At 42.6% G+C, this 72,089-nt stretch overlaps 1 protein-coding gene across 1 annotated transcript; it reads left to right on the forward strand.

Annotated features, from left to right (window-relative positions):
* The first annotated feature begins 28,302 nt into the window (after positions 1-28,302).
* On the forward strand, positions 28,303-38,889 carry LOC105922403 (coxsackievirus and adenovirus receptor homolog). Its single transcript, XM_036129767.1, has 4 exons — positions 28,303-28,421; positions 28,622-28,657; positions 36,993-37,337; positions 38,280-38,889. Exons 1-4 carry the CDS (start codon positions 28,373-28,375, stop codon positions 38,363-38,365), a joined length of 516 nt encoding a protein of 171 aa, XP_035985660.1. The 5' UTR covers positions 28,303-28,372; the 3' UTR covers positions 38,366-38,889.
* The last annotated feature ends 33,200 nt before the right edge of the window (positions 38,890-72,089 follow it).

Here is a 72,089-nt window from a genome sequence, read left to right on the forward strand (position 1 = left end):
GACGATTAGATCTAGGTGATGAATCTCTGGACCTTCGACAGAGCGCAGACACAACGACAGCAGGAATAACCACAATAAAAAAAACACGAATTACGAGAGGGATTATCATTCCAATCTTGCTCCTTCCATCCTCCTTTAGTCCGTCCTGGTTCCCTGCCGGAAGAAAAACAGGTGTGAGTATAATCTTTCAGGTAGGATAATAGAGAATCTGCAGTCCCACAGTCTCTACTGGTCTCAGATCAGCTGCTTCCTACAGAGTCTCATCAACACTGCAGGATCTTGTACAATCAGCACATTCTCTGGATTCTCCACCCACTGACAGCAGGAAAGTGAAGCAGCCAAGAATTAGGTCTGCAGCTCTTCTCTTTCTGGAAACGCCTAAAATCTGTAAAATATTACTCTAAAATGTAATTTAAAGTGTTTCTGCATCAACTGCCGAGGCTGGTGAACCAAATCTGAGCTAATCCTGAAATGTGGTCCAGGGGCCACACTGACCCAATCCAAGAGGCCCCAAATGGCCCCTGGGCCACAGGTTGGAAACACCTGCTATAGCTAATTAACCAATCTGAGATCATCATCCTCTAATTACCAGGATCAGATTATGGGATGTTTTCAAACTGACAAAAGCAAGAAACTAGAGCAAACATGAAAACACTGACCATGTCAATTTGGAGAAGCAATTATTCTAATATGATAATAAACAGAACTAAATTTAGCCAGGGGTCAAAGTTCAATGGGAGGAGATGGGCATGTCGGACATTTCTGCTGATATTTCCATTAGTTGATCAGCAAATAAAGATTCAATGATTTTCCAGGAGTTACTCTAGCATCGGTTTGATATTTTATATGTTTTCTAGAACTGCAGCTGATGAGGGAAAAACACCAATAGATCTACAATTCAGGCTCCATCAAAAGATGTCGCTTGTTTGGTTTGAAGATTGGCGCCTGCAGTTCATCCATTGTAGCTTCAGTTAGTCCGGGATCAGCCTCCTGTTCTTTTGTAGGCATCCAGGGACGCACATTTAACTGGATTACTTTAGCCTGGATTGGGCTTTGTGTGACTGATAAAGCCGAGACACAACGATAACGTTATGTAAAGACTGGCTTTAGTGCTTATCCTCCATCCATCCATCCATCCATCCATCCATCCATCCATTGTCTTCCTCTTATCCGGGGTCGGGTCGCGGGGGTAGCAGCTTCAGTAGGGAGGCCCAGACGTCCCTCTCCCCAGCCACTTGGGCCAGCTCCTCAGGAGGAATCCCAAGGCGTTCCCAGCAGAGAGACATAGTCCCTCCAGCGTGTCCTGGGTCTTCCCCTGGGCCTCCTCCCGGTGGGACGTGCCCAGAACACCTCACCAGGGAGGCGTCCAGGAGGCATCCTGACCAGATGCCCGAGCCACCTCAACTGGCTCCTCTGGACGTGGAGGAGCAGCGGGTCTACTCTGAGTCCTCCCCTGATGACTGAGCTCCTCACCTTATCTCTAAGGCAGAGCCCAGACACACTACGGAGAAAAATCATCTCAGCCGCTTGTATCCGGGATCTCGTTCTTTCGGTCACAACCCAAAGCTCATGACCATAGATGAGGGTAGGAACGTAGATCGACCGGTAAATCAAGAGCTTGGCCTTTTGGCTCAGCTCTCTCTTCACCACAACGGATCGGTACAGCGCCCGCTTCACAGCAGACGCTGCACCAATCCGCCTGTCGATCTCCCGCTCCATCTTCCCCTCATTCGTGAACAAGACCCCAAGATACTTGAACTCTTCCACTAGGGGCAGGACATCCTCCCCAACCCGGAGAAGGCACTCTACCCTTTTCCGGTTCAAGACCACGTCATCCGCGAATAGCAGAGACGCAATCCTAAGGCCACCAAAACGGATCCCCTCAACACCTTGGCTGCGCCTAGAAATTCTGTCTATAAAAGTTATGAACAGAATCGGTGACAAAGGGCAACCTTGACGGAGTCCAACTCTCACCGGAAACGAGTCCGACTTACTGCCGGCAATGCGGACCAGACTCTGACACCGGTCGTACAGAGACCTGACAGCCCTTATTAAAGGGTCCGGTACTCCATACTCCCGGAGTACCCCCCACAGGATCCCTCGGGGGACACGGTCGAATGCCTTCTCCAGATCCACAAAGCACATGTAGACTGGTTGGGCAAACTCCCATGCCCCCTCCAGGATCCTGCTGAGGGTATAGAGCTGGTCCAGTGTTCCACAGCCAGGACGAAAACCACACTGCTCTTCCTGAATCCGAGATTCGACTATCCGACAGACCCTCCTTTCCAGAACCCCTGAATAGACCTTACCAGGGAGGCTTAAGAGTGTGATTCCTCTGTAGTTGGAACACACCCTCCGGTCCCCCTTTTTAAATAGGGGGACCACCACCCCAGTCTGCCAATCCAGGGGAACTGCCCCCGATGTCCACGCAATGCTGCAGAGCCGTGTTAACCAACACAGCCCCACAACATCCAGAGCCTTAAGGTAATTAGGGTGAATCTCATCCACCCCCGGGGCCTTGCCACCGAGGAGCTTTTTAACAACCTCGGCAACCTCAGCACCAGAGATGGGAGAGGTGGTGCTTAGGTGTTTATCCTGGATTTCCAAATTCGGCTTTTGTGAAGTAGGTTTCTGAGGCGCTGACAGAACTGATAATTAAAGTTATAGTTGATTATCCTGTTCAGAAACACTTTTTGTTATACTGAGTAAAATGGTCCTTCCATCCTGTAGTTAATAAATTATGTATTGAAAAAAAGGAGGTTAAACATTTTCTCTGCAACAAATGCAGGCCTTTAAAAACGTTTGTTTTTTCCTGCCCTCACCCCCTCTGTTCTTCAAGTTACAGGTGTATCACTTTATCTATTAGTTTCCGCCTGCTGGTTGTATGTGCACTTCTACTCTTTATATATTCAGTTAGTTTACTCAACTCAACTCAAACTTTATTTATAAAGCACATTTTACAGAAATCACAGTTGCAGAGCATAAGATAAAAGCTGAAAGCCAAAATACATAAACACAATGCAAAAAGAAAAAAAATTAATGGAGATAAAATATAATAGGATAAATGTTTCAATTGAAATGAAATACATTTTAAAATAAAATACAATTTTATTTTAAAAGTTATTCCAGAGTCTCGGTGCTGCTGCCATAGAGACACGATCACCTTTGGTTTTAAGACTGGTTTTAGGCATGGCCAGTAGCAGCTGATTAGAGGATCTCAGTGTTCTGGCCGGGGCATGAGTTTGGAGAAGCTCAGTCAAATACTGAGGGGCTAGACCATTAAGAGCTTTTAAAACAAACAATAAAATTTTAAAATCTATTCTAACAACAGCTTAGCGGTTAGCTTTGGTGTTAGCCGTTCTTTTTAGCTCTGCTGCGCTCACCGTATACTTTGAACATGGCTGAAAGTCGCAAGAAGCAAACTGTGTTCATGTTTATATAAGAAGAGGAAGGGCTCATTAGAAAGAATTAAGACCAGAGTGGATTTGGGACATTTTGTTTTACCTCTGAGAGGGAGAAAGATGGTCTTGTGCATGAATAGGGGAGTTGGGGAAACCTCTGGAAAAACAGCTCATGTTACCTTAGCCTGGCTGTTAGCCTGGTCTGGAGCGGCCGAGCTGCACAGAATAAATCACCATGTTGTCTGATGCTGCTGCTTTTGTGAAACAAAGACCAGGCTTAATTAAGCCAGGATATCAGGAAAATCCTTGTTTAATCCTCTGTCTTGATTTTATAAAACAGCCCTCTGGAGAAACAGTTTAAAAAAACACCAGCACCTGATCTGACGTCAATTACCGGGACGCTGCCGGAGGTTCTGATCCAGAGAGAAAGACTCACCTGGGTCAACAATCAGGTTAATGATGCAGATGGGACGAGTCTTTAAAATTGATCTTTTCCTGCGCATGTCCCTTTGAAACACAGGCTCTGCTCGACATTCATATGTTCCTGTATCGTTGGTCGTTACCTTCTCCAGAGCCAAAAACAAGACTCCACACTCAATTTTCAGCAGATGTACACGGTTCCTAAAGGATGGAGACTGGAGCTGATCTTCAACCCGTCCATCCCTTTGCAAAAAAACAACTTGATCTGACTCCTGATCAGTTTTGCTCCACTCTATATCTATAGGGCCATAGAAGGGGAAAGGTGTTCTACACGTCAGAGTGACGTTGTCTCCATGTTTAGCTGTGATGTTTCTCTGATCTGCAGGAGAGAAAACAACACAGAGCAGAGAGGTTAGAGAGGAACTCTGAACATTTACTATTACTTTAATGTCTAACTCTGCTTTCTTTCTCTTTGAATGTTCTCCCCTTAAAGGCCATTTAAGTTGGTGAAAACGTTCAGGATAAAGAAAAAGGTTTAGCACCAGTCAAAAATGAGGAACAAAATAAATGTATAATTACAGTGGAGGAAATGAGCACATACACATATTTAAGAATCAAATAATCATAAATATGTAGATCAGATCAATTTTATCATCCATAGGGGGAAATTAATTTGAGGGGGTTAAAGGTACAGCTCTGGTAACATCATTTTGTTGAGGATAAATAAATAATAGGCAATACAAGTTTATTAGTATAGCAACTTTCAGTAAAAGACAAATTAATGTGCTGTAAATGAACAGAACATAAGAAAAAAAACATTAAAGACGAAAGTCCACTGTAGTTGTCATACTTAGGATTTAGTAAAAGCTCAGTTTGACCATTTTAATGTGGTTTATATCAATATTTATGCTCCCAATGTCGGTGGAGAGAGGAAGCGTTTTTTTTTAGAGAAAATTGGGGTCAAGTTTGGGACATTGCAGATATGTTGATTATGTTTTTTTAGGTGGAGATTTTAACTGTACAGAAAAAGAGTTTTTAGGCCGAAATCACAGAGCCTCACCCAGCCTTCCAACAAGTCCTGCGGCACCTGGTCTGGTCGCACGGTGTGGTGGATGTATGGAGGAAAATGTATGAAGGTGGATGTATGGAAGAGGATTTATGGTGGTGGATGTATTGAGTAGGACGTATGGAGGAGAATGTAGTGAGGTGGATGTATGGAGGAGGATGTATGGGTGAGGATGTAAGGAGGAGGATGTATGGTGGAGGATGTAAGGAGGAGGATGTATGGTGGAGGATGTAAGGAGGAGGATGTATGGTGGAGGATGTAAGGAGGAGGATGTATGGAGGTGGATGTAAGGAGGAGGATGTATGGTGGAGGATGTAAGGAGGAGGATGTATGGAGGTGGATGCACACAGGCTCCAGACAGTACATGTGGTCCCACGATAAAGAAGACCGCATCTCTTTAGCTCATATTGATCGTTTTTATTGTCTTAAACATCATTTTAATGTGGTTAAAACATGTCAGACATACCACTCATGGCTTTTAGGAAATGTTTTTAGCAATACTTGTTGGTCGTGGCCTATTTCCCCCACACCGCCCCCAGTAATACTAAAACAATCAGCCCAGAGCCATTCTTTGTCCAAAAATCATGAAATTAGGTACACCTATGTAATTTCTCAGGACCTACAAAAAAGTGTCTCGGAGCAGTGGTCCATACCGTACAGGAGGTCGGCCATTTTGAATCAGAGCCACTATTTAGTCCCTTAAACTTGTGTCATACTTTGGTGAACTACTCCTACAGCTTTTGAGTTACAGACTTCAAAATCTCACAGGACAATCTTCACTCATTGACTTAGACTTAGACTTTCTTTATTGTCATTTTGTATGCACAGAGTGCATACAGAATGAAATTTCGTTTTTCATACAGCTCAGAAAGATTGCAGTAACTCTACAGGATACCTTGCAGTGAATTTACAGTACAGGATAAGAAAAATGCCGTGGTAAATCACAGTCAGTTACAGGATAACTTTCAATTAACTTTCGGATAAAGTGCAGCAGTGAGCAGTAGGCAGATTGAAATGTAAAAACAATGTAAGCAATGTAAACAAATATGCAGTAAGGTGCAGCAGTGATTTAACAGTAGACAGTTGCATTGTAAACAGTTTTGCAGTACGTTTCCGGATAAAGTGCAGCAGCGATATTGAAGGATACAATACAAATGTGCAAATCAGCGAGTCGAGTGTGGTACACAGTCCGTTTTTGTACTTCAGCAGTTCAACAGTCTGATAGCAGCAGGGAAAAAGCTTTTGCAGAACCTGGTGGACCTGCAACGGATGCTGCGGAACCTCTTGGGGGATTAAAAGTTATCAAAAGCTTTGTGCTGCATGAAAAAACGTGGGCGCGTGGCCAAGCCTTTAAAATCTGACTTCTCGTCTTTAGAGATAAATCTTTAATAACTTAAACAGACTAGGTCGCAGCAGCACCAAACTTTATGAGAGTCATCTCTTATAAGTTCTCACTACAGTCATGTGCTCATTTGATTACATAATTTTAGCTCTGCCCACTTAAAACAGAAAGGTGCCAGTTTCACTGCTGGATTTTTCTTATTTTAAACGCTTAATCACTACTTTCAAGGAAAGAGCGATCCAACAAAACATGTTGATGCAGAATCCTTTTCTGAACAGTAACAGCTGGCTGAGTAGTGTTGGTGCAGATAAGCAGCGTTTTTCCAAAGCAACCTTTTTGCATACCTTTGGCTCTAAATCACAATCGATTTGCTTCTAACTGGTTACTAATGATATTTTTCAACCTACTAATCATAACATTATATTTAAATTGGGATTGTTGGTGCCCGCTAGGACACTTAAAAGATCTTATCTTCCTGATCTATCATTGGATTTCCCCCAAATGCTGTATGGCTGACCATGGATGATTATTTCACAGGACGATTTTGTCAAGAAGAGAAAGACTTGAGGGATTTTATGAGTAAATATTTTTTTTAAAACTGAAGATGAGTCAGGAACAGGTCCAGGAACGGAATTGCAGAGGAATGATGCCCATCCAGAAAAAACTTTTTATATATGCCTTTGCTTTTGTGCCTTACTGGTTGGACCACTACACCTGCCTTTCTGGAGGAAACACTGCTTTTTTAAACAACCACTGTTGCTCGTTCTGGATGCTTTGTGGTTGGACAGTTTTTAGCAATGTTATTCTTTGCTATTTTGTTATGATGCATAACCATAACAACAGGGTGGTTTATAACAGGGAGCAGCTGACTGACATTGGAAAGGTTAAATAATATTACAACTGAAGCCAGAACTCCAAGAGGAGTTGAAAATGAGTTATTGGGAGTTAATAAATAAAGTGGAAAATTTCAATGGATAATAAGAGTTTAGGATAAAAATGCCTTTGTTGTCCCACAATGGGGAAATTTGGGTGTGACCGTGGCAAAAACATAGAGTTACACACCATGGTAATCGAAAAGAAGAACAAGAAGAAGCTAGTCTAATATAAAGTTAGTTCTTAAGAAACACCAAGAATAAAAAGTAAATACCAGTGTAAATTTTGCAAAATTATTGATAATATGGCAAAAAAGATTAAATAACCGCCATCCTGTTTACAGAACTATATAAGATAATATGCAATATGCATGATAGTATGGCAGCATCTCTAAGTACCTAAGGTGTGTGCAGGTTTCCCTTAGAACTGGGAGACTGTTTAAATATAATAGATTAATTTATTCATTAATAAGGTAAGTATTACAAAGAAAAAAAGAAAGAAGATAATTAAAAGAGAAGTGTAGATTTATGTCTCACTGCATAATTACTGCTAGTATTTATTTATTTATTTATTTGATGCATATTTTTACATTTAAGTATGCTCTTATATTTTTTTACTGCACATCTATTTATTTATGTATTTATTATTAAATACATCAGAGTTGGTCTTCTATATCAGAGATTCAGCCCGGACCAACCCAGCACACCAGGTTGTCCATTTTGACCCACGGCTATTTGTCAAAAATTATGGGAAAAATGTTAAAAGCATATGCTAAATGTAGTTCCTTATCATGAGTAGAGTAAGAGATGCATTAATTTAAAGCAGAGAAGTGAACTTCATTGTTCACAGCAATTCTCATTGATGAAAGATAACAATATTCTGTCTCAGCATGAGACTCGTCATGGCAAAACATACAACTTGCAGGTGAACTGAAATGAGGGAATATTAATGAATTACACGCAAGTCTTAGAAGACAGAAGTCAGTTTTTATTCACCTCAGTGATGCAGCAGTGAGAGCTAGCTACCTATTAGCCAATGAAACAGCATCGGCATCCAGACCATTCTCAGGGGTGCAGAAGAGACTTTGGCGATCACAGAGAAGTTTTTGGAGTCAGTGCTTATGATGGACGCAACTACAGTAGATCAAATTTCCAAACCATTCTTTGGGGACCTGGATAGGGTCGGAATGGACTGGAACCACATTGTGGGTTTGGCTACAGATGGCGCACTTTCAACGATCAGAAAATGTAGTTAATTCAGAGAGAAATTAAATAGAGGAATATAAGGTCTGGACATTCAGTAGTATTTTGCATTAGGAGGCATTGTCCTATAAGCATTGTGTTGATAGTCATTAAAAATGGGTTTACATCGTGGACGTGGTGAACTGTTAAGGTTATCCGGTCAGTTATATGGTCAGTTTGACTCCCTCCTCTTCACTGATAAAGACATTCCTTTTGACCTGCTGTACCACACCTGGTGGTTAAGCTCAGGTGCCGTGCTGCACAGTTTCTTTGATTTACAAAAGGAAATTGGAGTGTTTATGGAAACAAAAACAAGCCCATATAAGAATTTCAATCTCCAGAATGGCTGCAGAAAGTTGCATTTAAGATGGATATTACAGACTACTAAAATAATTAGAACAAAATGGTGCAAGGCAGCAAAAATGTTGTCACACAGTGTTATGATGGCATCTGAGCATTTAAGGGGAAGCTGAGGGTGTGGGTGACACAGCTGTCAAATGGCAGCCCTGCCCCTTTTCCTATGTCTGACAGACATGCATCTGTAGTTTCTGCAGACATGCATCACTCCAAAGACTAAATATCAGGATTGCTGCTTGGGTTTAAGCTACCATGAGTCAATTTATATGATCAGGATTCCCACAGTGGTGGAAATGCTTTTAAGTTTAAATAACTTCCTGATCCTGACAACTTGTTTTAATCATAATGTAAAATATATCTTTGTTCAGTTTCAGACCTTTTTTTGTAATACTCTACATGTTTAAATGATACACTGATGCAGAACATTGTTGAATTTTTAAACTGTGATACACCAGGGTCATAGAGATCATGGTTATGCATAAGGGATATAATTGCACACTGTATTTGGCTTTAAGTGTCTACTTATGGTAAAGTAGGGACCTAATTGTCCAGGTCCCACCCTGGTGCATGCATGCAAACTCATGAAAATTCAGCCAGCTCAATATCGTGGGATTTGAACTCTGGACCTTCATGCAGCAAGGCTGAACTAATCAAATATGTTTTTTATTTGTATTTTATTTGTGGAAAATTTCATTAACAATATATTTAATATAGGATGTATTTATCACCAAATATAATAAACACCACATATTAATAATGATAGTTATTATTATTGTTGTTATTAATATTGTTGCTGTGTATAGGGTTAACCCTTTCATACAAACAAAAACAAGAATCTTTTTTCCCCCAAATGACTAAATCAACCAATTAAATGCATTTTAAACCACATCATCTCACATGGAAACACATTATTCCATCTTATCATCAGAGATCAAACTTACCTGCAGAAACAGCAACAAAGAAGCTGAAAACCAGCAGAGTCAAGATGAGGGGCACAAAGAGAGAAGCAGCCATTTCCTCATTCCGCTCCTCAATGAGTTTAACCAGAGTTTGATATAATCCTGAGGATCAGCAGGGACCAGTTTAACTTTAATAATTAACTCAGACCTTTGTCAGAGTTAGAGAGAAACTCTGACTCTAATTTAGGCAGACTGAGTGATTCTAGTCAAGAGAAGTTGAGGTTTGAATCGAGATCTCACACATTGATTGAAGAAGGTGGAGCTGATAGGTGGACCACAGACCAATGTTCATAAAAAACATTGGTTCCTCCTCAGCCGTGTGAACAACAAACTGGTGTCTGATCCAACATCTACCTATTTTAAAAGCCATTAGGAATCTTCTGCATTAAATACATACATAAAGCAAGGCCAAAAGTCAGATATAACCGATAGATAACCGTAACCACAGCTGTAATAACTAATGTGTAATAACTAATGTGCAATAATCCATTTAATACACTGTGCTACTACCCGACTTTTGCTGCTATCACCACCGTTCATACCTGACCTCTGTACATTTTCACCTTTTAAAATGTTGAAGGTTTTCCAGCTGGTGACTGGATTTAGATTCTTAATCTGTAGAATTTTTTTCAGATTGTAATCAGATCATCAATTATTGAGACATTGTTGGTTGGTTCTGTTGCTGAGTTCATCCTTGAGCTCTTCTCTGAGATATACAGTTATTTTATAGAGGTTATCTTGTTTTTTCAAAACCATGTTTTCTGTAAATGTCTACTTTTTCATTGCTGATGAAATTATTCATTATGAGATCTCATCTTAAACTGATTAATATTTCATCAGATCTCAGTCTATGTTGCTACCTCTGAGCTGCATGATGTTCTGCAATTTGTGTTTTTTCTGCTAACTGATCCTAAGACTTTGTCGTCGTCCAACTTCCTGTTTCTGTGTCTCTGCTAAGTTCCTTCTCTGACGCTTGTATTCTAGTTCCAGTAAACTTATCTCTGTTATAAAAGAGGAACATGTGCATTCCTTACATTTAATTTATATTTCATGATATTCAAAGTGTCACAAAGTTAAATGAGAGTTGATAAATGTTCAGGACCTTCCATTTTTACAACTACTCCATTCACCGTATTTGCTATATTTTAGCACAATGAGCCTGTTTGCACCAAGCATGAGTGACAGCAAAACGCACAGCAGATTAGAGAATTCACACTTTTTTTATGCAGTTTTTCTATGATCAGCTAGAAATAGCAGCAGATGTTGCAGAGTGATAAAGAGGTCATATTAAAATATTTTTATTAATTGAACTTACAGACAGCTCTAAATTCTGACCTAATGAAGATTTCTCCAGAAAATGTATAATATTTAACTGGTTTCCAAACCAGAGAGTGTCAGGGTTTTGTTTACCGATGAACTCAGGACGCACACACGGGACTAAAAGTTTGAGTCTTTATTGAAGGAGTATGCTGGGTGGTGAATGATGAAGACCGGAGGTTCAGGACTGCAGAAGGTCAGGGATGAATGTGATGGCAGGAGCTGACGGCCCGGAGACAGATAGTCCACACTAGCTAGGTGCTTCTCGGCTAGCAGGCCTCATAGCACTCTGGGCAGCTAGTCAGGTTAGCAGAACTTGAGAGACACCAGGGCACAGAGCAGAGCCTTTCCAGGAGGGCTAGTCCAGTTGGCAGTTCTCTGGAGACACCAGGACACAGAGCAGAACTTCTCCAGGGACAAACAGTAAAAATGAGTCTATATAAAACTGGCAGGACTAACCTTAAACAAGAAAAAAAATCTTCCAAGGCAAAAACGGGGACTGGCATGGAGAGGTGTGGAATGATGACGGCCCAGTGCTGAACTGAAGACAGAGGGAGGTTTAAATAGAGAACTAACAGGTGAAACCAGGGTTTGACTAATTAACCAGCAAATGATAACAGGTGTGACTGACTGCTGAGGAGGTGAGGTGAAAAATTGACAGAAAATAACTGATGACTGAAAACAAATAAAATTAAACCTAACTCAAAAAAGATGAAAAAATGAAAATGACAGAAAAACAAAGCCAAACCGAAACTCAACCATGACACTACCCCCCCCCTCGAGGCCGGTCTCCGGACGGCCTAACATACCAACAAACAAAACAAACTACAAGGTGACCGAAACAGGGTGGGTGGAGGGTGGTACGGATGGCGGGCTAGGGTCAAACCAAACAGATCAAAGCAGGGTGGGTGGAGGGTGGTACGGATGGTGGGCCAAAAACAAAAAACTACCCACTCAGGGCGATCTGAAACAAAGGAAAAACAAAAGCGGACTAAAGGGGTTTCTAACAGCCCCTGGTAGGCCAACAAAGGGCATCTAACCGACGCTGACAGGCGAACATCGCCACAAGGCAAAAACGGGCAGAACATCGCCACAAGGCAAAAACGGGCAGAACATCGCCACAAGGCAAAAACAGGCGTACGACAACGCCAGAGGGAAGAACAGGCGTACGACAACGCCAGAGGGAAGAACAGGCGTACGGCAACGCCAGAGGGAAGAACAGGCGTACGGCAACGCCAGAGGGAAGAACAGGCGTACGACAACGCCAGAGGGAAGAACAGGCGTACGACAACGCCAGAGGGAAGAACAGGCGTACGACAACGCCAGAGGGAAGAACAGGCGTACGACAACGCCAGAGGGAAGAACAGGCGCACGACAACGCCAGAGGGAAGGAACGAGCGCACGACAACGCCAGAGGGAAGGAACGAGCGCACGACAACGCCAGAGGGAAGGAACGAGCGCACGACAGCGCCAAAGGGAAGGAACGGGCGTACTTAACGCCAAAGGGAAGGAACGGGCGTACTTAACGCCAAAGGGAAGGAACGGGCGTACTTAACGCCAAAGGGAAGGAACGGGCGTACTTAACGCCAAAGGGAAGGAACGGGCGTACGATAGTGCCAAAGGGAACCCGCCGGGGCGTGAGGAAAACGCCGGGGCTTGGGGTAGAGAACGTCGGAATGTGAGGGAAGCAGGAACATCTAAAACGCCTAGGAACAAGAACGGAGGACGTACTTACACGCCGGGGAACCGAGAACAAAGGGCGTCCTAACACGCCGGGGAACAGAGAACAAAGGGCGTCCTAACACGCCGGGGAACCGAAAACAAAGGGCGTCCTAACACGCCGGGGAACCGAGAACAAAAGGGCGTCATAACACGCCAGGGATCCGAGAACAGAGGGCGTCCTAACACGCCAGGGAACCAAGAACAGAGGACGTCCTAACACGCCGGGGAACCGAGAACAGAGGAACTAGGAGGCCAAAACAACTAAGGAGGCTCGAACTAGCCAAAGCTATGAGCATGAAACAGCTCAGAACCAGGGGACAGAAGTCTAAATGAGCGCTAGGACCCAAGGAGCGCTGGGAGAGCGCAAGACAAAAATAAAGAATCAAACAAAGAATTAGAAAATAAAGGCAAGACTAGAACAGGGATAGCACCACAAAAGAAAAACTAAAGCTAACCCTTAAATCAAAACAAAACACTAAGCAGAAAACTATAAAACTAATGCGATACCAGAAAATTAAAACAAAACAGAGAAACTAGGGCCCGAACTGGTAAACTAATGTAAAAACTAGATAGCTAAAGTTACACAAAACTGAAGCTGAAAAACTAATACTTAAGCAAAATTATGAGACTAAAGCTAAACTAGAAATTAAGGCAAAACAAGAAAACTAGAACATGAATAAGTAAACTAACGAGAAAACCAGAGAACTAAGGCTATAAATGAGGAAATAAAGCAAAGCTTGGAAACTAAGGCAAAATCTAGAATCCTAAACGGAGCAGGACAAACAAAAGCAAAAACAGAGAGTAAGAATTCTAAGGAAACAAAAACCCCTAAATAACTCTAAAACCCCAAAAATCCTAAGTAAATCAAAAACTGAAATCGAGCCCAAAAAATAACAGAAGGCACTGGCCTTAAGGGCTCAGGCAAAAACGGCTGCTAAGCAAAAAAAAAAAAAAAGAAAAAGTCCTCGTGGAGGTCGTCCTGGACGAGACAGGCGGCGGAGCAGCATCGCCCGACTAAACCCTCGAGGAGGGCGGCCCCGACGAGGCAAAGTCAAGCGGCCCGGAGACCACGGTCGGCGGCTCCGGCCGAACAGGAAAGTCAGAGACGGGCGCCGTGGTGGACGGCCCCGACGGGGCAGAGTCGAGCGGCTCGAAGTCCGCAGTCTGCGGCTCCGGCCGAACAGAAAAGTCAGAGACGGGCGCTGTGGTGGACGGCCCCGACGAGGCAGAGTCGAGCGGCTCGAAGTCCGCAGTCTGCGGCTCCGGCCGAACAGATCAGTTGGAGGCGGTGCCAAGCTACAGGTCTCGGTGGAAACCGAGGCCAGAGGCGGATCCTCCTGGACCCCCTCACGATGCATGGACAGAGGCAGGTCCTCCTGGACCTCCTCGCGGGAACTGGACAGAGGCAGGTCCTCCTGGACCTCCTCGCGGGATTTGGACAGAGGCAGGTCCTCCTGGACCTCCTCGCGGGAACTGGACAGAGGCAGGTCCTCCTGGACCTCCTCGCGGGATTTGGACAGAGGCAGGTCCTCCTGGACCTCCTCGCGGGAACTGGACAGAGGCAGGTCCTCCTGGACCTCCTCGCGGGACTTGGACAGAGGCAGGTCCTCCTGGACCTCCTCGCGGGATTTGGACAGAGGCAGGTCCTCCTGGACCTCCTTACGAGGCTTGGGCGGAGGCAGGTCCTCCTGGACCTCCTCACGAGGCTTGGGCGGAGGCAGGTCCTCCTGGACCTCCTCACGAGGCTTGGGCGGAGGCAAAGCGGCTCCCTCGGAGGCCTCGGGCTGAGGCAAAGCGGCTCCCTCGGAGACCTTGGGCTCATCCTCGTCGGCCGGCGGATCTATTTTCTTGGCGACCGGCAGAGCGGAGCCTTGAGTGGTCGGCAGAGCAGATCCTTCAGTGGCCGGCAGAGCGGAGCTTACGGTGGCCGGCAGAGCGGAGTCTACTGGTGGAGGCGGGCAACGGGCTTCAGAGAGCGGCGCCGGGCTACAGGCTTCAGAAAGCGCCGAGGTTGGAGGCGGATCCTCCTCTTGAGCCTTGACGGACCCTCCGCGCCGGTGGTTCTGCTGTCTTCGCCGGGAGGGGACAGATGAGGAATCTGGGGCAATCTCGGGGGTGGCAGCTGACCAGCGGGGCAGGAGGTCGTCTCGGTCACCGTAGTAGAACTCCCACAGCTGGCTCTCCTTGATGCGTGGGGCTCTGCTAGGTGGAACGATGAGCCTCACTCGAGGGGCCAGCTGCGAGTCATGGAGGTGATGACCGAGACGACGGGAGGCTAAGCGGCTTCTCTCCCTGGGCTCCGGGGTAGCTGTAACAACGCCCACTTGAACCACGGGCGAAGTGGAGTCGACCCGGATCTGTGGCGCAGGGTCCCGGGCAGAAGCCATCTTGGCGTACCTCTCCCTCATCTGGCGTTCGCACATCTCTACATATGCGAGGATGTCCGGGTCGTCAACTCCTGCAGGTAAGCCCCGCATGGCGCCTGAGTTCACCTTTCGACTGGGCCGTACTGTCACGATTTTGTTTACCGATGAACTTCAGGACGCACACACGGGACTAAAAGTTTGAGAGTCTTTATTGCAAGGTTGATGGATGGAGGTTTGATGAGGCCAGAGGAGCTGGTTGCACAGAAACGGAGTGAAGGTGATGGCAGGAGCTGACGGCCCGGAGACAGATAGTCCACACTAGCTAGGTGCTTCTCGGCTAGCAGGCCTCATAGCACTCTGGGCAGCTAGTCAGGTTAGCAGAACTTGAGAGACACCAGGGCACAGAGCTGAGCTTCTCCAGGGCGGCTAGTCAGGTTAGCAGAACTTGAGAGACACCAGGGCACAGAGCAGAGCCTTTCCAGGAGGGCTAGTCCAGTTGGCAGTTCTCTGGAGACACCAGGACACAGAGCAGAACTTCTCCAGGGACAAACAGTAAAAATGAGTCTATATAAAACTGGCAGGACTAACCTTAAACAAGAAAAACAAATCTTCCAAGGCAAAAACGGGGACTGGCATGGAGAGGTGTGGAATGATGATGGCCCAGTGCTGAACTGAAGACAGAGGGAGGTTTAAATAGAGAACTAACAGGTGAAACCAGGGTTTGACTAATTAACCAGCAAATGATAACAGGTGTGACTGACTGCTGAGGAGGTGAGGTGAAAAATTGACAGAAAATAACTGATGACTGAAAACAAATAAAATTAAACCTAACTCAAAAAAGATGAAAAAATGAAAATAACAGAAAAACAAAGCCAAACCGAAACTCAACCATGACAGAGAGTAAGAAGCATGTGTTACAATTAAAAATGCATCAAGTTGTGAAATGAATAAATTTGCTGTAAAAACTGGAAACCTCAGAATAAAGTAGAAACACGTGAGCATGGTTCTATCCTGTTAAAATAATACAGACTGTGGTTTTTGCTGGCTCTGGGTTCGATCACCGCCTCCTCCTCCCAAATAGAAAACTTCCAGATTATTACAGGACAGTTTCTACTGTTTTCGATGACGACTTTGGTTTCCCTCAGTTGTTTTCCTGGGGGCAAACAACACAACTAAGGGAGGATGTAGCACCAAAAGGATTAAACCTACCAGGAAAAGCACAGTGTCAGTGTGTTCATCTGCAGCTCTGACTTGATGATACATTTCTCTGATGTTGGCTGCCATAGCAATAGGACCCTGTCTGAAACAGGACCCTGTCTGAAACAGGTGAGGACTCACATGAGGGGTCAACACCCCATAACATTCATGGATATCACTTGAAACGAGGCTTCAATTTCAAAATCAACAGTCTGCTTCTCTTTACATGGATGTTACACATCACGGTACCAAACTCCTGTCTGTGGTTCTGTTAATTTGGCACATTTACTAACTAGCCCATTTAAACCATGTCAGACATAAAGGTTTAGTTTTCATCCTGCATCAATGGGTTTCTCTGACAATTCTTCTTGAAGTTAAAAGCAAGTTTTTCAGCCATTATTTGTTAAATGGCGATTAACTCATTCAGCAGGAAATATGATAAACTAACGGCCATTGATAGAACTCAACAAGCGAGTTAACTTTTCAAGAGTTGTCTTCATCAGACATCTCCACCCTGTCCTCACAGTTTCTCTCCTGGTTATTGTTTTCACCTTGTTAGTTCATCTGTTGCCTGTAGTCTGACTCAGTTGACAGCATCCTCACTTCAAAAGGGAACTAAAAGTAAATAAAATTTTCTAGAAATGCATGTATTTGGCCTTGATTTGAGCAGGGAAATAAGATGATCTGCCAATGGAATGAGTATTTTGACCCCTAAAAAAGATAATTAGATAAATGGCACTTCAAATAAGATGATGGAGATGAGTTGTTCCTATTTTAAATGCAAAAATTCTATTCCATTGGCAAATCATCTTATTTACATGTTCAATTCGAAGACAACTACCCTCATTTTAAGAAGATTGTACTTACATTTAGTTCCCTTTTGCAGTGCATGTTCTCCGCTGAACAGACTTTATTTAGTTCTTTGTGGTGTTCTCACTGTGTCTGGTCCACTGGCCTCTGCTGTTTATCACTTCCCAAGGCTCCATAAGCAGTTTTTATTTGATTAATATTGTAATTTCTTATCAAAAGTTTCATTTCAGTTTTCATTCTTTGCAATATGACATATTTCAAGTCCAGCCACTTATCCAGATATTCTGCCAGGGGGATGTTTGATTTGCTCAGTGGTATCTCCTGTTGTGTGAAAACTTTTGGCTGGACTATAAATATACATGAAACCAAACCGCTCACTTCCAGATTAGTCAACATGTAATTATCAACTCAGAACTTTTTTTCATAGTGGCAAGAAAGAACTGTGGGTTTGTTCCCAGTTAGATTGAGCTTTCTTGTTAGAGCAATAGTATAAAATATACCAGAGCCTTCATGATCAATAAGTTTAGATGTTCCAACCAGTTTCAACCATTTCTTGAATTTTATTTGACTTGAATACAAGAGGCACTATTGTGAGTATGCTGACATTTCCCACTTTCAACATTTTCTTTATCCCCCGAGGCAAAAACACTTGATAAGACCTTTGGTTCACTTTGATCTTTGGTTGATGTTGTAGGTTCATTATCTTGGACAACTTTGACAGTAATGGTGTGTCAACACCAAACACATTCGGCTACAAAGCTGCCACATTTTTGGGTGTTCACTTCTAGAGATGCTTTCCCTAACCTGCCACTCCAGCCTCTTATACCATGTCTGACATGATATATATATATATATATATATATATATATATATATATATATATATATATATATAGATATATATATATATATATATATATATATATATATATATATATATATATATATACCATGTCAACAAGGAAAAATCAGGGGATCATTAGCTATAACTAAAACTAATACGTTCGTGGTTATTTAACAAATTTAGCGTTAATCAATAAGAAAATAAAAAGCTTAAATTGTCGTCTGGATCATTGTGTATGGGGGCCTGACATCACATCCTCTGACGTCTTTGTGCGGTGGGGCACTGCGCATTACCAGCTAAATCAACAGGAGCTGTTGTACACAGCTGCGATCAACAACAATTATTTCGGATTTCCAGAGGACTACACCATTGAAATTCGCAAGAGCTATTGTTGAAGCAACAATGCTCACGTGCATGGCCGTTGGATGTAACAATACATCAGGTAAAAGTGGAAAAAACATTATTTTTTCACCTTTTCGATTCATCATCCACCATGAGCTGTTTTGTTGGATTACCTACTTGAAGAGGGAGGATTTGCCATCGTGCTTCTGGCCAGAGAGAAAACACGTCGTCTGTAGCCAACATTTGGAAGAAGAATGTCTTCAAGATGACATGACAGCGAAACTTTTTGGTAGGTTTTTCTTTTTTATAATGTAGAGTTTGCCGCAACATTTGTGTACCCGATCAGAGCGGCGGAGGGATACGACAAACTTGGAAAGAGTGCTCACTGTTGCCAAGCCCACTTATTTTATATGACTTTGGTCTTATTTTTTCTAAATTTCATGAGTTGCTGGTTGCAGTTTTTTTTGGGCTTGTTTCTGAAAGTGAAGTCGATTGTTTGAGGTCTAATCTAAGTAACGCTGAAATATTCCTCCGCCTCATAACGCGCTGCAGCTCATCCTGACAGGAGCAGAGTAAACTCAGAAAGAGACACTCTGCCTGTATTTTCTGCAGTTTACGATTGCAATAACTGATGATAACTGCTAAAAGTAGATTAGGCAGATCACCATTTTGAGCAGAGATTGGTTCTAAAGATGAGTTTTATACTCATCTTATAACATTGCAGAACCCAACCCATAAACTGTACTTTATTGCTTATTTGTTGTCTTTGTATGTCTCTAAAATGTAAAATTAGTAATAATTTAAATTTAAATGCTTAATACCATGTCAATCTTTGTTTAAGAGGTAAAAAAAAAAACATATTTCGAGTATTTATTTACAAGGGGACAGATAGAGCATTGGTACTTACTCTACAGCCGATACCGCGCAGTGGTGGCAGTACTGTTCTTCACCAAGATGGCTGCCCCCATAAAAAGACATTTAAATGAAAATTAAAAAAGCTTATCATTTATTCAACAGCATGTAATAATTTTATATTTAAAGTACTTTCAGCAGTTTGAATTCTGATTGTGACCAGACTTCTCCTTTAAAGCTGGGAAATGTGGATATGGAATAATGTTTTATATAACAAAATGTTTCCTGGCCAAGAGAGCAGCCGAGAAGTTAAATGTCTTCTGTTCTGGGACAACTGCAGTGAGCTGATTATCATTATACTAGCCTGTTTAATACTGCACTAGCTAAGCGTTGATCCATTGCTGCTTAGTTGTGACGCAGTGAGCGGCTAACGTTGTACCTGTTGATTGCGTGTAAAATTAATCCTAAAGATCTTCTTGTTGTCCAAATTTGTTCCAGCCAGATGAACCATTTGTGAACAAATCCATTTTTCCATGATACACGGCAACAGTGTTAATGACTCCGCCACAGCGGTTAAAAAACTCATATGCCCTTCCGGGTTCAACGCCTGTCAACTACCTGTCACCTCTTGGTTCTTATACTGTAGCCAACAGCCCCATCTAGTGACCAAAAACCAAAGATACACATATTTGGCTCCAATAATCATAAAACACAATTTTCACTGATTACAGAGCCCAGAAAATGCTAAACCAGCTCAGATGAGATCTTATTTGGTCCCCTAAAAGAATGATATCAGAACTACCAGGCCAAAAGTATGAGGCTGTTTCTGTGATCTCGCTGAAAATCACAATAACACCAGCTTTTAGTGAAAAAAGTCAATTTTGTTACTGCATGTTTTTTTTTTTTTTTTTTTTTTTAGAAGTAAACACATTTGTGTCAACTGGACACAAAGCATTCACAATAACATGACAATGGGAGGATTTGCATATTAAGTAAAAACAGCTGTAAACTTAAGCACATTATAGATAATATAAAGATGCTGCTGGAACAAAGACAAAAACATTTTTAATTAAAGGATTCAACCATATCTTTGTGTTCTATATAAAATGAGGTTTTACAGTTGATACTCAGCTGAGCCATTGTGTTAATTTTTTATACAGCTTACTTGGTTTTACATATTCCAGTCTATGTTGTTCTTTATGTATTTTGTTCTGTCTCAGGTGAGCTCATCGGACTAAAGTACCTGTTTCGGCAGACTGGTCAGCCACTCCAGTACATGAACCCGGACTCAGAGGAGACTTCTCACTTGGTTGAGAAGCACGAAGTGGTGGTCGTTAACGAAGATGAGGGCTTCTCTGAGCTCACAGCTGACCCCACATTGATGGATTTGGAAATTAATCTCCCAGCATCCAAGTTGGCCCCCAGGCCCTCCTCCAGACCTGCTCCCTGCGCAGTTGCTCCAAGCATCTCCTCCATGCTGGCCTCCAGCAGATCTGAGGCTGGAGATACCTCATATGAAACAATGGTCAGTAACAGCTATTTGCTACTGTTGCGTAAATCCTGAACTTTCAAATATTTTATTGAATCTAAAGCATCATTTTGGCTGTTTTTAAGTTTTTAAACAGTAATTTTCTTTTTAGTGCTTAATAATATTCACAGGCTGTTGATGACCAGAATGTGCCAGGATACCAGCACATAGACAGACTTGGTGACGACTTGGTTGGGCTTTGGGAGCAGACCTCCCTCTGTCCCTCTGTCCTCTGGTAACCTGTGCACTCCTCTGTTTGGTGCCAGATTATTACGAGCCCTTTGGTGAGTCTTATCCCACGTTCTTATTTCTGTGCTGACCTGTTGATTTTGCCTCCGAATTTTCTGACCCAGCCTGAGTCCTGTATTAACTGTTTTTCCTGCCTGATTGGACTGTCTACCAGTTTTTGCCCAATTTTCTGTTTCTGGACTGTCTGAGCTTGCCTGACCCTTGTCTGTTTTCTAAGCCTGCCTGTTAATGAACTTGGATCTGTTTCCTGACTTTGCGCCCGGATTCTGATCTGGACTATGCTGCACTTCTGGTTACCCGGTTTTGACTTAGAACTGTTTGATACCAAGAACTCTGACTTAGCCTGTTTATCATAATGCCTGCATGTCATTTCCCAGTTCCTACTCACTACCTGTTCTTTAATAAGTCGTTTTAAATCTTAAAATATATCCTGTCTCATTTGGCTGAATTGTGTCCTCTAGTTCGGTTAATGACACTTTCACTGGTGAATATGTTCTTAATATTTGGTTTCATTATTTTAAACCTTATAACTTTTGCATCTTTTTTCATTTCTTATTTTAAGACATTGAATAGCACAAAGCCATATGAACCAATGTAAAGACTTTTATTGCCCAATGGTTTTTATTTAAAAATAAATAAAGCCATTTCATATATGTACTTAGTGTGTTAATTGCAATAATTTTCTGAAAAAAAGGTTAATTGTACTGAATGAAACTATTAAACAGTGTGTTCAAAATGGGAGCTTGATATATCAATGTAATAAAAATGTAGAAAAATATATAAACATCTATCCATCCATCCATTTTCTAACACGCTATTGGGGTCGTAAAGGGTGCAGGTGCCAATCTCCTGCTGTCAATGGGCGAGATGCGGGTTACACCCTGGACAGGTCACAGGGCAACACAGAGACACACAGGACAACAACCATTCTCACACACAGTCACACCTAAGGAGATTTTAGAGAGGCCAATTAACCTAACAGTCATGTTTTTGGACTGTGGGAGGACTGGACTGTGGGGTAAGGTGGCAGCCCCTCCCTGGGCCCTCATCCTGACCGAGACATGGCTCACATCATCAATCCCGGACAACGCCGTTAGCCTGGAGGGGCTAGCTACTTTCCGCGCCGACATAAACAAAGAACTCAGCGGTAAGACCCGACACAACGGTGGTGGGCCTGATCAGAGACGACAACGACCAGGAATACAGAGAGGAGGTGGAGCAGCTGGTGGGCTGGTGCAGAGACAACAGCCTGACCCTGAACGTGGAGATCAGCTTCGACTTCAGGAAGAACCGGCCGCACCACGCTCCAATGCTCATCAACAGCTCAGCTGTGGAGGTGGTCAGCAGCACCAAGTTCTGTGCCCTCTTCAAGTCACTGGTGAAGAGGGCACAGAAGCGCTTGTACTTCCTGCGGAGGATGAGGAGAGCCCACCTGCCCCCGCCGATCCTCACAACTTTCTACAGAAGCACCATAGAGAGCATTCTGACCAGCTGTCTCTCTGTGTAGTGTGGAGGCTGCAGTGCTTCTGACTGGAAGAACGTGAGGAGAGTGGTTCGGGGCCCCTCTTCCCTCCATTAAGGACATCTCATCACAGCGCTGTGTGTCCCGAGCCTGAAACATCATCAGGGACCCCTCACACCCCCACCATGAACTGTTCTACCTGCTGCCTTCTGGGAAGAGGTTCCGCAGCATCCGCTGCAGATCCACCAGGTTCTGCAAAAGCAGATGTTGAACTGTTGAACTGCTGAACTATAAACTATAAACTCTGCACAACATTCACATTTTTGCACATTTTGCATCACTGCATCTCTTTCTAGCATTACAAATGCTGCCGAACTCTTAGTTTCTAAATGCATTCTTGTACAAATGCCCTTTGCACAATCAATTATGCACATACAAATGGTTTTAAAAATACTCACCCGTACACTGTGACTTTCTTTAGCATTGTTTACATTGCAATTGTTTACTTTTAAATCACTGCTGCACCTTTATACTGTAATTTAAAATTTACTGCAATTCACAAGCTGTATGCAATGAAATTTTGTTTTGTACGCACTCTGTGCATACAAAATGACAAATAAAGTTGTCTGAGTCTAAGTGAGCAGAATTAATATTAGCTGTAATATTAGATATAATTAACAAAGAATAGACTGAAGGACAAAGGCACTTAACCTCAAATTGCCTACCGAGTTGTGTCTTGGTGTATGGGAAGTGTTGGCCTAGTGGTTAGAGCAGTGTGCTTGCGCTCTGAGAAGGTTGAAAGTACCTGGTTCGATCCCCAGTGCCTGCACTCTGATGTTTCAGCTAGGAGACGATAGAGAAGCTGCTGTCCCTCATCATCTACTGATCTCTGATCTCAGAGCAGCTGCTTCCTCCAGAGTCTCATCAGCATCTCCAGCTCTGTTTCCTCCACCTTTCTATTACGCTCCCTCCTCTGAAGGTCCACTAGATTAAATGTTGTAGACAGCAGCAGACCATAGCAGCAGTTCTTGAAGGTGACCTTGTAGTGCAGCTCTGCAGCTTGTCATGTTGCTTAAAGTGACTAAACAGCTTGATGGTAGAAATCTTTCTCCACCTTTAACAGGATCCTGAGGAAAGTTCTGGAGGATTGTTGCTGTTCTGCTCCAGAACAGCAACAATCCTCTGATCCACAAGCTGTTCTCTGAAAGCCAGGAGTCCATCTTGGTGCTGGCCAGGAGCAGATCACATGATGCTGCTCTACATATCTGATGTCTGACTACTGGGGACTGAAATAGACTTTATTCTGCATTGATTTCAGCATCTTTACCTGAAATCAGCTGATTGGTAAATGACTGGAATGACATGGAGACTGATTTTAAACAGTCACTGCCAGCCCTCATTTATCTTCTGATTCTCCACATTTGTTTCTATGTCTTCAATAATAAATAAATGTCTTAGAGCACATCAGTAGAACTGTAATAATAGATGATTTTAGCAGCAGCAGCAGCAAAGCAGCATCTGATGCTTCTTGAACTAAATCAAAGCAGCTGCATGACGTTCTACATTTCTGTTGGACTTTCTGGAAGAAAACTGTCAAATTGTTCAGTTCTAGGATGGTTCTGTCAGAAATGAAAACCAGGATTCATTGAAGTCTTTCTGTCCATCTCCATCATCTAACATCTGATCTGTTTCTCTCTTCCATCAACAACCAGGAAGCTGCAGGAGCTTCTGATCCACAGACAGACTCACCTGCTTCAACTCTCAGGTTAATGGTGCTGATGGGATCAGTGTCCAGAACGGCTCTCTTGCTGCGATTGTTTCTTGCATAATCAACTCGACACTCATATGTTCCTGTATCATCAGTCTTCACGTTCTTCAGAACCAAAGACACGTCTCTATTCTCCACGTCCAGCAGATCCACCCGGTTCCTAAAGGATGGGAGCTGGAGCTTTGGATTAATCCAACTGTACAAAGTACATATTGGCCATGACTCCAGATCAGTTTTCCTCCACTCTACAACTTTAACATCTTTGTTCTCATCTGCTCTACATGTCAGAATGACGTTGTCTCTTGGTTCTGCTGTGATGATTCTCTGACCTGTAGGAGAGAAAACAACACAGAGCAGAGAAGTTAGAGAGGGGAGCTCTGATTATTCACAACAGCTGTTCATTTAATGTCTAACACATTTACTATATGTATAGATGGTGGCATGAAGGTTTGCTGTGTCCGTCAGTGTAGTGTCCAGAGCATGGAGGCGCTTCCAGGAGACAGGCCAATACATCAGGAGACGTGGAGGAGGCCGTAGGAGGTAGGAGTGCTCAAATAAGGATAATTCTTCAGTTTAAGAAACAAACACATGACTTTAGAAAAAAAGAAGCCCAAAGTTGCTTACAATAAGTCGACTTGGCAAAACTGAATGCTTATTACATTAAAACCTCACCTCATTTCTTACTGGGTGAATAAAATAATCAAAACTTTTTATTGTCAATATGTGACCATATCGAAACTTTTAACTGTTTTTTAAGTGATTAACTGTAACTTACCATCAGTCCATGCTGGCTCAGCAGCATTGAGTTTGTATTGCTAACTTCAGCCAGAGTTACGCCACCTCTTCCTGTGTGCACACAGACAATCTCTGCTCAGAAATGAGCTGCTTCCTTTTATTGTGGCCTGTTTGAGTAATGCATGCGGCAGACTGACAGCCATGACAGCCTGTGTGTGACCGCATCTGTGTGTGTAAATGACCTTTTTTTCCAGCCTTCCTTTCCTTTTGAATCATTGTCACGTTATGGTGGAGCAGGTAGGCTCGCAGCTAGTGGCTGGCCAGCGGCCTGAGTAACACACAGTTTGTAGTCAGACTAATCAAATTGTACAATAAAGGAGCTACAGGTCCATGGGACGGCTTTTTTTCTACCAAATGTGTGGCACAGATTCAGGGCCACTTTAATAGACATGAAAGCAGAAAGAGCGATTTGGCTCAGATAAACAAGCAACCATAAAACATGTGGTCATCTATAATCATTAACGATGCTGCACTTGGGAAGGGTTGGAATAAGGGGGGCACAGCCGTTTTCAGAAGGGTCTTAAGATCCCCCATGTCACCTGGTGCCATTATTCTTAAACCTTTGCCTTAAATAATGCAGGTGTTGTTGCCTGGCCTGGGCATTCCCACCGCTAGCCTCAAATGTTTCTCATCAAGATCTATATTTTTCACTTGAGAAAGGCAAAATTTCAATTCACTGAGCCACCTTATGATATTAAAGAATAAGGTATTTTTGTAATTTTCAGCTTCAGCGATTGCAATAAAGGCATGGCATAATAATCAGTCAGAGGGGAGTAGTATAGAAACAGGGACTCATCAGTACTGCTTTGTGGAAAAACTGGGCATCAGGAAACTGCCTTCATCTCTGCGTTTATAGACTGTTCTTCTGTATTTAAAGTTAAACACATAGTGCAGACGTGTCATTAACTGGCTCACTAATTCACACCATTGCTTCGGAAAAAAACAATGATGGGTTGAGATTTTATAGTTCACCAACATGGAATCAAAGCCAAGGAGCTCTGATCTCTGAAGTAACAAAGAGATGCTAAATGGACTCTGAATAGCAGCCATGAGACGACCAAACCTCACTTTCAACGCCATATCCTGGCATGTACGTGTTTTCACGGATATTTTATGATGGTACGTAAGAGTCAAAGCTTGTTGTGCTTATCTTTAGCAGCCTGCTAGAGCAGCTAGCCTAGCTAGCTGAGACTTGCAAACAAAGTCAAAGTAAAAGAGACCCTTGGTGAAAACTCTAACCATCATGAATATATTAGCCAATAAGCACCTAAATACATTATACATCAATACAGCGTGGATGTCAGGCTTAAAATCATTTCAAACAAACTTGTCCAGATTGGAGCGGTCGTAGAAGAAAATTGTTTTTTTTTTACTTAAGTTAAATCTGGTAAATGGTGAATGAAAGGGGAAAAGAGTCTACCAACAAGCCCAGCTCAATTAGTCCTCTGTTACCTAATCTTTGTCTGTGCCATCCCTTAGTGTTGTTAACTTCACAATTGCTTAATCACAATAACCCCTTATCAGCATTATTTGTGGTTGTACAGGAACAACAAGATGTGGCCACTTTTACACATACACACCACTTTGAGAAGCTGGGAGCTTGTTAAGGACCATTTGGTTCTGGGGAACACTCCGGATTTCCTGCTTAATCTCCCTCAGTGCAGCTAAAATTGAATTAGTGAATATAGCCAGCCTGTAATTCAGGGTGTCCATTCTCCGCTCCAGTTTCCCCACTCCGATCCAGAGAGCGTAGCAACCAAAACCTTCTTATGGCCAGTGATGCTCATCATCACCTTTGCCTTGGATGGAGTGCCAGCTATAGTCGGCAGATCCCAGAGATTCTCCACCCTGCTGAAGTAGAAAGCGCATCTTGCAGACATGCAGCCATGCAGCTATGTGCTAGCCGACAGCGTGATCGGGGCAGCTTAGGCCGACATCCTCCAGGCAGCGTTCTCTGATCTCTCAGCTTGTCTGGTGAGGGAAGGCATCCGATCCGCGTCGTCTCGAGTCCGCTTTCCTGCAACAGCTGACAAAAATGAACAAAGCTGTTTTGGTATTCTGTATTTCACGGCTGGTTCGCAGAAATCAGAGTTCAACTTAGCTTCGACTGGGAGATGAAACTCAGGATTCAGGGAGAAATTTTCACTGTTGTCACTCCATTAAAGCAGGCAGATGAGTTTCACAGAACTTTCTGTGAAGCTTGTGGGCTTTTGGGGCTTTGAGACCCGCATGATGCTAGCTTTTCTCAAGCCAGCCCCTCTTTCCTCTTTTGTCTCAGGGAGAAGGGAATGGTGAAGAAGTAGCTTTGTCCTGGAGTGCTCCAGGAAGAAGTGGTATGAAGGTCTGGTCAGAAGTGCTCTGACCTTTGGTATGTGGAGAGTGGTCTTGTAGCATGGAACACTGCTGGGAAGGGTCCCTCCTCCATGGTACATGTTCAGAATTCAGTCTGACTTCATTCATTCCCTCATCATGGCCTTAATATCCTGGCACAACACATGAAAGGCCAAGAAAGGCCTTAATCACAGCTGGGTGCTGTGATTAAGGATATCCAGAAGAGGCCCAAAGCTTAAAAAGTAAATAAGTCTGGTTGTTACTTCTTTATTCTGAGACAGATCATGTTACAGCGCCACCTGCTGTTTATCACCCAGACAGACCTGCAGCAGCTGAGCATCAGTCAGAAGCTGCTGGTCCTCCACTTTCATGTAAAGTTGGTCCAGAAAGTTAATGGTTCCCGCAGATCAGTCCGGTTCTGGTCTGAACTGAGGCGCCAGCTGATGTTGGTCGAACTCATTGTTCATCAGAACAGCTGAGGCTGTCTTATCATTTCCTGTTTTGTTAAAGGAAGAGAAAGAAAAGTGAAAAGACTTACCGTCAGAAATGAATAAAAGCATTGTGAGGTTGAACAAAATGAATTTAAAATATTTCTTCATTGGGAGCAGCTTGAGGCACATTAAAAGCACATGAAGGGGAAAGCAAGAATGAAACAGAACTGAATAGAAAATCTAATTTGTACAGATACAGCTGGCACTGCAGAATTAGGTCAGAGCTGTAGGTTTCCTACCACAGCCTCTGTGGCAGCAGAAAACACTGCAGAAACCTGCTCAAGCAAAACTGAGCCACTTCCTCCTAGCTACCCAACTCTCACGCACACAGTCTGAGTTTTGCAAACTTCAGTCCATGTGTTCATGTGCTGGTTCTGGTTTAACTCTGGCCTGCTGACCATGATGGACACACAAATCCACTAATCACTTTCTAATCAGTGTATGCATATTTCCAGGCCAAGCACCTGTTGGTATTGTTTTAATGCATTTATGTTGAAATCATTCTACTGTATATACCCCATTTGAAGCTAGACAGACATGGATGTTGCATGGGTGCCAGCCAGAGGAAACCACAGCAGGCGTGTTTACAGACAATGGTTAGAGGTTCATTAAAGAAGAAACCAATTCATTGCAGTTTTAGATGATTTGTGTCAAGATGACAATGGAAACATCCTTACTGTGTCTGCTGGGTAAGTTAAATACATTTTACAAGTCAGGATTATGATTATATAACAGCCAACAGTTTCAAAGCAGGTAGGCAGGTGTCCGTATTGGTGTGAAATGAACAGGAAGCTGTTGGTGAACATCTATATGCAGATACTCTGTTTATGTGTCTGATGTCTTTGTGAAAATCAAACCTGAAACTATAACCTATCTGTCCTTTTCCCAGTTCTGACATCACTGCTGTGCTTCAAGACTCACCAAGGTCAGTAAATGTTAGCACTCTTTGAAAACTCTTGATCAAAATTAGTAAAATAAATTAATAATAGAAAGTTATTAGGAGTTGCAGCTTTAAATGGAGATAAGGTGACTCTTATGTAAATTGCTTAAACTGTGTGACATTAATTTCAATAGAGGTATTATCAGGTCTCGGGGTTTTCTCTGATCTTTAAGGCAGAACTGATGAAGCTGCCTTTTAAGAAGATTAACAAAAAAAATTTGACCAGTTAATTCTCAAAACAATTGAAGCATAATCTGTAATACTATTATAACAATGTGAAATTTTAGATATCAAGAGGTCGAGCCAAAAAATTGTCATTTCTACAGATTGTCTGATATGTACCTGAATAGCGGGAAATCGTTAATTGGTTGTAGATCAGGTTGTAGAGTACAGTTAAAATCTCCATCCATAAGGAAATTGCCTGATAACCTGGTCATAGTTAAGAAGAAGTGTCTGAAAAGGAGATTATCCTTGTTTGGCCCATATAGGTAAACTAAAGTTAGCTTTTACTGAAGGAATTTCACACTGAATAATAAAGTATCTACACTACCTGTCTTCATTGACCCTAATCAAATGGAAGATCACAGAATTGTGTATCATTGTTATAACCCCATAAGAATGTGAGTTAAGTGAGGCTGAAAAGAACTGGCCTGGCCATGTTTTCCTACCTTCGATTACATCTTCTTAAGTTAAGTAGATTTCTTTGGATAAGAGTATATTAGCTTTCAGTTCTTTAATTCTAGTTATGACTAGTGTTGCGCCGATGCCATTTTTTGGCCCCGATACGATACCCGATACCTGACTGTGCAGTGTTCGCCGATACCGATACCATCTGTTTGAAATTGATGTGTGTGTGTGTGAATATGAAGAACTGCATACTACTTAGGGTAGTAAAACTTTTTATTGCCTACCTGGAATGGGTGACAGTAGTTGAATAAACTTTTGGCTCTCAAAGGCCAAAATAGTGCAATATTTGTGAAATTCTAATGTGTATAGTAGTAGTACAACAGTAAGACAGTAAAATTACATTAATAATTAAATAATCTCTTTTAAACCCTGAGTTTTGGCTCTCAAATGCCAAAATAGTGCAACTTTCATGAACTTATATAACATGTATAATACTATTCGAGAGAGAGAAGGCTGCGTTCAAGTGACATACAAACATCTTTATCTTGGCTTGCTCGGGCTGTACTGGGCTTATCATTTGTTTTGGCACTGGATGAGCTTTGTTTTGGGACAAAGCTGATAATGCATGGTTCACAGAATAGAAGATGTTGGAAATCAGCCATTTTGCACTTGACCTATTTAGAGAGAAACCATCTTTGTTGAAAAGATGTCTCCTCTCCCAAAAGATGTTAAAGTTGTCTATGAAGGTTACAGCTGTTTGTTTGCATGTTTTTTCCAGCCATTTGTTTAGCATCAGAACTCTGGAAAAAATCTTGTCTCCACAATTAATGGGTGCATAAGGGCCGCTGAGAAACACCTTGACATTTAGGCCATCAACTAAGTTCAACAGACGAATGTAATCCTCTTTCAATACTTCTGATTTTTTCTGAGTGGCGTCGCCCAGGGCTTCAGCTTGTATTATGAGTTTTTCCAGGGTCAGGCGTTCTTTCAAGATCCTTGGAAGGATGTCTGATATATCAGACACTAGGCCACAGTTCAAAGGGTTATAAATCAACACCTCTGTGTTTTTCTTGTTACAGGAATGTTTAATCCCAATTACAGATCCATTGCATAATATCAGGGTCCTTGGCCCTGTGGCATGTCTTTTCTCTGATAGCTTAGAGCGAAGATTGTTGACATAACTTTGGACTTATCATCCTCCTGGGTCACATCTTGGAGTGGAGCAAATCTGTTTAGTAACAGAATTCCAACATTTCCAGCAGGCTTACTCCTATCATTTGTTGTGAGAATAGCCCGTTGTTGTTTCACTTGTCCTGGGACATCTCTCTGTAGTATCGGCCATTTCTCTTTGTCTAGGTGTGGGGTTCGTTGATCCTTTGGCCTTGCACCCAGAGTGGTCCAGGGATTGTCGTTCTCCTCTGGGGACTGTTTGTTCAGCAAGTTGCTTGACTGGTGGTCACCGTTCGGAATCACAGGCAGGGTTGTTTCATTTCCATGCGTGCCATTTACATCATAATTCACTGTAAGTCAGTGGAGTTTCAGCCATTTTTTGTTGAAGCGTGTCAAAGTCCTCTGTGGTGAAAGCAGGCATGTTCCAAATCGGGTGGTTCTTCTCCATATCCACTTATGGTTGTTCTGTGCCAGCTGCTCCTCCATCTTCTTCCCATAATTCTTTTTTGCCGCCCTGATCCTCCATTGAAGTTCCCGCTGGACTCTATGCTGCTCCTCTTGGTCTCCTGAGAGGAAAGCCAAAGATTTTGGTTGCAACATTTCTTTAAGCTGAAGATGATTATAAAACATAATCTTCAAAGAAGCAGAAGCAGAATAATCTCCTCACAGAATAAAATTCCTAGATAATGGCTGAAAGGCTGTAAAATATAGATATGAAATTGAAAGAACATCTTATTTAGAACATAAATAACTTCAGTTTCACTGGCATTTTCTGTTATTTTCAGGGACAGATATTGTTGGGGAGGAGTAGGTTAGAGGGCTAGTTCTTTTAGGTCTTTACAGCCAACAAGATGGTGGATCGGTCAGGATACAGGTAGGAAGATAAGGAGGCTTTCACTCCCTTTCCTGTTGAAGTCTGCAGGTTTATTTGACCTCAATGCTCAGTGTTTCTGGCAGTCTGCAATAACAAATGAATTGCCATTAGGTCAAATATATTCACAGTAGAGGTTTAAACCAAATAAAGTCAAATATATCTAAATAGACAAACTTAAACATGGAAATACATTTCCCCAACATAGTGAATATAATTCAAATCATGTAGAGATATTATCACTTGGCTTAGACAATGCAAGAACTCAAAATGAGCGCAGTTTCAATCAAACAATGTAGCTTTGGCGCCATCATGTGGCTAAATAAATATACTACACCAGGGGCGGCAGCCAGCAAGTACCCCTGACTGCAGAATGCAGATCGGGGCGTGGCTCAACTACGATGAGCCCCGCTTGACTGAACCCAGAATGAAAAGTCCTCTAATGCGGAATGAGTCTCTTGATTAAAGAAAAGGTGTGCTTGTTTCACTGTACAAAATAAAAATATACATTTTCTTTTTATTAGGTTTCTTAGACCCTTTGCATTAAGAGATTAAGGGACCTCTAAACAACATAAGAACCTCCTTCCTTGCCTGCTCCATTTAAGGCCAGACAGTTGTTCTTTGGTGAGATCGCCTGCAAAGTGAAGGTTAAGGCCATTGCAGATTGGATGACTTTCCGTTGCTCCCCAAAGTTCATCCCTGTGATTTATTAGACTATCCTACATTTGATTAACATATCCTTTTGTGCGGGAGAAAACAGGGAAAATCCCTCTCTCGTATTTAACAAATTTCAGCACACAAAAGGACTGTAAAGAATATTTCAAGTTGCTTAGCTTTGTGTTTTATTTTAAAATATTAGTTGTGATACATTGTTCAATTTGAAGTCTGGTAAATAAAAATATGAACTTCATACAAATCTCATTATTTGTGGTCCAGACCAACATAAGCTTTTGAAGTCCAAACAGAAGAATATTTAATGGGCGGATCTAAGAAAATATTTTTGGGGTGGCAAGAGAGGGGCATGAATTTTTCAAGGGTGGCAGCATACGTCAGATATATATATATATATATATATATATATAACTATAAAGATGACAATGCCTATAAATATTTATGGATTGCTGTAACAAGCTGGGCACTTCTGCATCTAATCAGCCCTCCACTGGTTGCCTGTACATTTTAGATTTTACTTTAAGAACATACTTTTGTTATTTAAATGTTTAAGTGATCAGGTATCTCATTATCTAACAGCTTTTGCGCATACATGTTCCTGAAGAACATTTTAGGGCAGAACTCCTGTGTCTTCTAGATGTTCCTATGACTTGTTTTGTGACCCGAAGAAACAGAGCTTTTCTGCTTCCAAACTCTGGAACAATCTTTCATTGATTGTAAGGAAATCTAATACCTTTAATGGATTTAGGTACCTTATTATGGGACGTAATAAGGGACCTGACAGTTTTATTGAGAAATGATGAGTTCTGGGTGAGGCTAAACCAGACTGGGGTAGGTGGATGATGATAGCAGGAACCGGCGGACATGAAGGAACCCAGGCAGGCGGCGGAGCCAACGATGGGAACAGGAGGATGAAGGACGAAGGAAGGCAGAGCGTCGTGAGAGGTCGAGAGCAGCTGGAATAAGACAATCCGGAAGACGATCCAGAAGAGCAGACTGAGGTGGGTGTATGTGGGGATGTTAACAAGTGGATTGAGTCCGGCGGCGGCAAGTTGCAGTGATCAGAGATAGAGAGAAATCTCTGCAGCATGCGCCACACCCACGCAGGCTGCAGGACTCTCGGCAGCGGAAACAGGGGTGGACCTCCAGGGAAGAAGGTCGTCCTTTTCTCCTTAGAAAAAGTCCCGCACAGCTCGTTCTCGAGGATCCAGGGCACTCTGGCGGGACTCACATGAGCAGTGGTGCTGATGTCAGACCGACTCACCAGGTAAACAGAGGTGACGTTGGCCCCAGTCGGTGCAGACGCTGCGGTCACTTCAGGCTGGGCCTCGAGGAGTGCTGTGGCGGTGGTCTTACGCCGGTGCGCCCTACGTCTGTGCTGTGAGGAGCCAGGCGGTGAGGGAGAGGCTTCTGCAGATGCTGGGGACATGGGAGCAGGGAGTGCAGCAGACGGGCGGAAGCATCGGGAGCGGCGGCTGCAGCAGGAGCAGCGGATGGAGGAGAGCCAAGAGGCAGGGAGACTCCCGCTTAATGACCCCAATCGATCTCCTAGAAAAGACCCGCCAGATCGGGATGTCCAGGATGCAGCAGCTCCAAGCTCGAAACATTTCTCTCCCAGACGGCTAAGACCAGGACCGATGCCTCCGTCCGCAGCGGCAGTGGACACAGGGTAGCAACAGTGGCCAGGCAGCCTCTCAGTTTATCTGGTGAACCCGAATTCAGCCACACACAGAGCCACATTTAAGAGTTTTATTGAGAAATGATGAGTTCTGGGTGAAGAGAACCAGAAGACATAACCGGACTGGGGCAGGTGGATGAAGACAGCAGGAACCGGCGGACGTGAAGGAGCTGGAGCGACGGACGTGAAGGAACCAAGGCAGGCGGTGAAGCCAACGACGGGAGCAGGAGGATGAAGGATGAGGGAAGGCAGAGCGTCGTTAGAGGTCAAGAGCAGTTAGGAGAAGACGATCCAGCAGGGAAGAGCAGACTGAGGTGGGTTTATGTAGGGATGTTAACAGGTGGATCTAGTCCGTCTGGATTAGTGGCTGCAGGTGGCAGTGATCAGAGATGGAGAGAGAACTGGGCTGGGTGTGAGGTGGAAAGAGCTAGAAAATGTCCAGGGTGAGGCAGGCAGAAACTGAACCCTGACACTCTAACTTATTATTTTTACCTTTTGTTATTGGTCAACTGTTGTTGTTTGTCTTCTATTAAATTGATCTTGTTCTTTGTTTAATTTGCCAGCCCTCTCTCCTGGTTTTAGCAGAGTTTGAGGTGTTCCCTGTCATTTTTAATATGTTATTTTTGTCATTTTAGTAGTTTTAGAAATACACATACATACATTGAACAATTGGACCCTCCTCCAACAAAAGTTACAGAGCAACTAGTTTGACAGGAGCAGCTGAATACTGTTATAATTTGTATTAGATGAACCCTGACAGAGCACGCACACACAGAGCTGGTTATGAGAGTTTATTGTAAACAATGGGTAGTGGATGATGAGAACCAGAGTCTGTTAACGGACGGGAGTTGAAAGGTGCAGGAGCTGGCAGATGGGAGAGAGTTTTTGAGTTGCAGGGCTGCTGTTGATCCAGAGAAGCAGAGCAAGACAGTTCTAGGGAGAGCAGGGCTGCTGGAGTGCAGGGCAGCAGGAGATTAAGGCAATGAAGCAGTGAGCAAACTTGGAGCACAGGCAGTCTAGTAATAGAGCAAAGTGCAAACTTAGAGCACAGGAGTGGCAGGAAAATCAAGCAGCTAGCAGAGGCTTTACTTGAAGCACAGAGGTGGCAGGTAAATCCAGTTGCTAAAACAGGGAATAAACTAGGCTGACAGAAGAGGAGTGAGTGGAGACTGATGCGGACTGGACCTGACAGGCTTGGTGGTAGTAATGACTGAAGACGAGCCGGCGACCGGGAGCAAACTGAAGGGAGCTTATATAGGGAGGCTGGCAGGTGGAGTGAGTTCTGACTGATTAGTGCCTAACAGGTGTGACTGATTGCTGAGGGAGTGGAGGGTGAGCTGAGTGAGAGAACTGAAAAATAACAGAGAAAAAAGCCAGACCAAAACTAAACCATGACAGATAATAAGCCAAACAAGGAAAAAAGTAATTATATTACTTATACAGTTGGTGTCAAGTTCCGATGAATGTTCCATTTTTTTCAGAATTTATTGTATTTATCAGTGGCAAGTCTTAATGAAAAAGTCATGCATTGTGTGAATTTTCTCAGTTATGTCCTTTCGGTTCGAACATGATGGTGGTTCCACACCAAGCCACCTGCGAGTTAAAGCTTTCTTTGCACCTGCTATTAATATTAGCAGGAGATATCTATCAGACTTCCTCAGCTCTTGGGGTAAACTACCCAGGAAAACCGTAGTAAAATCACAGCGTAAATTTAAGTCCATTTTAGTATTGATTTATTTTATCACTCCTGACCAGTAGGATGCGACCTTAGTACATTCCCTGAAGACATGAAAATGTCCTGCAGACACATTCCCACAGTTCCTCCAACATTTTGCCTTCTCAGTGTTTTTACAATGTTTACTTTTAATGTAAGGTGTAACAAAAAAACGCCCCATGCATGTCCAGGAAAATTCCCTCCATAGGTCAGAACTTGACATGTGCATCACAGAATTACAAATATTTAACCAAACATCATCAGTTATTGTTATTTTAGCTTCTTTTTCCCATTTAAACTTAAGATATGTTGTATTACATTTTCTCTTTGTTTGTAGACATGAGTATAGTTTGGAATTTTTTTTTTTTTGGGAGGTCTTCCATTGCACCCTCCTCCCATTTATTGTAAGTGTATCTTAGCTATAGGTATCTAAAGAAATCACATCTTTCCAGGTTATAGTTATCTTGAAGTTGTTTAAAACTCTTTGATTCACTATTGCTTGTAATATTCCAGTAACGTTTTTGTGACTACTGTGTAAATCCCCTGGGTGTAGTGATGGACTCAGACCTGAACCTCCAAAAGCATCTAAAGACAGTTACAAGGTCGGCTTTCTATCACCTGAGGAACATTTCCAGGATTAAAGGACTGATGTCTCAGCAGGATCTGGAAAAACTAATCCATGTTTATCTTTAGTAGAACTGATCACTGCAACGGTGTTTTCACAGGTCTGCCTAAAAAGTGGATCAGACAGCTGCAGCTGATCCAGTTGTGCTGCCCGCGTCCTCACTAAGACTAAGAAAGTAGAGAACATGGACCTGATTCTGAAGTCCTCACTAAGACTAAGAACGTAGAGAACATGGACCTGATTCTGAAGTCCTCACTAAGACTAAGAAAGTAGAGAACATGGACCTGATTCTGAAGTCCTCACTAAGACTAAGAACGTAGAGAACATGGACCCGGTTCTGAAGTCCTCACTAAGACTAAGAACGTAGAGAACATGGACCCGGTTCTGAAGTCCTTCCACTGGCTCCCTGTGTCTCAGAGAATAGACTTTAAAATCCTTCTGTTAGTTTATAAATCCCTGAATGGCTTAGCACCTAAATACATCACAGACTTGTTATCAGTGCATCAACCCTCCAGACCACTAAGGTCTTCTGGCTCCAGCCTGCTCTGCATACCTAGAACCAGAACCAAACATGGAGAAGCAGCATTTAGTTCCTATGCTCCACCTTTCTGAAAGAAACTCCCCAAAGATGTAAAGGTGATGAAACCCTGAGTTCATTTAAATCAGGGCTAAGAACCTAGTACTTTACAGTTTCCTGTAAATGTTGATGTTTAAGTTGATCTAACTTGTCTTCTAGTTTGACTAGCAGCTACTATTTCACTGCAATGTACTTTCCTCTCTAATGTTTTCTTTTCTCATGTTGTCCACGTACAGAACTTTAAATTATATTGTTATTGAAATTTGCTACAAATAAACTTGCTTAAAACTTGCCTAGTGCAAAAGCAGGATTAGAGATTCTTCTTATAGTGAATGTTTAGAGTTCCTCTCTAACCTCTCTGCTATGTGTTGTTTTCTCTCCCGCAGATCAGAGAATCATAGCAGGAGACAACGTCACTCTGACATGTAGAGCAGCTGAGAACAAAGATGTTATATATGTAGAGTGGATCAGAACTGATCTGGAGTCAGATCAATATGTTCTTGTGTACAGAGACAGTCAGTTTTTTACAGAGGGTCAGTCTCCATCCTTTAAGAACCGGGTGTCTCTGCTGGACATGAAGAATGGAGACGTGTCTTTGGTTCTGAAGAACGTGACGACTGATGATACAGGAATATATGAGTGTCGAGTTGATTATGCAAGAAATAATCGCAGCAAGAGATCTATTCTGGACACTGAGCCCATCTGCATCATTAACCTGAGAGTTGAAGCAGGTGAGTCTGTCTGTGGATCAGAAGCTCCTGCAGCTTCCTGGTTGTTGATGGAAGAGAGAAACAGATCAGATGTTAGATGATGGAGATGGACAGAAAGACTTCAATGAATCCTGGTTTTCATTTCTGACAGAACCATCCTAGAACTGAACAATTTGACAGTTTTCTTCCAGAAAGTCCAACAGAAATGTAGAACGTCATCCAGCTGCTTTGATTTAGTTCAAGAAGCATCAGATGCTGCTTTGCTGCTGCTGCTAAAATCATCTATTATTACAGTTCTACTGATGTGCTCTAAGACATTTATTTATTATTGAAGACATAGAAACAAATGTGGAGAATCAGAAGATAAATGAGGGCTGGCAGTGACTCTGTTTAAAATCAGTCTCCATGTCATTCCAGTCATTTACCAATCAGCTGATTTCAGGTAAAGATGCTGAAATCAATGCAAAATAAAGTCTATTTCAGTCCCCAGTAGTCAGACATCAGATATGTAGAGCAGCATCATGTGATCTGCTCCTGGCCAGCACCAAGATGGACTCCTGGCTTTCAGAGAACAGCTTCTGGATCAGAGGATTGTTGCTGTTCTGGAGCAGAACAGCAACAATCCTCCAGAACTTTCCTCAGGATCCTGTTAAAGGTGGAGAAAGATTTCTACCATCAAGCTGTTTAGTCACTTTAAGCAACATGACAAGCTGCAGAGCTGCACTACAAGGTCACCTTCAAGAACTGCTGCTATGGTCTGCTGCTGTCTACAACATTTAATCTAGTGGACCTTCAGAGGAGGGAGCGTAATAGAAAGGTGGAGGAAACAGAGCTGGAGATGCTGATGAGACTCTGGAGGAAGCAGCTGCTCTGAGATCAGAGATCAGTAGATGATGAGGGACAGCAGCTTCTCTATCGTCTCCTAGCTGGAAGACCAGACTAACTCCTGATTCTCTTCTGCAGGGAACAAGGATGGAGGAAACAAGACCGGACTGATGGTTGGTCTCCTAGTTGGACTCCTTGCTTTGGTTTCACTTGTTGGTTTCTGATCTACAACAATTGGGAACGTTTGTGTCAGGAACAGAAACCGTCTCCTGCAGCAGTAGAACTTGTTCCTGTGAATCCTGAAAACCTTTCTCCAGCTGAATGGTGAACATCAAGGAGTCATTTTCACCTGGAAGAAACCTTCAGCTCTGTGACAGAATATAAAGGGACGATAAAGACTCAACTGCTTCTATTCTGCAGGGATAAAGGATGGACTGATACTTGGTCTCTCAGTTTTCTTGTTGTGGTTCTTCTTTTTACTGTTTATATGCACCATAGGTTTCTAGTTTTCTGGTCTATAAATATCAGGGGAAAATTTGTGTCAGGAACTGCTGCAACAGGAGTAGAACATAGATCTATAAATCCTGAAAACCATCCTCCTGCTGAAGAGCGAACATCTAGCAGTGGCGCCACCAGAGGTTGGCTAGGGTTGGCAATGCCCCCCCCATGCCATGTCCTGACCCCCCCACTGGCCAGTGTAAATTGTAGTTTAGCATTTCATCCGATGATGCACAGCCAGCAAGGCAGCCGCTCTTCTTGACCTTCTGTTGTGCTTTTATTTGTATCCTCCAGTATCTACTTTCCCCTAGTAATTGTTTTGTTTTTCAATAAATTAATGAATCTACACCTTATTCCTAATATGATTGCACAGAAGTAACTGTTGTTCAACTTAAAATGTACTGGTATTGGTCTATGCATATTAGATCATCAGTAACATTAAAATCAACCAATAAACCAAAAGATGTTAGTAGGTATTTACTTAAGTCTTTCTGATGGTTTTCTACAGGCAGTTTTACTACAACAATGGAATAGCATCCTGAAATTATGGCTTTTAGTTTCAGGGTGCCATCCCAAGAGTTTAAGTGGCCCCTTCTGCCCCCCTCCCCCCCCCCATGGTAAGTTTCTGGAGGCACCACTAAAATCATGGCATCATTTCAACGTAGAAGAAACCTTCAGCTCTGGGACTAATAAGACTAAAGATTCTTGATTCTCGATGGCAGAAATATTCTTCACCCAGACGTGACCCACCTACAGCGACACAAGCTGAACTTGAGCACATCACAGCAGTATCGTAAAAGCTTAATCATCCCTTTCAACCTTTAAGTGTCATAGTTTGTGTTCCTGCTTTAATTTAGTTTCTGTTTTGGTTTGATTTATTTCATAGTATATGTTCTCTCTGGATCTTGGCACTGTTGCCTAGTCTGATCACCTGTTGCACACACCTGCTTAGCTCTGTCCTGGTTCTCATTACCTCTTACCTGATCGACCAGCACATGCCAGTATATAACCAGCCATCAGACCACACATCAGTGCCAGGCAGCGGCCGGTGAGGTCGCATGGTCGGAGGGAGGCAGAAGGAGAAGTGAGTGGACGTAGCAATAGAAGCGAAGGCGATAGGATTTTGTTATTGTTTTCACCGTGCCACGTCTACAGTGAAACACCCTCGGTGGACCCAGTTCTTTTTACCCAGTCAGGCGACCCCCACTTACTTATTACCTTGAATGTCGGACGCATAAAACAGACAAGTATGCTTTTAGTTATATTTTATCTAGGTAAAGACAGAGAAATAGTTACAGTCACACCAGCGCTGATGGGCCCCTGATCGGCAGGAAGCGCCAATTTCTCATCACACAAACATTATAAAGGGATCTAGGTACACACCCATACAAGGGCTGTACACATCCAAACTGTGACATCAGCAGAGAAACTGTGTCACCTCCGGGGTGGTATCTGATAGATATGTGCCAATCTTTTTGGGTCGGTGCCATCTAAGTGTGCCATGCAGTTCTGGGATAAACAGCTCGTTCCACTTGACCTCTTTGATATCCTAACAATTTGATTTGATTTTGGTGGATCGCATAAGCTGTACATTGACTGTAGCAACATGGCTTCCACATCAAGAGGAAATAGTGGAAATGAGATGGAATGGATGATATCAAGATCATCTCGAATGAAAAGAGCACTTAGGAAGAGACAAGAAAGGGCAAAAAGTTGGTCGGAAAAAAGCGAGGAATGAGCTGAAGTGGAAGAAATAGGGAAAATCAAAACAGCTAGAATCATGAACAACAGAAAAGTGCTAATGCTGTTCGTGAATCACAACAACAGAAGAAAATCAAAATGAAAACCCTGATGGGGGAAAGAATTAAAATATTCCAGGAGCTTTAGCAAGGTTGAGAGGAGTAATTTCAGGAGTTCCACTTAAAATGACAATGGAGGATGTGAAAAAAGAAATCAGAGGAGGGAAAATAACAGATGTCACCAGGATTAAAAGTATAAGAGATCTGGAAATCTTTTTTCTTTAATGAACTACAGAGTCAGAGATTACATCCCTAAACCCCTCAGATGTTTTACTTGCCTAAGAATGGGACACATTGCAAAGGAAAAGTTAGGTGTGCAAGATGTGGAGGTCCACATGAATTTGGAAAATGTGATAAAGATGCTAAAGTCAAATGTTGTAATTGCGCAGGAGAACACAGCGCAGCATATGGTGGATGTGTTGTACAAAGGGAAGCCAGAGAAGCTCAAAGAATCAAAATAACAAAGTTTCATACGCTGAAGCTTTAAAAAGAGTGAGGAGAGATAACACTGGAGGAGTGAGTTTGGGAGAAGCAGGTCAAAAAAAACTCAGCTTGGAATACAAAGCAAAGGCAGATTTATCAAAGACAAACCTTGGTACCAACAACAAATATTCAAAATGCATGTTTGCATAAATGTAGAGTGGATGAAAATACAATGGTGGTGAAAAAAGAAAAACTTAGTAGCATTCATGTGTCATATTGTTGATGTCACAGTACAAATGAAGAAGAAAAGTGACAAAATCAAAGCAATTGTAACAGCAGCTGGAAGGTTTTTAGATATGAAAGAAATCCAAGCAGATCAGATCCATACCATTTTGAGTACCACTGAAACAACAGAGTATGTTCAGGATTAGGATCCTAGCTGTTATAATGGTTCTACATATTCTTCAATGAAATGCCAGACGTTTAATAGCCAATGGACAAGAATTAAAAAAGTTCTTCTCCATTGGACGATAGGACCCCCAATAGGGGAGCTTATCGTGTAGGCCCCACCCCTGATCGCTCCCTCTGTCCCCATTCGCATTTAAACATTGAGGGTTCTGGGCAGGTTGCTTGGAGGGGGTGCGCTGGCACCAGCGACCTTCCAGAGAGGAGGTGGACTGTGCCGGGCACCCCCTTTGGCACTCCTGATTTTAAACACACTTGAGAACAACACAACATTTGAGCAGGCATAGAGAGGGTTGGGGTCTTCCTCAGACCTGTGCTCTCCAATTGCCGCCCGGAGTCTGGGGCCTGGAGGAGGAGCAGGCCACTTGGTCTGGGGTTTTGGCGGGCGGTTGTTCAGTTGGCCGGGACTGGGGCTGACACCACTGTCCTCCGTGGGAATGGGTGAGCCAGCATATTGGACTGAAACTGGTCCACTCCTCTGTAACGAGGACTCGTTAGGGTTGTTATTGGCTTGGCTTAAAGGAGCAATGTTTTGATCACCCGAATGAAGGTGAGAGTTAAGGTGATGATTGGCTGGAATCAACCCTATAGCTGTGTTGTAAGTTTTTGAGAGTTGGAACCTAAGGCCTCCTCCTCTGTTTAAGGTTGTTTTTTCTCTCTTGACGTAGATGGCTTCCTTCACACCCCTTTCAAACCATCTGTCTCCCTTGTCCAAACAGAGGAGGAGGTCTTATAGGTCTTTATAGTTGAAACTATAAACTTTTAGCTGTATCTGGAGCCAGTTTACCTGGTTTGATTTCTGTAACTTCCTGATGTAAATCAGCTTCAGTCTGACGTAGTCAGAGTTTGGAGCAGATTTGTTGTTTATCTGGATTTCAGGAAAAAATGCTTCAGATTAAACCTGCTGATGATGATGAGTTTAAAAAAGGTAAAGAACACCATCTTTAGAATCAGAATCAAGTTTAATTGCCAAGTAGGTTTGCACTTGCAAGGAATTTGACTTGGTGTTGATGGTGCAGACAAAAAATAAGAACACAGTAAAATAAAAAGTAAAAAAGATGTATATACAGAAGCAATATACATTCAGTAAACTGTGCGTTAATGTAACACAGAAGCTTGTAAGTCCTGAACGGGGGAGAGAGACAGTGTCCAGTGTCACAGGTGGCTCTTGGCCTTGTTCATCAGACCGGTAGCAGATGGGAAGAAACTGTTCTTGTGGCATGAGGTTCTGGTCCTGATGGACCGCAGCCTCGTGCCAGGGGTAAGTCTCTGAAATAGTCTGTGACTGGGGTGCGAGGGATCAGCCACAATCTTCCCTGCATGCCTCATAGTCCTGGAGGCGTACAGGTCCTGGAGAGATAGAAGATTGCAGCCAATCACCTTCTCTGCAGACCTGAAGACACGCTGCAGTCTGCCCTTGTCCTTAGCGGTGGCACCAGCGTACCAGATGGTACTTTACTTAGAGGAAATAGCCTAATTTATATTTCTGGAGTTCAGGCTGTTTTTTCTAGAAGTCACATGATTTACATGAAGAGCAGCACCGACGCATGCGCACTGGTCTCTGATATCTGGGTGTTGGCCATCTTTATTTATTGCTAAAGATCTCTGACAACTTTCAAATGCAGAAGATGTGAAGTCAGACCTCAGTTAGTTAGTTGAAGATGATGTTTATTCTGTTACACCTGAAATTCATGGTAGATTTTATTTTCATCTACCTCACTCCTCCTTCTATGAATAGGTCAAAGTGAAGCGAGTCCTCGATTCAACCACTGTCGTCTCAGCTAGAAATATTTAGTTTGCCTTTGTTGTGCCATATTAAACCCATGATAAAAAGATGAAGTCAGGTTGAATTCTGAATGTTTGACTGGAGAAAAATTCAGGATTGGTTTGTGAGCAGAAGATTTTCCAGGCAAGAACGACCCCTCTTTTAGCAGGGTACTTCTGTAAACACCCCCACAGATAAAAGGTCAGAATGCTTCTGACCACCCCTCACTTCTCAGAACCTCTCTTTCAGACCACTTCTCCAGGACAAAGCTACCAGCTGTCACCTCCTCCCTCCCTTAGACAAAAGGAGGAGAGGGAGGCTGGCTGAACCATGAGGCCACATGGTCTCCTCTGCTTGGTACATCTGAAGGAATGTGGCTGGGCCAGCCACACATGATCCAGGGTCTGCCAAACTCATCTGCCTGCTTCGATGGAGGCCCTCCCTGGCATCGGAGGAACTGCTGGGACAGAGCTAAGTTGCACTCTGACTTCTGCGCAAACCAGCTGCAAAGTAAGGGATGCCGGACAGCTTTGTTTATTTTTTTCATCTATTGCAGGAAAGCAGATGTGAGACGGCGGATGCCTTCCCTCACCAGACAAGCTGAGCGATCAGACTATTAAATGGACCCAGGTCTTCCTTTGTTTGCCCCGTTAGTAGGGATGGGAATCGAAAATCGGTTCCTGTTCAGAACCGGTTCCGTGTTTTTCAATTCCGTGGCACCGTTTGGCAGCTCGTTTAATGATTCTCTTTTCGATTCCGTTGTGCTGCGGCTCTGAGCAAGTTACGTCACGTTTTTTACGCAAGTTACGCACACAGCATCCAGTAAGCAAGTACGACGTGACCAGGCGAAAAACAAACAAAAAAAATGCCGCTCCATCGGGTGAGCGGACGAAGGTTTGGCTTCATTTTAAGGAACAGAAAGATGGCAACGAGGCGCTTTGCAATCATTGCAAAATGGCATAACCCTCCGCGAGAGGAAATAGATCCAACAGGCAGAAACACCCGCGCACACAACATGGCATAATGAATGCCGTGTTTTTGATTCTTACCGGACAGAAGCTAAAGTTACGACCAGCATGGAAGGCAGCTGGTGGTAAGTAGCTAGTTTTACATCACTGGCTGTGCTTAATGTGGTGCCCAGTAAATCATATGCCATCTCTGGAAATAAACCAATTTCCTATCTTTCTTTGGGGTTATTAAGGGAGTGTGCCTTTCTCGTTAATCCAGCCCTTCATTGGTAGCATGTTTATTTAGAACTACTGGTAGCTGGAATTCTTACAGGATTCTAGCTATTGCATTGGATGTAACGAAACATGCTATGAAGTTGCTCCGCAGTTCAGGGAGCGAGAGAAAGGTGACGCTGGTTTATTTAAAGCAGGGGGAGATGAGTTTATTTCCCAAAATTATACAGTAATGCTTTTTCATTAAACGGATGGCTTCTCAATTAGATTTAGATGACTGAGGTTATATAAAGAGAGATTAATAAGCAACTGTCACAACAAACTTACATTTTATTGTATTCTAAACAACTCATCTACTGTATTTAAGTTTGTTCTTATATTCCTTTTTTTATTTAAACAAAGATAAATGTTACTCCAGTTGCACATTTGCTGTGGACATCTTGACCTTGTTAGTTTGTAAGGTGGTGTGATAGTTAAGTAAACAAAGTTGATGCTCATCATCAACCTGTTTGTTCTCCTTTTTCCCCCAAATTGGAATCGAAAATAGAATCGAAAAGGAATCGAATCGTTTCACAGAATCGATCAGGGAATCGGAATCGTGAAAATCTTTTCAATTCCCAACCCTACCCGTTAGGGTAGATTAAGTTTTTTCTGGACTATTGTCCACCGTCCAGTGCCTCCCTCCGCCCACCCTGAGTGGGTCGTTTATTGTTTTTTTGTTTATGACTCTTAAATCAGTTAGACTTATTTGGCAACGTTGATAACTCAAATTATAACTGCAATTGGAGTTTTACCCCTTACTCCTTTACTCCAAACCAATGAAAATCGCTCGTTTGATTCAGTTGTTAACTCAGAAAGAGGTACTTCTTTTGCTCTTAGAAAACCGTTAAACCACTGGAGCAAAATAACCACAAACAACTACTATTTCACACTTTATTATTCATTAAACCAAATAATTCCCTGATACATTAATTATTCTAATTTAATAAAAACACTAGGAAATACTACCGTATTTTTCGAACTATAAGTCACATTTTTTTTTCATAGTTTGGCCGGGGGTGCGACTTATACTCTGGAGCGACTTATGTGTGAAATTATTAAACATTTTTACCGGTATATCATTACACCTGTTATTTTCACACCAAACCGCAAGGGGGCGTTCTAGGCCTGTGTTGCATCAGACATAAGCGACGTACAAGCGGAAGTGCCGCATCTTCTACCTCCGGAGTTAACGGAGTTATTTGAAAGTGACACCGAGGATGAAGATTTCACTGTATTTTAGTTATTTGGAGTGACACGGGCACTTTGGGTAACTTCTTTATTTATGTTATAGTTATCTGAATAGCTTTTAATATGTTATGTTAATATACCAGGCACGTTCTCAGTTGTGTCATGCAGCGTAAGCTAATCGTACAATTATTCAGCCTGTTGTTGCCTCCGTTCTATTTTCATTTAAAATTGCCTTTCAAGATGACATGTCTGTTCTTGATGTTGTATAATATGAAATAAATTTCTTCCAAAAATGCGACTTATTCTCCAGTGCGACTTATATATGTTTTTTCCTTCTTTATTATGCATTTCTTGGCTGGTGCGACTTGTACTCCGGAGCGACTTATAGTCCAGAAAATACGGTACTCGCTACTCAAAGAACATGCAAAAGAAAATAAATGAAAATAAAATAAATCAAAATGGATTAAACGAGAGGTAGCAATTCTTAGTTCAATTCACAGGTTAACACCACATTCGGCACTTTGACACAGCAGCATTAAAAGACAAAATGGCTTTGAGAAAACCGAACAAATGCTAGATGGATGTTTCTGTATTCCACAACAAGCTAAGCTAACCGTTTATAGCTACTTTGTACCGCCCTAAGATGGCGATTATGACGACATATGACCTTTGACCCTGCGTGATGCGTGGGGAGGAGGTCTTAATGATTTATCTACTGCACACGCTAGTGTAGGGCGGGCTTTGACTGGGAGGGGGTCTTACTCCTGAACAAAGGATTCAAAGAAAGGGCGCGAAACAGAAAATGTAGACAAAGAGATCAAAAATGAAGATAAGAAGAGAAGAGAAACATTGACTCTCAGCGGAGTCAGCTTATCAACCCAAAACAACAAAACCAAAATTACTTATGAAATGCATGCACACACATCAGAAATATCCAGCACAGTTAAAACAAACTCCATTGCGGAGTAATTAAACATTAAACTAATTCTTAATAGGTTCTGCCCAGGCACAAAATATCACCTTATGGGTGGAAAAAAAGAAACAAAAGGGGGGAAAGTCCCGTTTACTTGTGCTGCCTCAAAGGGGATGTCCATGGCTCTTGCAGCTGGGTCAGCAGCGATTCCGTCAGGGAGGGACAACGCAGAAGCAAAGGGGAAAACCACACAGTCTCTGGGCTCTCAGACGCTTGTTTGGCTAAAATAATGCGGGGTTCTTGACGGTCACTGGGAGATAGCGGCTTCCAGTGGGGTACAAAATTAATTCAAAGTACTTTTAAACCAAAGCAAGTAGTTTTAAGTTTGTTTTATCTAGAAGTGCTGAAACATAACTCTAATGTTCTGTCTCTCTTCGAGGTCGGTCGTGTTTTTCTCTCCTCTCCAGCTTTAACCACCCCCTCCCCCTCTCCTGCTTCTGCTGCTATGTCTTGTCTTTCTGAGCACTTTCTTCATATCAACCGAACTTTGAAAAACATGGATCTGGTAAGCTGGTCTCTCAATGCTATTGATCAAATTTTTTCGAGGGGTAGGAACTGAAAGGGGGACCCATCCGGCCCTGATTTGACAAATTTTGTGGGATACACCCTATATTCTTGGATGGAAAACGGTGTCTCTTTCGACTTAGTCATTCCTGGACATTTGAAACGTTTGCATGTTTGGATTCAGGATACTTGGATTTCTACTTATTGGATCTGGTAGTTTTTTGATGTATCAGCAAATACAGCGGATGTCGGTAGCCATTTGGCCTTGATCAGGCTGCCAGCTGCATGACGCGCTCACTAAGGCGGTGTACGGACAGACCTGGAAGGTGTAGGAGCAAAGCCAAAAAGCTGGATGTGCTGGTACGCAGACTGGCTTCGGTGGTTGAACTCAAGGGGAGATGGGATAAAATCTGGAAGTGAAGCGCGGAACAGCCCAACAATTTGGAAAATATGATTCGCCATTTGGAGCCAGCAAAATACTTAAAGCTGACAGGAAAGTCAGTGCAGCTTGTCTCATATCAAATAACATATTTGGTTTATGCCTTCCCTATCTATAATCACTCCTGGATCGTTATGAGGAACGAACTCAGAACTCTCCCCTGCTACCCCCTCCCCCGCTGACATCTGCGGATGCTTTCTGAACTGTTGGCCAGCTGATAACATCAAGGACAATGGCCTCTGGAGAGTGTTCACGGAAATATAAACACTTTCACCCAAACAGACACACATAACTGATGATCATAAAAACTGATAAACTTACACGCGACTAGTCTCAAATGTTTACCTTCTGCTATATGTGTCTCGTCTTATTTGTGCTTTTTGTGCAGGAGGTTTTTGATATATCAAACCATATCCTGTTATAGGATAAAGTATGAGTTATGTTTTTTTCCGTCACACCTTCCTTTTTTTGTGGCCTCTATCTTTTCCACAGAGTAATGGCAGCGCTCTGTGGGCACCGTGTAAGGCGGTTCCTTGGCAGCAAGGCCTCAGTAAATCGTCTCCCCCTGAAAAATTTGTGATGATTGTTATGTTATGGCAGTTGTATTGAAACAGCAATTTCCCTCTGGGATTATTAAAGTATTTCTGATTCTGATAAACCTATAAAATGTAACAAACTGTTGAGTGTAGGTGATGTTGATTAAATGAACTTAGTCTTATGATTAACATTGCATGGATTTATGTCTTTGTCAGTTTAATGTCTATTTTTTTCAGTAACAATCAAGTTGGGTTGGACCTGTTGGTTCCATGGTGGTTTTTAAACAGACTCCAGGTTGCTTTTATCTAAAGGCTTTTCCAAACATCACTGATGTTGCTGTCCTGCAGCTGCACCTCCGTTTTCATCCTGTAGGTGTTCAGAGATACAGCTGAAAAGAACAGAACCAATGATCCCTGAAAATAAATTCAGGACACGAACACCCAGAGTGTAGGCGACTTCAAATTGGTGAATAAGCTGAATAGCCTAAGCATTTTACCTCCTGAAGAGGAGACTGAAGGGAGAATCCCCCAAACAAACAAACTGAAAGGAGCTGCTGGAATAGCATCACAGATGTACCCTGAAAATGTATTTTCTGTCATAGATTGTAGTCATGTCTATTTTCTGTTACTTGTTTGCCTGTTGAATTCGGATTCCTTGTTTTTACCCTCACACCTTGTGAATAAAGTTTATTCTGATTCTGATATCCTACTTGGTTCCAGTTTTCCAGTTCCTCTCGTCCACATGATGTAAATATAACAAATGTATTGCTTTTATCAAGGTATTTCATAATAATCTGGTATAATTGTTGTTGTTCTGTGTGGTTGAGGAGAGAACCGGACCAGAACCAAGGAGTACTAGACAGCTACTGGATGTTAAACTAACCTGTTAAAATATTCTGACTGCAGGGTTTCTGTCTGAGAAATAGACCCACGGAAAATTAATCAGAAGCTTGCACATTTTTAAATATATGTTTCAACAAGAAAAAGGGGATCAGGGTAATTTCTGCTGTCCTGTTTCTAGGACATATTTATTTCTGCAGCTTTAAACAGAGAAAACAATCTTCTGTATGTTAGAAAGAAAGAGGAACCAACCACAGGTTCATGGTTTCAGGAAGAAGGCGGGCTTTATTCTGAGGCCCCAACAGAAAACCAACAGAGGTCAGATCGTGAAGTGGCACCATGATGGAAACATCTCTACAATATCTGCTCTGTAAGTACAAAACCTGTTGTTGTTCAGGCAAAGTAAATTTACTGTCTGCTCTGTTCTAACCTGAGTCAAAGAGTTGGGCCAAAACTTCAGACTGAATTAAGATGAAAGACCTTCTACACATGAAGCAGGAAGAAAAGTGACTTTACTGCCTCTTTGTAGCTCTTAGTAACACAGCGCTGGCTTTCATGGACACACCTCAGATAAACTGAAAACACTGAACATGACTGTGATATGAAATTACAGGATAATGATGGAGAAGCTGATGGTAAAGATAATAAACTGTTTAAACTATTTTAGATATAATTGCCAAGTCTGGATGAAGTTAATATTTTGAGTAAATAAATACAGATTTAATCAAGGTCACCTCCGAAGGAGGCGGGGGACATTGAGTCTGAGTGGACCATGTTCTGTGCCTCTACCGTTGAGATGGCTAGTCAGAGCTGTGGCCACAAGGTTGTCGGTGCACGTCTTGGCAGGAACTCTCGAAAACGCTGGTGGAGACCAGCGGTGAGGGAAGTTGTCAAGCTAAAGAATGAGTCCTATCGGGCTTTATTGGCCTTTGGTAGTCTGGAAGCAGCTGCTGTGTACCGGCAGCCCAATAGGCAGGCGGCTCGGCTGGGCGCTGAGGCAAAACTCGGGCGTGGGAAGAGTTCAGAGAGGCCAAGAAAAAAGATTTCCGTACGGCTTCAGAGCCTTTCTGGTCCACTATCCGGCGTCTGGGGGGGGGGGGGGGGGGGGCAGTGCAGTACCAACACTGTTTATAGTGGGGGTGGTGTGCTGCTGACCACGACTCGGGTTGTCGTGCGTCGGTGGGCAGAATACTTCGAAGACCTCTTTAATCCCACCAACACGTCTTCCATTGAGGAAGCAGAGCCTGGGGACTGTGGGTCGGGTTCTCCCATTTCTAATGTTGAGGTCACCGAGGTTGTTAAAAAGCTCCTCAGTGGTTCTGGAAAGGAGGGTCCGTCGGATAGTCGAATCTCGGATTCAGGAAGAGCAGTGTGGTCTTCGTCCTGGCCGTGGAACACTGGATCAGCTCTATACTCTCAGCAGGATTCTGGAGGGGGCATGGGAGTTTGCCCAACCAGTCTACATGTGCTTTGTGGATCTGGAGAAGGCATTTGACCGTGTCCCTCGGGGGATCCTGTGGGGGGTACTCCGGGAGTATGGAGTACCGGACCCTTTAATAAGGGCTGTCAGGTCTCTGTATGACCGGTGTCAGAGTCTGGTCCGCATTGCCGGCAGTAAGTCGGACTCGTTTCCGGTGAGAGTTGGACTCCGCCAAGGTTGCCCTTTGTCACCGATTCTGTTCATAACTTTTATGAACAGAATTTCTAGGCGCAGCCAAGGTGTTGAGGGGATCCGTTTTGGTGGCCTTAGGATTGCGTCTCTGCTATTCGCGGATGACGTGGTCCTATTGGCTTCATCAGGGCATGATCTACAGCTCTTACTGGAGCGGTTCGCAGCCGAGTGCGAAGCGGCCGGGATGAGAATCAGTGCCTCCAAATCCGAGACCATGGTCTTGAACCAGAAAAGGGTAGAGTGCCTTCTCCTGGTTGGGGAGGATGTGCTGCCCCTAGTGGAGGAGTTCAAGTATCTTGGGGTTTTGTTCACGAATGAGGGGAAGATGGAGTGGGAGATCGACAGGCGGATTGGTGCGTCGTCTGCTGTGAAGCGGGCGCTGTACCGATCCGTTGTGGTGAAGAGAGAGCTGAGCCAAAAGGCAAAGCTCTTGATTTACCGGTCGATCTACGTTCCTACCCTCTTATATGGTCACAAACTTTGGGTCGTGACCGAAAGAACGAGATCCCGGATACAAGCGGCCGAAATGAGTTTTCTCCGTAGTGTGTCTGGGCTCTCCCTTAGAGATAGGGTGAGGAGCTCAGTCATCCGGGGAGGACTCAGAGTAGAGCCGCTGCTCCTCCACGTCGAGAGGAGCCAGTTGAGGTGGCTCAGGCATCTGGTTAGGATGCCTCCTGGACGCCTCCCTGGTGAGGTGTGCCAGGCATGTCCTACCGGAAGGAAACCCAGGGGAAGACTCAGGACACGCTGGAGGGACTTTGTCTCCCGGCTGGCTTGGGAATGCCTTGGGATTCCTCCTGAGGAGCTGGCCCAAGTGGCTGGCGAGAGGGACGTCTGAGCCTCCCTACTGAAGCAGCTACCCCTGCGACCCGACCCCGGATAAGCGGAAGAAGATGGATGGATGGATGGATGGATGGATGGATGGATGGATGGATGGATGGATGGATGGATGGATAATGAAGTTCAGTGTGATGTAATAGTTGTTTCTGGAAGATAAAATGTCTGGATTGTGAAATTATCATGTACTTTCATTTGTTCAACTGTAACCAATACGTTTAATTTCTCTTCAGTTCCTTGTTTGCTGCTTTGGTGCAAAACAAATGAAGGTTGGTTCATTTCTATTAACATTAAAACTGAAATATAATGTATTAGGAAATATTTAGGAGGGGAATTTAAGATGCAAGCAAGAGTCTGTTAAAATTATTTTAACAACAATAGAAATTAATGTAATTTTCCATTTCAGTCCTCCCAGCAGCTCTGACTGTGAGTCCCAGCACATCTCAGTTCTTTAAAAGAGACTCTGTGTCTCTGAGCTGTGAGGAGGACAACAGCTCTGCTGGATGGACTGTGAGGAGAAACACAACCAGAGGAACCAGAACTCAGTGTGGAGATGGATGGGGGAAACCAGCTGCTTCTACCTGTAGCATCAGCTACTTGTTGTCATGGGATTCTGGAGTGTACTGGTGTGAGTCTAGAGAGGGAGCAGCCAGCAGCAGCAGCATTCAGCTCACTGTCACTGGTAAGATCAGACTGTGGAGTTAGTGTTGATGAAGCTGTGTGGAAATGGATGAAATGCTGTAGTTTGTCTCTGTGTTGAGGTGGATCAGTGATCCTGCAGAGTCCTGTCCTCCCTGTGATGGAGGGAGATGACGTCACTCTGAGCTGTCACACAAAGACCGCTCCCTCCAACCTCCCAGCTGCTTTCTATAAAGATGGCTCCCTCATCAGGACTGAGCCTGCAGGTCACATGACCCTCCACCATGTGACCAGCTCTGATGAAGGCCTCTACAGGTGTAGCATCAGCGCTCATGGAGAGTCTCCATCCAGCAGGATCTCTGTCTCAGGTCAGGAAGTAAAAACAGAAGTCCTTCATCTCTAGAGTAAATATCTGAACTGTGGAGATAATTTAATAAATATCTTTATTTTAGAGAAACCATCAACCACTGCTCCGACCACATTCCTATCTCCTTCACCTTCTCCTCCCCCCACATCGTCCTCCCATCCATCTCCTCCCTACCTGCTCTTGTCTCTTCCATTTGTCATCGTTGTGGTTCTGCTGCTGGTTCTGTTTCTGATGGTGAGACGATGTGTTCAGAGAAAGTCTGAAGGTGAGACAGGATTCTGGATCTAAATGCACAACTTGTTCTCTGCAACAATTCATACATTTTGAACCCGTTCAGTTGGATTATTACATGTCTTCCAACAACAACCTAAAACTTTGGTCTAATTCTAAACACATTCTGACTCTAAATTTAGATTCAGTTAATTTCTCTTCATGTGATCCAGAAGGTGGAGAGGAATACATTACTTACAGAAACGTCAACATTTCTCACCATCGACGACAGAAAAACAAAGTTTACGAAGGTAAGATTTGGTTTATTTTCTTTTTTTGTAGCTTTATGTGATGATTTTTTTTCAATTAGTTGGTTAACAGGAACGAGTCTTCAGTAGCTGGTTCTAAGGTTCTGTTGGGTCAGAGCTAAAATAGTAACTGAATAGTTAAAGCTTTTAGTAAACCGGAACAACTGCAGGTGCCCCAAGTCTTCTAGGAATGTTTTCAGAAACTTGATGATATTAAACTAATGTGTAATAATAATTATTTGTCAAAGGTTCTTCTTTAAATCTGGTTGAGTTTTAAGCTGCATTTATGCCTCAACTCTATACTGAACCCATTTTCTTTTTATTTATGACTGAATTCGGTTTCTGTAGTCTTTTTAGATTAGATCATCAATTATTGTTGTTTGGTTTGGTTGTTGAGTTAGTCCTTAAACTCTTTTCTGAGATATCCTGTTATTTTCAAATCATACTAACAACCTGTTTTGTCTGAATATCCACTTTTCCATTGATGCATTTGTTCAATATCTTTTCTATTCTTTAGTTGGTTATTGTTTCAGCAGATCACAGTTAAAGTTGCTCCCTCTGTGCAGCAGTTTGTGGTTTTTCTGCTAAGACTTGAGGCTGTTAGCACCAAGCATGAGTGGCAGCAACACGTCCAGCAGATTAGAGGAAATAACACCTTTTGTTTGCAGTTTTTCTATCTTCACTGACAAATAACAGCAGATGCTGCAGAGTAATAAAGAGATAAAATTCAAATGATTTTATCAAAAGAATTTACAGAGAACTATAAATCCTTATCTAACATAGATTTCTCCAGAAAATGTATAAAATTGCACTGGAGTAATCATGTTGCAAAAAAATTGCCAAACCAAAGATTCCTCCTAACTGAGATGTCCTCTCACCATCTACAAGGACATGGTCAAAGTAATTAACATCTCATGGCAGATACTCTCCCCTTGGGGATGAAGCCAGCCTGGATGTTTATTATCGTATACGTGTGGATTTGTGTGAATATTAGTGATGGGGAGGGATTACAGTTTCGGGTGGGGGTCGGGGGAATGTGTCATGTTTGAAGGGCTCCATGTCCGGCCCCCTATCTCGGTCCTGGTCCATGCCATCTCCTGGTGCGGCTTTCATCTGGGGAAGGTTTTGTGAGCGGGTTGGGGGTGGAAGTGTTGGTCCTGGTGAGTGGTTGGGTCACGGGCCCTGCCACCTTTCCCTAGGCCCCAGGCTATGTTGGTCCGGCTGGTGGAGCCATCCTCTCCGGGTGGGTTCTCGGAGAGTGGGGGTGCCTATCGGAGTCAGCATTTTATATTTTATTTTATATTTTATATATATATATATATCCATCCATAAATACATACATCCATTTTCTGACCTGCTTAATTCCTCATGGGGTTGCGGGGGACATATAATTATAGATCTAAAATAAAGTGATAGTAGTGTTGTGCAAAAACAGTGCAACAGCATGAATAAATGTCAGTTACAAAGGGGGGGGGGTCTGAATCACTGAGGGAGGCATTGCTGAAAGAGCTCCTCTGCCGGGCCAGTGTGTCATGGAGAGGGTGTGAGACATTGTCCAAGATGGACTGAAGCCTAGACAGCATCCAACAGTTTGTTTAATCTGTTGTTGTCCGCGACCCTCAACACTCCCAGGTACTTCACAGTGTCTACAGGGACCCCCTGGATGGAAACAGGGGTCACAGGTGTTTTTGTCCTCCTCAGATCCACCATTAGCTCCTTAGTCTTTGTCACATTGAGCTGCAGATGGTTCAGCTCACTCCAAGTGAAAAAGTTGCCCACCAAAGTCCTAATTTACCTCTAATCACCCCTTTCAATGCAACCAACTATTGCTGAGTCATCAGAAAACTTCTGTAAGTGGCATGACTCAATAGCTGAAGTCTGAGGTGAATAGGGTGAAGAGAAAGGAAGAGAGGACAGTGCCCTGAGGTGCCCCAGTGTTACTGACCACCCTGTCAGACACCCAGTTCTGTAGGCGTACATACTGTGGTCTGCCTGTTAGGTAAACAACAGTCCAGGACACGATGGAGGCCTTCACCTGGATCGCAGTGATCTTCTCACCCAGTAGGGCCAGATGGATGGTGTTGACAGCCCTGGAGAAATCAAAAAGCAGGATTCTCACAGTGCTCGCCGGCTTGTCCAGATGAGTGTAGACTCTGTTCAGCAGGTAGATGATGCTGTCCTCAACTCCCTGGTTGGCGACCTGTAGTGGATCAGTGAAGGGCCTGACCATGGGCCTTAGCTGCTCCAGGACTAGCCTCTCGAAGGTCTTCACGATATGGGACGTCAGTTGAAATAAATCCCATGCCATCTCATAATTTTTCCAATCAGATTCATATATATATAGTAAAGCGAATTATATATATAGTAAAGAGAATTGGTCCAAGAACTGAACCCTGTGTTACTCCACAAGTGACCCTAGAGGTTGCAGAAGATTCATTATTAACATGAACAAACTGGAATCTGTCCGATAGATAAGATTTAAACCAGTCTAATGCTTTCCACTTAATCCCCACAGTATGCTCAAGTCTCTGTAGGATAATATTGTGATCAACTGTATCAAATGCAGCACTGATATCTAACAGGACAAGTATAGACACAAGTCCATTGTCTGAGGCCATGAGAATATCATTTGTGACCTTCACCAGAGCTGTTTCAGTGCTATGATGAGCTCTGAAGCCTGACTGAAACTCCTCAAGTAGGTCATTACTTTGTAAATGTTCAAAGGGAATACCTCCTTAAACAACTTGGTTGGGATGGGACTAACATACAGGTCGAAGGTTTAGATGAAGCTAAAATTTTAGATAACTCAGAAAGCTCTACTGCTTCTAAACAGTTCAAACAACACACAGGTCCTAAAGATTCCTCCAACGCTGCATCAATTACTAAAGACGAGATAATCATGTTTGGGTGGATGCCAATTATTTAATTTTTTATAGAATCAATTTTATTTATGAAGAATCCCATAAAGGCATTATTGCTAAGAGCTAAGGGAATGGATGAATCAACAGAGCTGTGACTCTGGTTAAGTTTGGCAACTGTACTGAAGAGAACGCAATTAAGAGGTCACACCGTTAACAAAAACATCTATTTGTGAATGTGAAGAAAGAACATTGCTGCGATCTGCAGGGCATTCTGCAATATTAAGGATATTAAAAGGGGGACAGACTCTTTAAAGTTTGATACAGCATTATCTGATAAATAATGCACAAGGTCTAAAATATGAAGCCAAGAGTGTGTTGGTTTATGCACATTTTGAGCAAAAACCAATTGAATCTAGGATAGTTTTAAAGGCTACACTAAGGTTATCACATTCAGTGTCAACATGGATGTTAAAACCACCCACTATAATAACCTTGTCAGTGTTTAGCATCAAATCAGATAAGAAGTCTTACAACTGCTCCAAAAACTGAGAGTAAGGGCCTGGTGGACAATAAAAAACAACAAAGAGAATAAGTTTTATTCCTTTGCAGTTTGGATGAGGGAAACTGAAGGTTAAATGTGCAAAAGAACTGTAGTTATTAATTGGCCTGGGACTAATTAATAAATCCGACTAAAAGATGGTTGCTACTCCTCCCCCTCCTCCCGTAGATCTGGGAATGTGGAAATTTAAATAATTGGATGGAGTTGACATCTGTTCAGGGTGTACCCCGCCTCTCGCCCAGTGAACGCCAGAGATAGGCACCAGCAACCCCTGCTATCCCATGAGGGATTAAGCGGGTCAGAAAATGGATGGATGGATGGATGGATGGATGGATGGATGGATGGATGGATGGATGGATGGATGGATGGATGGATGGATGGATAGACGGACGGACGGACGGACGGACGGACGGACGGATGGATGGAGTTGACTCATTTATACTAACGTAGTCTTCTTGTAGCCAGGTTTCTGTGAGACAAAATAAATTAATCTGATTATGAGAAATCAATTCATTAACTGACAAATTCTTTGGAGAGAGAGACCTTATATTTAATAGATCACATTTAGTTGTTTTATTTTTTTGGTTGAAAGTGAGCCGTATTGATTTTTATTAGATTTTTATGATTTGTTCCTTTGAGATCAGTTTTTGATATGTTCAGTTTTGGCCATGCAAAAGACGCCGTCTCAATAGGATAATGGATGGGTAACAGTACAGAAGCTGCAGAGAGGTGTGTTAAACTACGGCTCTGCTTCCTGATCTGGACCCTGGGTTGTCAGCATTTAGGGGAACTAATAAATCCGGCAAGATTAATAGAAAGAAGTGCTGCACCATCCAAATGGGATGGATGCCGTCTCTCCGGATCAGACCAGGTTTTCCCCAGAAAGTTCTCCAGTTATTAATATAGCCCACATCGTTTTCAGACAACCAGCGGTTGAATGATGACATGCGGCTAAACTTGTCATCACTGGTCAGATCAGGCAGGGGACCAGGGAAAATTACGGAGTCCGACATTGTTTTAGCAAACGTACACACCGAAGCAACACCAACTTTAGTGACCTCCGATCGGCTGAACCAGGTGTCATTATCGCCAGCGTGAATAACAATCTTACTGTTTTTACGCTTATCCTTAGCCAGCAGTTTCAGATAGGATTTGATGTCGCCCGTTCTGGCCCCTGGCAGGCATTTGACTATGGTCCCTGGTGTCTCTAGTGCCACGTTTCTGACTATAGAGCTGCCAATAATTAGGGTCGGCCCTTCAGCGGGTGTGTCGCTGAGAGTGGAAAATTTGTTAGAAACGCAGATGGATTGGTGGTGAGCTGGGGGCTGAAATCTAGAGCTATGCTTCCTACTAACTGTCACCCAGCCGGCCTGAGCCTGGCCCCCCAGGGCTTCGGGTCCCTGGGGCCCATGGCCGGTTCCACTTCAGTGCAGCTGGCTGCCAGCGGAGCCCAAGGGATCATCCCTGCGGCTCCTGGGGGCTTCGGCATTGCTGGGGGATTTCCTTGGGGCCGTCTATCCTCTTCCCTTGGTTGGCGGGGCAGATTACCTGTGTTGGCACCTCTTGGGCAACCTTAACTTTGGGGGTGCTGTTGGGCATCTGGAATTGTGGGTCCCCCGGGGCCTGCCCTGGCGCTCTGGGAGGGAGCGGTGGGCGGCGGGGGGTCTTTGGCTATTTACAACCACTTTTGATCATTTGTCTTTTGGATAAACCTCACAGATACAAGCACACTCTCACATGCAACTACAGGTGCTGGGTTCTAGGTACTTAGAGATTCACTTCCATACAGAAAGCCGCTATTGTTATCTTCAGCTGCAACATTATACATGTCTTATTAAATAATACTACAAGTACATGTATCAAGGTGTTTCTTTATTGTATCTGCAATACTATATCTGTTGGTTGTGCTGTTCTTTTTACATCTCTCTTTGCAGGTGATGAAGCAGACTGAAGACATTTTATCATTCTATTCTTTTAATCTCCCCTTTCTTTCACCTTTTCTCCTTTTTTTCTTGTTTTTCTTTTCCTCTTCTACTTTCTCTTTGTAGTGTCTGTGTAACATGAAATTCTCCCTGCATGAATTATAATAAAATATTTACATCTATAAATCAAGCAGAGCACTATGGCGAAAGCAGTAATGCTCCACTTCTGAAAGTAAAATTTGTCAGGCTCTTTTTGCATTAAGACGACAATTCTTATTGCCACATTGCCAAACTGGACACTGTTAAAAAAAAAAATATTTTCAGTACGTCAGGAAGCCCAAACATGTTGATTTACGATATGTTAGAGAGTCATTCATTAGTGGCCGATGAGGAATCGACTAGGAAACACAGTAAATTAAGCTAATAAAAACGATTTCCCAAACACAAAAACAAACTTTTTGAACCACAGGTTTCATACAGAAAGTACAACAAAAATGGTTCTGTTGTCCCTCACAGGACACACACTGACAAAAAGACCCCAAAGTGATCAATTCAGTAACTTGATCCTTTCTTCTGTTTTGTCCACAGCTTCCAGGCAGCTCTGCTTCACTACTGTTCTTTACGCCGAGATGAAAGAAGAAGAAAATACTTTGATCTTTACTCCTGGAGCAAGACAGAGAAATTTTGTGAGTAAAACTAGCTTCACTGCCAAAAGAAGGAACTTTAACTGCCGTCTGTAGATGTTGCCGTTTTGGGCCCTGATCATCCACTTCATAACTACTTCCTGTTGACGCAGATATCGGACACTGGGATGTAGAAGGGCCTGTTTTAAATGGAGTTTAATTCCTTTGCTGTTGTAAACAAGCTGGCTCATTGATTTATTTTACCGTTGTTGTGCACCTGTTCTATGATTGCTAAGTGTGCTAAATGGTTATATGTATGGTGTAGATTCAACAGTCTGTGGAACAACAACAATATAAATTAATGTAGTTTTCCTTTTCAGTCCTCCCAGCTGGTCTCACTGTGAGTCCCAGCAGATCTCAGTTCTTTGAAGGAGACTCTGTGTCTCTGAGCTGTGAGGAGGACAACAGCTCTGCTGGATGGACTGTGAGGAGGAACACAACCAGAGGAACCAGGACTCAGTGTGGAGATGGATGAGGGAAACCAGCTGGTTCTACCTGTACCATGAACTACCTAGTGCAAGGTGACACTGGAGAACACTAGTGTGAGTGGAGAGAGGGAGCAGCCAGCAGCAGCATCCAGCTCACTGTCACTGGTAAGATCAGACTGTGGAGTTAGTGTTGATGAAGCTGTGTGGAAATGGATGAAATGCTGTAGTTTGTCTCTGTGTTGAGGTGGATCAGTGATCCTGCAGAGTCCTGTCCTCCCTGTGATGGAGGGAGATGACGTCACTCTGAGCTGTCACACAAAGACCGCTCCCTCCAACCTCCCAGCTGCTTTCTATAAAGATGGCTCCCTCATCAGGACTGAGCCTGCAGGTCACATGACCCTCCACCATGTGATCAGCTCTGATGAAGGCCTCTACAGGTGTAGCATCAGCGCTCATGGAGAGTCTCCATCCATCTCTGTCTCAGGTCAGGAAGTAAAAACAGAAGTCCTTCATCTCTAGAGTAAATATCTGAACTGTGGTGATAATTTAATAAATATCTTTATTTTAGTGAAACCTTCAACCACTGCTCCGATCACATTCCTTTCTCCTTCACCTTCCTCCTATCCATCTCCTCCCTACCTGCTCCTATCTCTTCCATTCGTCATTGTTGTGGTTCTGCTGCTGGTTCTGGTTCTGATGGTGAGACGATGTGTTCAGAGAAAGTCTGAAGGTGAGACAGGCTTCTGGATCTAAATTCACAACTTGTTCTCTGCAACATTTCATACATTTTAAACCTGTTCAGTTGGATTTTTACATGTTTTCCAGCTACAACCTGAAACTTTGTTCTTATTATAAAAATATTCTGACTCAGTAAATTTCTAAGGAATACATTACTGACAGCAACGTCAACATTTCTCATCATCGACAGAAAAACAAAGTCAACAAAGGTTAGATTTGGTTTATTTTCTTTTTTTGTAGCTTTATGTGATGATTTCTATTTCTGTCAGTCAATGGTTAACAGGAACCGAACCTCAGTAGCTGGTTTTGAGGTTCTGTTGGGTCGGAGCTAAAATAGTAACTGAATAGTTAAAGCTTTGAGTAAACATGGAAATCTGCAGATGATCCAAGTCTTCTAGGAATGTTTTCAGAAACTTGATGATATTAAACTAATATGTAATAATAATTGTTTGTCGAAGGTTCTTCTTTAAATCTGGTTGAATTTTAAGCTGCATTTATGCCTCAACTCTATACTGAACCCATTTTCTTTTTATTTATGACTGAATTCTTATTCTGTTTCTTAGTCTTTTTAGATTAGATCATCGATTATTGTTGTTTGGTTCGGTTGTTGAGTTAGTCCTTAAGCTCTTTTCTGAGATATTCTGTTATTTTCAAATCATACTAACACCAGGTCTCTGTACGACCGGTGTCAGAGTCTGGTCCGCGTTGCCGGCAGTAAGTCGGACTCGTTTCCGGTGAGAGTTGGACTCAGCCAAGGTTGGCCTTTGTCACCGATTCTGTTCATAACTTTTATGGACAGAATTTCTAGGTGCAGCCAAGGTGTTGAGGGGATCCGTTTTGGTGGCCTTAGGATTGCGTCTCTGCTATTCGCGGATGACGTGGTCCTGTTGGCTTCATCAGGGCGTGATCTACAGCTCTCACTAGAGAGCTGTAGATCTACGGTTTGCAGCCGAGTGTGAAGCGGCTGGGATGAAAATCAGTGCCTCCAAATCTGAGACCATGGTCTTGAACCAGAAAAGGGTAGAGTGCCTTCTCCGGGTTAGGGAGGATGTGCTGCCCCTAGTGGAGGAGTTCAAGTATCTTGGGGTCTTGTTCACGAATGAGGGGAAGATGGAGCGGGAGATCGACAGGCAGATTGGTGCAGCGTCTGCTGTGAAGCGGGCGCTGTACCGATCCGTTGTGGTGAAGAGAGAGCTGAGCCAAAAGGAGAAGCTCTCGATTTACCAGTCGATCTACGTTCCTACCCTCATCTATGGTCACGAGCTTTGGGTCGTGACCGAAAGAACGAGATCCCGGATACAAGCGGCTGAAATGAGTTTTCTCCGTAGTGTGTCTGGGCTCTCCCTTAGAGATAGGGTGAGGAGCTCAGTCATCCGGGGAGGACTCAGAGTAGAGCCGCTGCTCCTCCACGTCGAGAGGAGCCAGTTGAGGTGGCTCGGGCATCTGGTCAGGATGCCTCCTGGACGCCTCCCTGGTGAGGTGTTCCGGGCATGTCCCACCGGGAGGAGGCCCAGAGGAAGACCCAGGATACGCTGGAGGGACTATGTCTCTCAGCTGGCCTGGGAACGCCTTGGGATTCCTCCTGAGGAGCTGGCCCAAGTGGCCGGGGAGAGGGACGTCTGGGCCTCCCTACTGAAGCTACTACCCCCGCGACCCGACCCCGGATAAGCGGAAGAAGATGGACGGAGACGGACGGACGATACTAACACCATGTTTTCTCTGAATATCCACTTTTTCATTGATGATTCATTTGTTCAATATCTTTTCTAGTCTCCAGTTGGTTCATGTTTCAGCAGATCACAGCTAAAGTTGCTCCCTCTGTGCTGCAGTTTGTGGTTTTTCTGCTAAGACTTGAGGCTGTTAGCACCAAGCATGAGTGGCAGCAACACGTCCAGCAGATTAGAGGAAATAACACCTTTTGTTTGCAGCTTTTCTATCTTCAGCTACAAATAACAGCAGATGCTGCAGAGTAATAAAGAGATAAAATTCAAATGTTTTTATTAATAGAATTTACAGACAACTCTAAATCCTTATCTAAAACAGATTTCTCCAGAAAACGTATAAAATTGCACTGGTGGAATCATGTTGCAAAAATGTTGCCAAACCACAGATTTGTCCTTACTGAGGTGTCCTCTGAAAATCTACAAGAACATGGTCAAAGTCATTGAATCCTTTTCATTACGTTAGGAAGCCTAAACATGTTGATGTGCGACATGTTAAAACGGACCTAAAAATAAGTAAAATTTGTGTTTCTGTCCTAGATTTGAATGGGTAAATAATATTATCTGCCAATGGAACGAGTATTTTTACCCCTAAAATAAGATAATTAGATATCCTGCACTTGAAATAAGATGATGGAGATGAATTGTTCCTATTTTAAGTGTAAAAACTTATTCCATTGGCAGATCATCTTATTTAACTCCTCAAATCAAGGGCAGATACACACATTTTAAGAAACTTTTACTTATTTTAGTTCTGTTTATGCAGTGAAAGAGTCATTCAATAGTGGCCGATGAGGAATAGAGCAGGAAACACAGTAAATGAAGCTAATAAAAACGATTTTCCAAACACAAAAACAAACTTTTAGAACCACAGGTTGAGGCACAGATACAAAAAGTACAACAAAAACGGTTCCGTTGTCCCTCACAGGACACACAATGACAAAAAGACCCCAAAGTGACCAATTCAGTAATTTGATCCTTTCTTCTGTTTTTGTATACAGCTTCCAGGCAGCTCTGCTTCACTACTGTTCTCTACGGCGAGATGAAAGAAGAACCCACTTTGATCTTTACTCCTGGAGCCAGACAGTAAAATCTTGTTGTGAGTAAAACTAGCTTCACTGCCAAAGGAAGAGACTTTAACTGTCGTCTGTAGATATTGCCATTTCGGACTCTGATCATCCACTTCATAACTACCTCCTGTGGACACAGATATCGGACACTGGGATGTAGAAGAGCCTGTTTTAAATGGAGTTTAATTCCTTTGCTCTTGTAAACAAGCTGGCTCATTGATTTATTTTACCCGTTTGTTGTGCACCTGTTCTATGATTGCTAAGCATGCTAAATGGTTATGTATGGTTCAGATTCAAAATAAAAGCAGTCATTGGGAGAAAAGGCAGGGTACAACCAGGGCAGGTCACCAGTCCATCAAAGAGTAACATGGAGACACACAAACAACCACACACACACATTCATCTCAGACAAATTAATCTAACAGTTATATTTTTGGCCTCTGGGAGGAAGCCAGAGTAAACACCAAGCAGAAGAACCACTGGATATTGAACTCCAGACCTTCTTGCTGCTTCAGTAAAATAAAAATATCTTCTACTATAACCTTTAGCAGATCTATTTAGAAACAATTCTTTTTTCAAAGGGTTTTTTCACACAGGTAAACTACACTATAGTGCCAAATGCATTCACTCCCCTGCCTTGACTCATGAACTTCACTAACATCCGATGGACTGGACTAGAAACACTGAGGCCGTCTACAAAAAGGGCCAAAGCCGACTGTTTTTGCTGAGGAGGCTGAGGTCCTTGAACATCTGCGGGACGATGCTGAGGATGTTTTATGAGTCTGTTGTTGCCGGAACGCTCTTCTTCGCTGTCACATGCTGGGGCAGCGGGCTGTGGGCTGCCGACAACAACAGACAAAACAAAGTGATCAGGAGGGCGGGGGATGTTGTGGGGGAGGAGCTGGAATCTCTGACGGCAGTGGCAGAGAGGAGGATGCTGTCCAGTCTCCAGTCCATCTTAGACAATGTCTCACATCCTCTCCATGACACACTGGCCCAGCAGAGGAGCTTTTTTATAAGTACCACAACTGAAAAACTCGTACAGTGTATGCCCGGATTAATGCTGGAAGAAACATGCCAAGGTGCTTGATTTTACACACCTGTCTACATTTCCTGGATATTGGTGGAATAGTTGTCTAATGAAAGGTTTAAAGCTAAATAGATGGATAATTGTTAAACAATAAAGAAAAATTCTAGAATCAATTCAACAAGCTGCAATATTTATTTGCTTCAATGTATTATCAACTATGGATTCTCCACTCCTGCTGGTTTCTTTTCATTACTGACCCAGATAAAAGGGAAAAAAAGAGAGTTTTATGTTTAAAGAAACAGAAAAGAATTTTAAGCCAAGCATTTCAATCACAGAGTGACAAATCAGAGGAGGAGGATTAATACATAAGGTGCAATAAACTTGTTGTTACTAAAGTAAATGTCTTCTTATCTGTCTTTCATTTAATTTTCTTTGTATTTTTTCTGAATTTCCAGCAGAAGTTGTCTTTTCACTACTAAAGTAGTCCTCAGTAGAGAGGACGGCACCAACAGCTGCACCTCCAGTCATCAGTCTGTCAAGCTCCTGAAGTTTGTGGACGACACCACTCTCATCGGACTCATCTCTGATGGGGACGAGTCCGCCTACAGGTGGGAGGCTGACCATCTGGTGACCTGGTGCAGGGAGAACAACCTGGAGCTCAACGCTGTAAAAACAGTGGAGATGGTTGTGAACTTCAGGAAGAACTCAGCCCCAGCTACCCCCATCACCCTCTGTGACTCCACCATCGACACTGTGGAGTCTTTCCGCTTCCTGGGAACTGTCATCTCCCAGGACCTAAAGTGGGAGCTGAACATCAACTCCCTCACCAAGAAAGCCCAGCAGAGGATGTACTTCCTGCGTCACTCTGACGCTCCTACTCCTTCTTCCATGAAGCCGTCAAAGTGAAGCGAGTCCTCGATTCAACCGCTGTCGTCTTGACTAGAAATTCTTAGTTTGCCTTAATTTAAGTTAAAGTTTCCTCTAACCCTGAAGGAGCTCTACAGAGTTAATTCTTAAAGTCTAACTTAAAGTTTAAAACCTGTTTTGGAACCATGAACTTAATCAATTTATTTCTACTTTGGTTAAAGCAGAGATAATCAAAGTGTCATTATTTTAGATAGAACAAAAAAATTATGTGAAGAACTAAAGATTTCATTTCAGATGGACTGTGACCTTTTTCTTTTTTCTTGTTTACAAGAGACTGGAAAGGTGAGCAGGGGAAGAATGTTGCAGCAGGAGATGATGTAGAGCAGGGGTTCCCAAGCTTTTTTAGCCCCGCACCCCTTTCAGTGTCCCAACCGGCTTGGCGCACACACCCCCCCCCCCCAAAAAAAAATAAATAAATAAATGATGTTGCAGTTACATCAATTAAACCATCATAACAAACGTTGTGGGAATAAAATTAGAACATACTTTTGCGCGCACCACAGTTTTGGAATCCCTGATGTAGAGTCCTGGCTTGATGCACAGCTTGTTTTGATCTGCAGGCAGTGCTCTGGCCCCACCTAGTGGTGAAATATCGCTCATTGCTCCTGTTAGTTATAGGGATAAGTTCCTCTATTTGGTATCTATTCTTATATGGATTAATGATCTCCTACAAACTAAGATATTAAGACTACATAATTATACTACATACTTTGAGTGTCTTCCTGCTGGTGAGTTTTTATTACACTCGTCCAACAAGCTGCTCTGATGTTATCCTGCAGCTCTAAGGACACATGGGTCCACACGAGGTTCTCCGGGTGGGAGAATTTTAAATCAGAACACCTTGGTTCCTCTGGATCATGATGTCAACACAAAGCAATGTTTACCATTAACTGATGCTTTTCCTGTAGATTAATCCTGATGTTGATGGCTGATAATTATGGTAAACTGTGATATCTGTGAGCTAAAACTTTTTATCAGAGATTCTTTGATCAGAGACTTCTGGTTCTTCTCTGGTCTGGAACATGACCAAGGTCTGCTGGGGCCTGGAGACAGAAAATGGTTCTGGTCATGTTTCAGTTGTTGACAATTCAATAATAATATGGATGATTGTTTTAAAATCAAGTAGTGGTTCTAGATATACAACAAGATTCTTCTTCTTATAGTGAATGAATGAAAGATAAGATGTCATAATTATGAGATAAGATGTCATAATTATGACATCCTGATCTAAATATTATGAGATCTTTTCTTATAGTTATGGCATCTTATCCCGTAATTATGAGATAATATGGCATACTTAGGAGATCAGGAAGGACAGTCATTTCTACGAAAGCGTATTGTGCTAAGCTACGTTACATGAAACGTGGACAATTAGTGCGTTGTCGGATTTAATATGCTTTTATTTTCTTTTAGGTATGCGACACTGGGAAATACCGAGTTTCCTCAATGTGGATGGAATTAGGATTAGTTTGTCAACATTGCGCCGGTACCTTAAGTCTTTAGGATTGTTTAGGCAAAAAGCCCACTCTGACTTGCTGGAAGTCGGACTGTTCCTGCAGGAGCAGTTAAACCAGTACAAGATGCTTCATGGCAATAAATTAATGCATCTGAAATGCATCCAAGCTGGCTTGGTGGTGTCCCAAAGAACTGTCCGGTGCCTGCTCAAAATCCTAGATCCTCAAGGAGTACAGCTGAGGCTTCAGAATCGTCTAAAACAACGTCTCTACAGAAACTTAGGTCCAAACTTCATGTGGCATGTCGATTCATATGACAAACTAAAACCATAAAGAATCTGTATTAATGGAGCTGTTGACGGATTTTCGCGCATGGTCATATGGCTGCATGCTTACTCCACAAGTAGTAATCCCAGGGTTATAGGTGGGTACTTCATTGACAAAGTGGAAAACAGGAGCATAGCTCGAACGGGTATCAGGTCAGGCCTGGGTACAGAAAACTGTTCAGTGGAACAGATGCAGATATTTTTAAGAAGTAATCATGAAGATCAGTTTTCTTAGAGATGCTACATTACTGGCTCAAGTTAGCATAACTAAAGGATTGAACAATGGTGGGGATATCTAAGAAAACACCATGCACAATATCGGATGAACGTCTTTCAAGATTTAAAGTACCTGGACCATTTCTAAGGAGACTTCCATTATAAAAATTGAATACAATTCTCCTGTCTGGATATAATTGAGGAAGGTAGCCTCAGTTTTTCTGCTTTTTGGTTGAATTAAGATAATACTTTGAATTTGTTGAGTGGCTAATAAATTCATTGTTAACCATTATTTGCTTCAATGAACAATATAGTCCTCTATCTTGTTGGAAAGCAATAACAGTCACTGCACACTGCAGTATAGTTATTGGATACATTTACAATCACATTTTTTCATAGCTTAGGCTACTGTTAATATTTCTGACAGAATTCTGATGCAATCAAATAAAGACACAATCCGCTGTCAATATTTGCACAAATGCATTCCTAAATTAACCTAAACTGAAATTAGAGTTTAACAGAGCTATAAAATTCCAGGACTGTCTGTCTTCCGTTAGTACACCTCTTAATTCAATTCTTAAAGCCTCTATCTGTCTGTATGTATGTATGAACGAAGACTCAGAAAATTTAAGCTTTTGTTTTGCGCAACTGTGTGAATCTGTTGTGCTATGCCACCGGGAGATCTATTTAAGCATTGTTCCTTCATAGTAACAATTTAACGACAGCATCACAAAAAATGTATACACATTTAGTTTATTTTAGCAATAAATGGTACCATAATTAACTGTGCTATTTTAATGACTGTTTAGCATATCGTTAAAAAAATTAAATAACCAAATTGAGATTTTTTTAATCCTTTACACTTAAGATAGTAGAATAATTAAAACATAATTTAACAAAAATTCAGTCAAAGGTTTTCTCTATTTAAACCTTATTTATGGTTCAGCAGCGCTTTAGAATACATTTTACACAGGACTATACACATTTGTAAAATATCCATAGATAAAATATCAATTTTTCAGAGGGAACTGCAGCAAGTATCCCATCTGTGGAACTGCCACAGAATTCGTCACACCAGGAATGCTGTGTCCCCAAGTGGACGACCACTAATTTTGTACAGTTTTCCCAACCTGTTTGGCACTACAAACTACCTTAGACCAGTAGTCCATCAACAAATACAAGCTTGTAGAGAGGAATGCCTGCCAAGAGGCCCGCACCCGTGTGATAAGATTGTTTTTGACATTTGTTGCCTTGCAATGGCAGAAAACCATCTACAGCCACCTGCTACTCCAGAGGAAGCAATTGAGTTTTACCTGTTTCTGCGAGCTTACATCCATACTCACCTGTAAAATTAAGCAAGCTACTAGTGCTGTAAGAGTACTTTAGTGAAAACTAGCCTAATCTTAGGCAAGTATCATTTATATATCTATAATGTAAATTACAAGGTTTCCTATTTAGTATGTTTTGATGTTTCTATTACTTAACATTGCTCTGTGAACAGTCAGAAGAATAGTTGACTGTAGGCTAGCTGCCTCACCAAGCAGATATAAGGCTAATAACTTACTAATTTTTAAACGTGTATTTTACAAAGCAAAATCTTTCTGTAGAAAACATATATTCTGATATGTCTTAATTGTCTAAATAATCCTCCTTTGTTGAATTAATGGTTCTGTGATCAACACATGTTCATCTGGTGAGTGACATAGGTATTTGTGACAGAATTCTTCAACTGCCAGAGTGGCTTGCTCTGGCGTTTTCAAAGATTTCACAACTCCGAAAAACTTCAGCCTACTTGCTCAATTTTCACTCTATGTAGACAAATTATACATCAAAACGTAGGTATTTTTGTCTGGATCCAGGAAATGTAACCCGTCATTGGTGAAGGATTTACCTACTCCAAATCACCTCAGACCACCACAAACTCAAAAACGTTCCAAATCATTTCCTATGGAGCGCTTTTGAAAAATGACACCTGAAAATCCAAAACACATGTTTTCGCATTGTTGCTACTCCTAAACCGTTTGATGTACAGGCATGATACTTTCACACATGAATGTCCAGGCTCTTCTGGCACTCACAAAAAAGAAATTTTGTGGATAACTGTTACGGTTTTGCCGCAGGAACAGTTTGTTCAGGAGTAGCTAATATGCAAAATCCTGAAAACGCTTTGGACCTGCATACTTCCACATGATCCACTTTTTTACATCGTCGCTGTGCCTACACCGCCCTTATTAAGGTGTTTAATGACATCCATATAAATTCAGACTGCGGAAGAACCACTGTGCTGGTTCTATTGGACCTCAGTGCAGCATTCGATACTGTCGATCACTCCATTCTGATAGAGCGCCTGGAGAACTGGGTCGGCCTCTCTGGTACAGCACTCCACTGGTTTAAATCCTACTTAAAGGACAGGGACTTTTTTGTGTCAGTAGGTAACTTTACATCCCAGATGACAAAAATTACATGTGGGGTTCCCCAAGGGTCCATCCTGGGTCCCCTCCTCTTCAATATCTACATGCTCCCCCTAGCTCAGATAATAAAAAATAACAACATCAGCTACCATAACTATGCAGACGACACACAGCTTTACATCACCATGTCACCAGGTGACTATAAACCAGTTCAAGCACTGAGTAAATGCCTAGAAGAAATCAATGCCTGGATGTGCCAAAATGTTCTTCAGTTGAATAAAAACAAAACAGAAGTAATAATTTTTGGACCAATAGAGCAGAGATCAAAAGTTAGCACACAGCTTCAGTCGCTTCAGCTAAAAAACACTAATCAGGCCGGAAACCTGGGTGTAGTGATGGACTCAGACCTGAACCTTCAAAAGCATCTAAAGACAATTACAAGGTCGGCTTTCTATCACCTGAGGAACATTTCCAGGATTAAAGGACTAATGTCTCAGCAGGTTCTGGAAAAACTAATCCATGCGTTTATTTTTAGTAGAATTGATTACTGCAACGGTGTTTTCACAGGTCTGCCTAAAAAGTGGATCAGACAGCTGCAGCTGATCCAGAACGCTGCTGCCCGCGTCCTCACTAAGATTAAGAAAGTAGAGCACATCACCCCAGTTCTAAAGTCATTACTCTGGCTCCCTGTTTCTCAGAGAATAGACTTTAAAATACTTCTGTTAGTCTATAAATCCCTAAATGGCTTAGCACCTAAATACATCACAGACTTCTTATCAGCGTATAAACCCTCCAGACTACTCAGGTCCTCTGGCCCCATCTTTCTCTACATACCTAGAACACGAACCAAACACAGAGAAGCAGCATTTAGTTCCTATGCTCCACTTATCTGGAACAAACTTCCAGAAAACTGTAAAAGTGCGGAAAGCCTGAGTTCCTTTAAATCAAGATTAAAAACACATTTGTTTAAAATTGCCTTTGAATGTTCAAGTTAAACTGTTTTACTGTTTTTAAATGTTCTTTTTTTGTTTCTACATTCTATCCTTACTTGCTTTTATTCCTATATTTTAATCATGTAAAGCACTTTGCATTGTCTCTGTACTGAATTGTGCTATATAAATAAACTTGCCTTGCCTTGCCATACACCGATTTTTAAAATAAATATATAAAAATAAGCACCATAGTCCTCAAAAGCCTGCTGATACTCACGGTGAAAGAATTATTTTGATATCTCTTATACTTTTTCAGCTACAGCGATTTGTTCAGGACCCTTTTCAGAGTATTTTTGCATTCCCATCAAAACTCCCCTTTATATCATAATTTTTTGCACCTTTATTAAAATATTTCCAGCAAAAACCGATAGTTATTCTTGTTCCCCTGTCCGTTACAAAATAAACGCAGAAAGAAATACGTCTCTACCATTTACGGTTCACAAAATATCTAGTGTTGTTCGAGGCAAAGTATTCCATTCTATTCCAATTCTACAGACTCTGACCCAAAGTGTCTGCATGCGTGCAACAAAGGTGTGACTGAGTTTCCATGACAACGGAGCTATGCTGGTCAGAGGTTACTACAGGCCAGGGACATGTGCCATTGACATTGCATGGCAACTTTCGACGCCCACTGCAGTGGCTCTGATGAATGTAGGAATCTGAAATTCGCACAGTCACTTCCTCTTAACATTTTAACATTTTCCATTGATTATCAGGCATGTGTCACTTTTCTGACCCTTTTTGGATTTCACATGCTTTCCTATTGGGCCTCTGACTTCAACAGGACCTGTCAGGATGCCCAGACACGACCCCTCCGGCCTATACAGCACCACCCACCTGTGCGAAATGGCACTGCACACCATTTTGGTCAAATGTTGAGTTCTGGGCCCAGATTTGGTGAGGCTGAGTTGCTAAATGAGGCCAATCTGATCCATGACCTTTGGTGATCTTTAGTGACATTAAGTATTTGCACCCTTTTTGAGGCACTTTCCAGTACAGGATTTGGACCAAACTAACAGAGTACCATCATTGAATATGCATGAGTTGATAGTGATTTTACAAGAAAATCACTATCAACTCATGCATATTCATCAGACAGGCTTTCAGCAATGTGTCTAAACAGAAAGTGAGCAAAAAGTAAGCATAAGTAAATAAAAGTACCTTTTAAAAGCATGCATAAAAACTTGGAACACATTTTAAACTGAATAAGGAAGGAGGTCGGAAACACAAATAAAAAGCTTTTATAATGGGCCTGAACAGAACTTACCATTAATTTTACTGAAGAATGGTCTTTCATATGGTCGTCCATCACTGGTTTTATCAGCCTTGTAAGTAAGTAAGAAGGGACAGTGGAATAGTCCGCTGTTGGTGCATACAGTCACCGTTGTTGTGTCACCATCCAACAATATACTCATGTGTCTACATATCGGGGGGGGGGGGGGGTATACATAAATGGAATGATTAAAAATTTACAATACCAAAGCCTAAAGCTATAAAACGTTGTTTTCAATATTGTTTTGGAAAAACAGAGAGATCTATCTATAAATATCTAATCAAGGTCTCATGAGGTTATACTTCCATGTTTATAAAAGGAATTCGTTTTTTTGTTTTTTTTATCCACCCATCCATCCATTTTCTAACGTGCTTGTCCCTGCTGGGGTCGCGAGGGATACTGATGCTTATCTTCAGCTGTCTTGGTTTTATTAGTAGTTTTTACTAGTTTCTTCAACTTCATAAACAGATGGCATTCTGGCAATGTACGGTGGCATTGGTTCTCATACTGATGAATATGCATTTGTTGATTGTGATTTTCTCGTAATTTTGTTGATCACTTTTTTTTAGTTGGTGTAATTGTTTGTCAGAAAAGAAATGTCATTCAAATTTAACAAAAAAAGCTGGCCATAGCTGATGCATTGCTGTTTGT

Source organism: Fundulus heteroclitus, unplaced genomic scaffold (assembly GCF_011125445.2).
Source record: "Fundulus heteroclitus isolate FHET01 unplaced genomic scaffold, MU-UCD_Fhet_4.1 scaffold_214, whole genome shotgun sequence".
Taxonomy (NCBI): domain Eukaryota; kingdom Metazoa; phylum Chordata; class Actinopteri; order Cyprinodontiformes; family Fundulidae; genus Fundulus; species Fundulus heteroclitus.

Excerpts from the sequence above, each read along its gene's own strand:
- LOC105922403 (XM_036129767.1), top strand. The coding sequence starts at position 28,373 with ATGATTTGTGTCAAGATGACAATGGAAACATCCTTACTGTGTCTGCTG. Across the intron at positions 28,422-28,621 it reads ATCCTTACTGTGTCTGCTGG|TTCTGACATCACTGCTGTGC; the intron begins GTAAGTTAAATA and ends TCCTTTTCCCAG. Across the intron at positions 28,658-36,992 it reads GTGCTTCAAGACTCACCAAG|ATCAGAGAATCATAGCAGGA; the intron begins GTCAGTAAATGT and ends TCTCTCCCGCAG.